The sequence below is a fragment of the Diabrotica undecimpunctata genome, chromosome 5 (assembly GCF_040954645.1).
Source record: "Diabrotica undecimpunctata isolate CICGRU chromosome 5, icDiaUnde3, whole genome shotgun sequence".
Classification (NCBI taxonomy): Eukaryota; Metazoa; Arthropoda; class Insecta; order Coleoptera; family Chrysomelidae; genus Diabrotica; species Diabrotica undecimpunctata.
Window position 1 is genome coordinate 64751604 of NC_092807.1, and position 72089 is coordinate 64823692.

Consider the following 72089-nt stretch of genomic DNA (forward strand, 5'->3'; position numbering starts at 1 on the left):
GAAAGGTCTCCTAATTACCTTTGTACCCATGCCGTTACATAAGTAAATAATTTTGCTTAACTCTATATAAATAAATATTTGAATCACACACCGTTGCAAAGGCGATAAGGAGACCTTTCAGATAATGTGTCCCATGAGGTCCGTTTATATTTAAAAAAATTATCAATAACGTAATGTCTAACACATATATAGTAATTGATGGCCATTAAAAACTTATAATTGACTTATTTTAAGATTTTCCTTAAAAGTCGTCTGTTTCAAATATAGTGAATTTATTCCATAGATTTGCATCACACTTTATATTTTAAACAGCTTAATATTCCCCTTTGCAATATATCTAAAAAGTCTTGCTAATGAGTATTGTTTAGGACACCTTTGCAAAAGCAAAATATTTTTGTACTAATAGTTTTTTAATCACATAGATCCTTGAAAATAAATTAAACATTAAAAATATTTTAGTTACAAATTTTCAATTACAGAAAAAACTGGAATTAGCTTCAACTGACTAAACATTTATATTTAGATACAGAATTCGAGGTCGCATGTTTCATGTACAAATAATGTTTTTGTTTGAACCTTTGATGATTTTCCGCTTTTTGAAGTGTATTAGGAATAGGTTAGGTGAAAAAACGGACGGGTTACAAAATTACCCTAATGTTATTATTTTTGTTGTTAATGGACTTTAACAAAATTACGTATTATATTTTCAAATTTATGAATTAAAAAACCATTTATTGCTAAAATATGTTTACACTACCACTATGGAATTTTAGGTTCAGAACCGCAGTGCTAACGCATGGTCTCACAGACGGAGCTAATATATCCATACCGATAATTAGCTATCTATTACGATATTCGTGCTAGGCCATTTAATAGTTTTATATTTTACGTAACCATTGTTAGTATTAAAATATTGGTGAACGTAGATACATAGTTCGTTTGTTACACAAGATTTCGGTCTCAGAGACGGATGTTAGATTTTGCAGCTGTACTAAAGGTAAGGATAGTAACTTACCGTTGTATTTTTAATGAATAAAATATTATGTTTTTACTTTTTAGAAATAAAAATAACTTACGAGGAGGAGCAAAAATATTTGCAGAGACTTCTAGAGGAAGTTGAAAGTAATGATCCAGATAGTGATAATACAGATAGTGAACAAGATATATCAGAAGCAGAAAATGATGTTTTTCAAAAGCAGAAAATATTTGCCGGCGAATTCCATTTTTTTTATTAAGAATAAAAAACTAAACGGCGAAAGCATCTTGATAATAAGCGAGTGCGTATAAGTACAGAAAATTTAATGAGGCATTTACCAGGTGTAAAGGGGGATTCTTTTGTATAAAACTTAAGAGGTCGCTGGTTAAATGATAATAGATAAATAATTATAAAGATAAAAATGTAATATTTTGTTTGTAAATCAGTTAGCGAAAAATAGCAAATATAACTGTCAATAAATTAGGAAAATAACTGGTCTTACTCATTACTGATGTTTGTACAAAGAATATAGACTTACCCTTTGAAATATTTGAGTCGTTGCCAAGGAAATCTCGTTGGTACCGCGTCGGGGCGCCCGCCGACGCTCGATGGCAAGAACCTATCACACACTAGGTCCGTTTGGTTCGCTGTCTTGAGATGAAGTGTCTTGAGTTGAGACTTAAGACGGTCAGAAAAGAACCTCCTAACCGTTGCGTGTGGTCTGTATACCAAGAGGGTACACCAATAAATCACTCTATTGTGTTGCGATAATTGTTCTGGTAATACGAACCGTACACTTGTTTCTATATTGGCGACACAAAAGAAGTCAAATTCTCCGTACTTAAAACATAATAGATGAGACAACCAGTTTTTACAGGAAGCAATATATTTTACCAAAGTCGTTAGAATACAGGATTGAATTAGGTCACATTATAGTACACGTTAAAAGAAAAATATTAATAATAAAAATATGAAAAGAAATAGTATATACTTTCCCAAACATTCTCCCGCGCCAAAAACGAATGTTTTTAAGAACAGCTGAAAATATAAGTGTAAAGAATAGACATGAAAGATCGATATACTAATAAACAACTAAGTAATAATAACATATGAATTGACAAATGAGCGGCGATCATATTTTGACCACAGAACATTGTTGGATGTCGTCTGACCCTGTGCTCAGATTAACAACGCGTACAATGTCATCAATTAGAAAAGAATAGCGTCGAATCAGTAGAGTTTTTCGACCGACTAAACTAGAAAGACTGTGTCATACACAATACCGTTGGCCCATTTTCCTATAAGAATTCCGTGGGGTGCGAAAAGACAAGAAGAAGAATAGCGTCGAAATCTCAGCGTGGTGTCCCATTTTAAGTCTTCAATGACAACCAGGAAGTAATATTTCGACGAGTTCCACGGTAGGAAAATGCCAGTTTGGTGAAAATTCTAATAATTGTGCCAGTGATAAAACACGACTAACACAATCAGAAAGGTGTTGATTAGAAGGCATTTGATGCCGAGTAAAGTGTGGTATCAGTTGTTGTATGTGTTTAATACGATTGCCAATTTGGGGTAGAAAAATTAGCTCAAGAGAGCGCAATCGTCGATATCGGAATCGAAATATCGGAAGATCGGATGAACAACCCTTTGACAAAAGTGACTAGATCAGCCAGCAATGTGGCTGCCAGGAGTTCCAATCTTGTCGAGACAGAGCGAGCATGAAAATTGGACTAGACTCGTTGACAAAAGTGACTAGATCCGTCAGCAGTATAGCTGCCAAGAGCTCCGATCTCGCGATAGATGTTCCTGTATAGAAATAACACCAGAAATGTAACACATACAAGTACAGAGGTCAGATGTATTTGTTCAGATGTTTCATCATCCCAGGATACATTGAAGTACCACAACGGTTTTAGAACACGTTTGACTTGCAAAAAGACATGGAAAATGAATAAAAACAAGAGGATAGCAACAAAAATACGACTGATTTACAAACGAATGGCCCGCTTTGTGAACGGTTTGTCAAAGGGACAAGAAGAATGAGAAAAGAAATCAGTCGTAGGATTTCATTTTAGGCCCAGTACCGTAAAAATGAAAGGTTCCTCTTTGTCAACGAGCAACATGTCAAAATGCGTAAGCCAAAGCCTGAAAATAATTAAAGATGGTTGCTGACGTTGTCGATTTGTCTAGCGAAAAACCATCGAGCTTTAAGAGCTAAGCGAGTGCTCACTGCAGAAGGTGAGTAGATCAAAGAGAATCACTTGTAGCGTGATTCTGACGTAAGTGCGTCGAGATGGCTGCTGGCCCACTGCCTAGCGGAAAACCATCGAGCATTAAAAACTAAGCGTTACTCTTGTAGAGTTTATAAGCGAAATAAAACGAAGAAGTACCGTTAGCAACGATACGTAGCAAAAACTCTTGGAGAGGTTTAAAAAGTCCGATCTCCAGAGAACCCCTTTTATAGTTCCAAAATTCCTCATTTACTTTAATTTGTCGATACGTTTGCTTTATATCGCAAATAAAACAACAACGAAGATATCGAAAATTAAGCAAAGAACGAGATGCCCTTTTAGGACCAGTATCAAAAGCGTTGATTAGCGACACACCTCGAACCTCATATAGATTGGCGTCGAAGCTAGTACGAATTTTGGATAGAAGAAGCGAAATAAAAATTTGTTTTTTGAAAACTGTGTCAGAGTTATAAGAAATAATCGATTTAAAATCGGATTCAGAAACATTATAGTACACGTTAAAAGAAAAATATTAATAATAAAAATATGAAAAGAAATAGTATATACTTTCCCAAACAGGGATACTAGGGAAAAATTAATCTTTAGTGATATTTGAGCCTGTGTTATAACTGTTATAAGAGACCAGATGTTGGAACTTATTGTAATAAATACACACATAAATATTGACGTTAATGCCGATCCTCTAAATAGAAATTATATAAAGACGGATATACTAGAAATAAAAACACTTCTAGGCCTGTTGTACACAGCAGGAAAATTCAAGAATAACCATCTCATTGCTCGCGACTTGTTTAGAAAAAATACTACTTCCTAAGAAATATTTTGTCTAAAAATATTATACGAGCGATTCAAATTTTTATTGGCAGTTATTCTCTTTGATAATAAACAAACTCGTGCAGGGAGACAAAAACCAGATAAATTTGCTAATATCCGAAATTTTTTTGAAGACTTTAACACCAATTTGCCAAAACACTACATAATGTCACACCATTGTACAGCTGACAAAAAATTAGAAGGCTTTAGAGGACGTTGTGGGTTCAAAGTTTGTATGCCAAAAAAAACCAAATAGGTACGATATAAAAGTATATACCTTGACTAAAGCTAAATTAGCTTATACCTCAAATTTGGAAATTTATGTTAATCAGGACATAACCGCAAGAACCCTAACAGCAAACCACAAAGACTTTGAATTTAGTAGTACTTTTGTGCAGACCTAGCTGGAGTACAAATAGAAATAATACTCTTGATAATTTTATTACCAGTAAGCAGCTAGCTGATACATTATTGGCCAATTGAATGGGTAATTGGAAAAAGGATAACATTCCTGCGAACTATGTTTTTAGAAAATAAAAAAAAAACTGTTTTGCGCCGAAGCCGCTAGTTATACTAAAAACTTTTCTATTGAACATTGGATCACTTTGCAAAGATACATTTAATGCCAAAGTACTAACAGTTCATGGCTATTAGGTAAGTAGTTATTGATATTTGAAAGTACAAAAATCTTATCCTTTTTCAACTCAAAATCAAAAACGTAAGTAAAACAAAATAAAAAAAGGCATTTATAAAGAACTAATTTTTCATATCATATCATAGGTGAAACCATCAATGAATTCAGACGCCTTGATATAGCCTTTCATTGTTCGGGACAAAAGTGACTAGATCAGCCAGCAATGTGGCTGCCAGGAGTTCCAATCTTGTCGAGACAGAGCGAGCATGAAAATTGGACTAGACTCGTTGACAAAAGTGACTAGATCCGTCAGCAGTATAGCTGCCAAGAGCTCCGATCTCGCGATAGATGTTCCTGTATAGAAATAACACCAGAAATGTAACACATACAAGTACAGAGGTCAGATGTATTTGTTCAGATGTTTCATCATCCCAGGATACATTGAAGTACCACAACGGTTTTAGAACACGTTTGACTTGCAAAAAGACATGGAAAATGAATAAAAACAAGAGGATAGCAACAAAAATACGACTGATTTACAAACGAATGGCCCGCTTTGTGAACGGTTTGTCAAAGGGACAAGAAGAATGAGAAAAGAAATCAGTCGTAGGATTCCATTTTAGGCCCAGTACCGTAAAAATGAAAGGTTCCTCTTTGTCAACGAGCAACATGTCAAAATGCGTAAGCCAAAGCCTGAAAATAATTAAAGATGGTTGCTGACGTTGTCGATTTGTCTAGCGAAAAACCATCGAGCTTTAAGAGCTAAGCGAGTGCTCACTGCAGAAGGTGAGTAGATCAAAGAGAATCACTTGTAGCGTGATTCTGACGTAAGTGCGTCGAGATGGCTGCTGGCCCACTGCCTAGCGGAAAACCATCGAGCATTAAAAACTAAGCGTTACTCTTGTAGAGTTTATAAGCGAAATAAAACGAAGAAGTACCGTTAGCAACGATACGTAGCAAAAACTCTTGGAGAGGTTTAAAAAGTCCGATCTCCAGAGAACCCCTTTTATAGTTCCAAAATTCCTCATTTACTTTAATTTGTCGATACGTTTGCTTTATATCGCAAATAAAACAACAACGAAGATATCGAAAATTAAGCAAAGAACGAGATGCCCTTTTAGGACCAGTATCAAAAGCGTTGATTAGCGACACACCTCGAACCTCATATAGATTGGAGTCGAAGCTAGTACGAATTTTGGATAGAAGAAGCGAAATAAAAATTTGTTTTTTGAAAACTGTGTCAGAGTTATAAGAAATAATCGATTTAAAATCGGATTCAGAAACCGACATCATATGTTGAGAAGTAACAAAATCTTCCATGAATGCAACATATGTCTCTTTGAGATTCGGAAGTTTCCTGAAGCGATTCTCTAGCATACAAAATGAAGATATGCATAAGAATAAAGAATAAGTAGCGAATATAAACAAGAGAAAAAGATAAATAAAGAGGATTGGGTTGTAAAAACGGTGGAATAACAGAAAATCGACTTGTTAATTTTCAAAAAATCAACAACTTAGAAATATCCTTCACGAGCTTCGTCATGTTGGGACAAAACTAACAGGTGCCTACTCTTTTCGACTTTCCAAAACCTTTGTAGAAAAGATCTATGTTTGTATACATAGAAGTAACGAAAGATGTGAAATAAAATATAGAATAAATCGTAGAGACTCGCCCTTATACAACATAATTGAAAATGATTTCTAAGACCACAGGATGATTTGGTTCGCCAAGAATTTTGACCAAAATTTAAGAAACGAAAAACCAATTCAACCCCTATGAGTATATCTATAAGATCTGATTACCAAAATGCGTGATTTGGTAGATCACGGAAATAAAATTGGCTGTGGAGCCTGTATCTAGCAGGATACGAATTATAAGAAAGATGCGAAAACATATTTGATCTGTATCAACTATGTGGAAAGAAATAGACGAGGACATTAAATGTGGTTGTGTAGCAAAATAGAAATGTTAGTATTTGAAGAAGTGATTGTCTAAAGGAACAAGATGAATTTGAGCGTTGGTTAACAAACGAAGCAAAACGCGAGACCGTGATTCGCTAACCGTGCAATTCGTCGTTTCTAATGAGGTGGAATCAGGCCACGTACACAAGAATTATGTGGATTAACCAACGAGAAAAGTTCTTGAAGCCGTTTAGTCCCAAAAAATACAAACATTTACATGAATAGTGAGAACCAGAACACAAAGCACGAAATAGACGAGGACATTAAATGTGTTTGTGAAGCAAATTAGAAATGTTGGTATTTGAAGAAGTGATTGTCTAAAGGAACAAGATAAATTTGAGCGTTGGTTAACAAACGAAGCAAAACGCGAGACCGTGATTCGCCAACCGTGCAATTCGTCGTTTCGAATGAGGTGGAATCAGGCCACGTACACAAGAATTATGTGGATTAACCAACGAGAAAAGTTCTTGAAGCCGTTTAGTCACAAAAAATACAAACATTTATATGACTGATAAGAACCGGAACACAAGACACATTTAACACCTTGATTAGTTACCTTACAGTGCTTTGTGGCACTAATGAAACCACAAGTAACGGAGATTTGATCGAAATATTGAAATAAGACAGCGATAATCGAAAGCGAGTAGAAGAAGACAATAAATTCAATCGAAACAAGTTTGTGAGATATGAAAATCTACCCTGGCTACGAATAATAATGAAGGCGTGTGGTTTTGATACTTGAATGCGTTTCATAGGCCTCCTTGAATCTAGAGAATGCCGAGAAAAGTTGGATTTGTTCATTTTGTTGAGCATTGTAAGATACAATCACGAAAGAGAGGACAATGCAAACATAAATTAACAAATCAACACGAAGAGAATATCTAGATTTAAAGAAGTGAACGGTTTTAAACAAAATCAATTGCAAACAAGTAAGCAAATTGATAAAAAGGTAAGTAACAAAAGGTATAGTAACAAAGAAAATCAAAAGAAATGTGTTTAAGTTAACAAACAAGACGTACAGAATGAGTTGGAAAGTATTGTACAAGTAGAACAAAAATAATTCATAAAAATCAACACAAAAATAATGTAAATATGTAAAACAATCAATCGTAAATGTAATATATATGTATAATTAATGTAAATCAAAATATATATAAAAGTATTTTACCTACTGAAATTATGAATTGTAAAAATAGAAATAATTTAAAAATTGCTATATAAATATGATCCAATTTAATTATGTAAATTAAGTTTAGAAATAATGCCGAAGGACCAAATCAAAGTTAAATTAAAAAGAAAAAAAAACAATTAATTAAAATGAATTAATTGAAACACAATGAAATTAATTGAATCAAAGTCAAAAAAAATTATTATTTATCATCCGCTCGAAGTGGCCAAATGTTTTGTATAAAACTTAATAAGGTCGCTGGTTAAATGATATTCGATAAATAATAATAACGAAAAAATGAAATAATTTCGTTTGTAAATCAGTTAGCGAAAAATAGCAAATATAACTGTCAATAAATTAGGAAAATAACTGGTCTTACTCATTATTGATGTCTGTACAAAGAATATAGACTTACCCTTTGAAATATTGGAGTCGTTGCCAAGGAAATCTCGTTGGTACCGCGTCGGGGCGCCCGCCGACGCTCGATGGCAAGAACCTATCACACACTAGGTCCGTTTGGTTCGCTGTCTTGAGATGAAGTGTCTTGAGTTGAGACTTAAGACGGTCAGAAAAGAACCTCCTAACCGTTGCGTGTGGTCTGTATACCAAGAGGGTACACCAATAAATCACTTTATTGTGTTGCGATAATTGTTCTGGTAATACGAACCGTACACTTGTTTCTATATTGGCGACACAAAAGAAGTCAAATTCTCCGTACTTAAAACATAATAGATGAGACAACCAGTTTTTACAGGAAGCAATATATTTTACCAAAGTCGTTAGAATACAGGATTGAATTAGGTCACATTATAGTACACGTTAAAAGAAAAATATTAATAATAAAAATATGAAAAGAAATAGTATATACTTTCCCAAACAGGGATACTAGGGAAAAATTAATCTTTAGTGATATTTGAGGCTGTGTTATAACTGTTATAAGAGACCAGATGTTGGAACTTATTGTAATAAATACACACATAAATATTGACGTTAATGCCGATCCTCTAAATAGAAATTATATAAAGACGGATATACTAGAAATAAAAACACTTCTAGGCCTGTTGTACACAGCAGGAAAATTCAAGAATAACCATCTCATTGCTCGCGACTTGTTTAGAAAAAATACTACTTCCTAAGAAATATTTTGTCTAAAAATATTATACGAGCGATTCAAATTTTTATTGGCAGTTATTCTCTTTGATAATAAACAAACTCGTGCAGAGAGACAAAAACCAGATAAATTTGCTAATATCCGAAATTTTTTTGAAGACTTTAACACCAATTTGCCAAAACACTACATAATGTCACACCATTGTACAGCTGACAAAAAATTAGAAGGCTTTAGAGGACGTTGTGGGTTCAAAGTTTGTATGCCAAAAAAACCAAATAGGTACGATATAAAAGTATATACCTTGACTAAAGCTAAATTAGCTTATACCTCAAATTTGGAAATTTATGTTAATCAGGACATAACCGCAAGAACCCTAACAGCAAACCACAAAGACTTTGAATTTAGTAGTACTTTTGTGCAGACCTAGCTGGAGTACAAATAGAAATAATACTCTTGATAATTTTATTACCAGTAAGCAGCTAGCTGATACATTATTGGCCAATTGAATGGGTAATTGGAAAAAGGATAACATTCCTGCGAACTATGTTTTTAGAAAATAAAAAAAAAACTGTTTTGCGCCGAAGCCGCTAGTTATACTAAAAACTTTTCTATTGAACATTGGATCACTTTGCAAAGATACATTTAATGCCAAAGTACTAACAGTTCATGGCTATTAGGTAAGTAGTTATTGATATTTGAAAGTACAAAAATCTTATCCTTTTTCAACTCAAAATCAAAAACGTAAGTAAAACAAAATAAAAAAGGGCATTTATAAAGAACTAATTTTTCATATCATATCATAGGTGAAACCATCAATGAATTCAGACGCCTTGATATAGCCTTTCATTGTTCGGGTATATATTAAATGTCTGTATTTGCTTATGGTAAATGACTGCTTTTTATCAACATCTTTGGCAGTCTTTTTAAAATATTGTGGCGACCAGCCTTTGAAATCCAGTATATCGGTATTTATTAGCCGTTTTACTTGGAACTTATTATTGTTCTTTTTCTTAGAAGACGCAATAAGTTCATTATATTGATCAGGAGAATAAATCCTATTAAATTTTTTTAAAGAGCCCTTAATAACTGAGAAGTTTCTGTCACAATGCAAAAAACTATGGCCTCGGATTGGAAAATATTGATGGATTTCTTGAAATCTACCATTCATGGTCAGTGCAGTAAACAACCTGGTTAAAGTGTGATTACGATTTTGTCCTGCACATGCATCACTAAAGACATGCAAGATTTTTACTTCTTCGGGGATATGTTCAGTTATGAAGTCCAAAACCGACGTACTGACTTCATTGGGGCCTCACTGAGCATCTCCCTCTGTGTATGTGTAGAACATTGATATATCATTGCCAAGGCTATGGACATTAAAAACATAATACCAAAGTTTGCGTAAATAAAACATTTCTTGAACTGGCATTAAAGAAAGGGAAAGGTTTTGCATATAATCAAAGACTATTGCTCCAACGTCATTTGTCTCCTTACAGGTCTCTTTGATTTCTTGGAATTTTTTATAAAATTTAGATGCTCGTCTTTTATGTATCATAAGCTCTGCAACTGCGCATCTTTTTGCAGTTTCATTAACAGTTGTCGACTTTATTTTTGCATTTAAATCTTCACAGGTCGAGCAAACGTCGACTTGGGGTCTATCAAACCGATATCCATAGTTTTCTCGGAAATGTCGCAGATAATATTCATACTTAACGATAGTTCTTAAATCAGGATTTTTATTAATAAAGAGCTCATACATCTTAGTTACGCTTAAGCTAGCATCTAAGTAGATAGTTAACTTAGAAGAATAATGAGACTCTTTTTTCGGAAATGATTTTATGTGATCATCAATTTTCGCAACAATCGTGACATCAAGTTTATTTGCACGATTTGCATGTCTTCCTCGCATATCAACTGGTAAAGTTTTAGATTCGACAATTTTCGTTAACCGCTGTACGGCTTTGTTGGAGAGAGCATGTAAACTTATATAAGCATTGCGGCAAATTTCAACTCTGCACGTGTCTTTCATAGCAAAATACTTGAAAGAAGAAGAAATCTGTCTAGCTTCTGCTGACGCAGGACGATGTCTGGCAACATCGTGTCTTTCTATTAATCCGATTAGGTATGTATCTTTTTCATTTTTTGGTCTTCCACTATAAACGATTTCGATGATTGAACGTTTTTCTTCAAATGTGAAATCCGCCATACATTTCTTACGATAAGTGCAATCTGGTCCGGTTACTTTAGCATTAACTAGTGTACCTTTATGTGTAACAAACTCTCTTTCTGATTGTCTTGCCAATTTTTCCCTTCCTTTTATGTGAAATTTTTTATCGAGCTTTCGCTTTTTTCCTACACCTGCGGGTTCATCCTCCGAATAGTCCGAATCCGACATTTCTATAAACAAAGAATAAATTTTAATATTTTTATTCAACAATAACATGCTAACTTACCCACTAGAAACTGAACTATTAAATTCTAGATAACTTCAATTTTCACGACAGGTCAATGTTAAATAATATTCACTTTTAAAACAACTTTTAAAACACTTTTCAACGACAGTTGAAAAATAAATAAAAAACAATACTATTGACTCGACGAAAGTGCAAAACAAACTGAAAATCAGCTGTTTCAGACTCCGACGGTTATTAACGACACGTTTTTTACATTGAGTGGATAAACGATAACATTCCAGTAATATTATCCTTTTTCCGCTCAACAACAATGTTTTTACATAAAGGAGGCCGGCGATTTTATAGTTTTTACGCTCAGCAGATAGAAGATACAAATATTCATAAAATGGCTATCTCACTTTAATTCGCTATATTTTTGGAATGTTATCCTTTTTCCAGTCACCCATTCAATTATCAGTTAACTATAATTAGAACTCTTTGAAGAAATAGGCCAGAACTGCCTTTGGAATTTACGGCGTATGTAAATAGACCTACTTCTACAAGTATGTTTGCATTTCAAGATAAATGCACTACTGTTTCGTATATTCCAAAACCGAAAAAAGTTATGCTCCTGATGTCAACAATGCATTATAAAGATGATACGTTGGATACACAGACTGGTAAGCCTAACATAATAATTGATTACAACGCAACCAAAGGAGGAGTGGACACCATTGGTAAGATGTGTGAAAGCTACAATTGTGCAAGATCGACTAATCACTGGCCCCTGGTAATATTTTATGTAATATTGAATATTTCCGGCACAATTTTATTTACAGTATACAAGTGTAATTATTCTATTCGGACAGCCCAACGTATACCACCTTATGCCGGATCCAGACCAAGCAGACAAAACGAAAACAAAATTCTGAAACAAAAACACGATAAACCGGCGACAAAATTTGTCGTCAAAAGACAAAACAAAATTGGGACAAACTGTCCACACCAGAACAACAAAATATAAAAACAAAATTCAGTTGGTGACGTTGTTGTTGTGATTAGTGTTGGTTAACCATGTGGCGTTTTAATCAAGAAAAAAATGAAACTGAAGATTTATTGCGAGCCGCAAGTTGTTTTTTTTGCTCTCATCATCATCCCAGGTTGCTAAAAGACAACACAAACGTTTTTGGATTAGACCAAGCCTGAAAATGCGAGAAAGTTGTTCGATAGACAATTTGTTAGTTCAGCTGCGCGCAGATGATATTGGACTAAGTGGTGAAATTTGATCAAGCTTCAAAAATTTTCACCAGCTTCAAAAGAATGTCCACCGAAGATTTTGAGAATCTGATATACCTTGTTGGTCCTGCAGTTGCAAAAAGACATACTAACTTTAGAAATGGTATAAGTATAACAGAAAGGTTAGCAATCACTTTAAGATTTTTAGCAACAGGTGATTCCTACCACAGCCTAATGTATCTTTCAAAAGTATCAAAGCAATCAATATCTGTAATAATACCTGAAGTATGTAAAGCTTTAATTATAAGTCTTAGTGGTTATATACAGGTTTGTTTAACTTTTTTCATTACTACTTTTCTGTTAATATCCCTTTAAATAAACTCCATATTTATTGGTTAAATGTTTAATACAAAAGAAATTGACGATAGGTACATACTACATACAAAATAATGACGAGTCTACTTGTTTATACATTGAAAAAGTTCATCATCAGTTTCGTTCGTTTTCTTGATCTGAATACTGAGAAAGCTATGTGTCAATACTAGGTGGATGTGAAAATAAAGGTTGTGTGTTGGTGTTTGGTGGATTTAAGTATAAATGTTCAATGCTAGGTGGATTTGAGTATGAACGTGTGCCAGGCTTATTGTGTGATTTTTCTAGTCGATCCTTCTGTAATGATGTGACTATGTTGTACACTTCTTCATTCCTACGCTCCATATTTTGTGATATATCCTTTTGTTTATAAGCTTTGTTTATTGTAGTCAATTCAGAAGTTATTTTATTGTCCTTTACTTTCCCTTTTTCCTTTACCGTTATAGAAAACGTATAAAGTTCATCAGTAGTCACCTCAGTATGTTCTTCCATATTCTGCATTGTTTGAATATCGGTTGTCTGTTGTCTCTCGCTAGGGATAGTATCAGTGTCATCTGGTTCACTTTCATATACCGAAGACTGAAGAGTCAAATTCCTGGAAAAAAAACATCAAAGTAAATTTTCTATGCAAATTCAATCGAAACTTTGCAATTTTTTTTTATTTTCAGATACTCACAAATGAAGCCGAATGGAAAAAGATTAGTGATGATTATGAAAAGATTTGGAATTTTCCTTACTGCCTTGGTGCCATGGATGGCAAGCAGGTAGTAATCGAAGCACCCATGCATAGTGGTAGTGAATTTTATAATAAATTATAAAGGTACATTTAGCATTGTATTGTTTTCAATTGTAAATGCAAACTATAACTTCCTTTATGCAAGTAAGGGCTGTCAGGGACGTATTTCAGACGGAGGTGTATTTAAAAGTACATCTTTTCATAAATTGATGGAGGATTCTGCGTTAAGTCGCCCACAAAATTGTAGGCTACCTGATAGGCAATTACCTGTACCCTATATCCTTGTAGCGGATGATGCCTTCTCCTTGACAACTGCTATAATGAAGCCATATAGTGGACATTAAGAAAAACACTCAAAAAATCGAGTGTTTAATTACCGGTTATGCAGAGCACGTAGGGTGGTTGAAAATGTTTTTGAGATACTTGCAGCTGTTTTTCGCGTACTTCGTAAACCGATGGTATTACAACCAGAGAAGGCCAAAAAAATAGTATTAACATGCGTTTTGCTTTATAATTACTTAAGAAAAAAATTCAAAAACCAGAAGTAATTACAATCCTCCAGGAACATTTGATAAGGAAGATTTGGAAACAGGAACAATAGAACCAGAAAAGATAGAAGGTTCTTGGAGAAGAGATCCCCAACCGAGTGCTTCGTTTTTACCTCTTACGAATATTCCACGAAAAGCATCTATGGAGGCATGGGCCATCAGAGATGAGTATGCTGAGTATTTTATGACAAATCAAGGTCAAGTACCATGGCAATTACAATACTGTTAACTTGTACAATACTTATACTATAATATATACTATTTAACTATGTATGTACAGCGTATCAAAAAATGCACTGTTTTATACTAATTTGTCCACAAATGCTTCCTTTTCAGTATAGGTGTTAATTCACCTTAAAATTGGTTCAGGAATACACTGTTAAAATATTGACATGATATGTGGGAGCACCCTGTATAATTGAATGATTAAAAAATACCTAGTTTTTAAATTTGATATACTTTTAAAAAAAAAATTATAAATATTAATTAACTTACGTGTGTTTCTCCTGAACATCCAACTTGCAAGCTCTTTCGAGGCTAATTCTTGTCTCGCAAAAAACTTAGCAATTCATAACCAAACCATTTTGAACTGAAAAGTTTCCCTGCCCCAAATTTTTTAAGTTTCTTGTAGTTTCGTCTTTCTCTAGCATACTGGTTGTTAACATTCTTTATTTCCTTCTCAACATCATTTAGTGGCATATTTAGCGATAAAGAAATTTCCTTTATTGCATCGGCTTTCTTGTAGCGATTTTTATAATCTTTCTTTTTAGGGTCCCATAATATCGGATGCTCCCTGTAAAGTTCTATTAACTTGCATGTATTTTGTGTATTCCACTTCTTGTCACCCGACATGTTTAGAAAAATACACTAGTATTTATTTAATCACTACACAACAGAAAAATACACTTAATTTTGATAAAAATTGTACATTCTATTTCTCCTACTGCTTATATCGTTTTGGCACGCACACGCGTCCACACTGCGCCGACAACTTGTCGTCAAATACACAGAAAAAACACAGACTTTTTGATCTTTACCGACCTGAGACGGCAAACAAAACAAAATTGTTCAGAAATGTCTCAACAAATGTTTTCGATTTGTCGCCACTTTGTCGCGAAACATGAATGTTTTTGTTTTGTCTGCTTGGTCTGGAACCGGCATTAGAAGTACATTTTTAGAGACAACGGGTATTCAATTACTTGAAACACATCTAAAACGTAAAGCAATTGCACCAAACATACCAAGGATGATAAGTATGCTACTCAGAGAAATGTTTGATATTACGTTAAATGTGCAAAATACTGAAAAATCTCATGGTCGTTGTTTTTGTTGTTTACAGTTGTTACTCGTGTAATAAATTTATGTGCTTAGAACACATAAATGGTATATGTGTGGAATGTTCAGAAAAATATTGACTTTTTTAAGTTTAAAGTTACCTCGTACTATTAGAATTGTTTAAGTGTGGCTATTATAAGTGGATAAATTTATCTTCGGTTTAAAAACAAATTTTTTGTTTATAGTAAGATTTCAGGGTTTTTTTCGCACTTTTTAGAATAGTTGCTTGTTTTTGTTATGGAATTATTTTTGTCAAAATAAATATTTATAAAAATATAATGTTTAAATAAAACAGTATTTATTTTAAATAAAAAGGTAGTTAGTAAGACTCTTGAAGTAGATAAATTTTAAAAATTTGTAGAATTTACAGTTCTAGGGCATGTACAAATATACGGCCCAAGAGACAAACGTTAGCACTTACGTCAAATTAATTCACGTTAGCACTGTAAGGTTAAGGAGGTATCAGACAGCTCGTGAAATGGCGCTCCTCGCTAGTTCACGTCGGCAAAGAGGAACAGAAAATATATTCAGTGGAAAAGAAAGAGACCACGGATGAAACCTCATGTTAGTATGAAATTGATAAATATGTACTTTTTGATATAAGTTCTGCAATAAAACGTGTCCCGTTGAGATCAGGGTTTAGATTAGTTTTATCCACCAGTATTTCCGGTAAAAAAAAGTGCTCTACAAATTTATTAAAACAAAGAAATAAGCAACATTACGATAAAATTACATAAATATTTACTTACAGAGGTAGAACTATTCACAAAAAAAGACATGACAAACATTTGTTTGACACTTTTACAATTAGATTGACAATTTTCAAAATAAGTTAATATACACATAAAACAACAAAAAGTGTATATTTTATATTATAGTGGACTAGATGAGTTTCTTTAAATAACTATATATAAAAAACAAGATAGCAGGTATATCGTAAATTAATGTGGACTTAAATGAATTGTAGAATATTGCTGTAGATGCTGCTTAGCTAATTCGTATCTGCTTTGTAATTTATTACATTTTTTGTTTTAGTAATATAACACATTTTCAGAAACAGCCTGTTTTTATAATTAGTTGATGTTTGTAGCATTTTAAAATTGGTATAGTCAAATTTGTGACCTGTATTGATGGAGTGTTCAAAATTGTATGTCAATAAGTATCATGAGTATTAAAGAAGTACTACAGAAAACTAAGCAAAGATAAAACTTTAAAACGACATTTAGGTCAGAAGTATGCTACAGTATAGGTAAAATTTCAGAGAAAACGCATAATGAAAGACTTAAAAAACTGCAGATTAAAATGTAAGTAATGGTTATTGGAAGAACTGAGAAGAGACATTTGTAAAGAATATTGGGGACTAGGAATTCATGAAAAGAGACAATATGTTATAGCAAATTGCATCACGTCAGTCAAAGTTAAAACATAGAAAAAAAGGCAGGAAGTTCAAAGGAAAGAAACATAACTTACATCTTTTTTTTAATACATGCACAGTGGCTTAAGACTTGTAAACAACGTTTTCAATTAACTTTGAATAAAACTGATAAAATACAAACTGAGCTGAAAAACAAGTCGAATATTATAAATGAAATGTTCATGCAAGACCAAAGAGGAAAACACAAACCTTCTAATAAAACATCTGACGAAAAGTTACAAGAAGTTATTGCTCATCTTAAATTATTTCCGAAATACGAAAGCCATTACACAAGACGGTTCAATAATAAACAGTATCCAAACCCAGACCTTAATTTAACAAAAATGTACTAATTTCTTGAGATATGTCAAGACCCAGTAGGAAGAACTACTTATAAAAGAAATTTTCATAAACTTAATCTAAAGTTTAAGGTCCCTATAACTGATGTCTGTCATACCTGTGAGGAATTGAACATGAAAATTGCTGGTATTAAAATAAAACACGAAAGAAATTAGCCAGCTGAAGATCTCTTAGACAACACATCACATTGATGCAGACTTAGCTTATAAATATAAGCAGTTAAATAATGAGAAGGCCAAGCAAGACGCCTTATTTGCCTGTTACACTTGCGATCTTCAGTAGTGCCTGATAACGCTTTTTTTGGAAACTCATGTTTCTTTTTATAAGAGAAAGTACTGGACTACAATTTAACTGTACGTAATTGTGTCTCAGGAGCAGCTTCTTGTTATATCTGGCATGAATCAATTACTCACCATGGTGCAAATGTAATTGCTTCTTGTATTTTTAAAGAAATAATGAACCTGTCACCTAAAGTCACTTAAATAACCGTTTATTCAGACACATGCGCAGGATAGAATAAAAATTTCCTCGTTGCTGCTATGTTTATGTCAGTAATGCAAATGAAAGCTTAATAAATGAAATCAATCATAAATTTATGATCTCGAGACATTCTCACACGGAATGCGATGTCAACCATTCTCTTATCGAAAACCAGAAAAGAAAATCGAAAATAAAAATTACTCATCCTCATGACTGGGCAACTCTCACTGGATGCACAAACAAAAAACGTCCATTTAATGACATTAAATTTACTTCAGATGACTTTTAGGATTGTGCTTCTGTATTGAGAATAACATTTGAAAAATAAAGGGGAAAAAATGTTAATGAAGAGTTGTTCAAACTCGAGAGATGTTGTTGGTCGATAAAAGTTCTCTGGAAGAGTCAGAAAACCTAAAGGAAATTAATTTTACTAGAAGAGGTCAAAAAAGTACAATAGAACTTAAGAAAAAATATGATGCATTGATACCTATAGCTCTTGAAAAAAAGAAACATCTTCTAGATCTCTTAACGCTCATACCAGAAGTATACATAAAGTTTTATTAAGAACTACCAACTAAAAGTGTAAACGATATAGACCCAGATTTAGAGGAGTTTATTTTTGATGATCAGTAACTTGTTATATTATACTACAAAAACTATTAATATAGCTACTAAAATGTAAATTTGTGTGTTTAATAAATATTAAAATATCTGGTCAAAAAGACTTAAGTATTTTATTCTCCTGCTCCAAAAAACTTAAGTCAGATAAAACTTTATTAGTTTACTATATTTCGTATTAAACTATATAATGTATTGAAAATGAGCTGTTTTCGACCCATATCTGCTGAAAAAATATTTAATTAGGATGAAAACAGATCTACCATGTTTCATCAAATCTTTAAGAATTATTTCTGCAATATTCCATTCACTGACTTAAGTCCTTTTGCTCTAACACTAGATGTATATATATATATATATATATATATATATATATATATACATATATATATATATATTTATATATATATATATATATATATATATATATATATATATATATTTATAAAAATTAAAATATCTAATCCCTTACTAATGGATCATCTAATAAATCCAACCATTAGACTAGTTTTCAGATAGTCACGAATACTTTAAACTAACAAAAACCTAAAAACGTTTGGAGTTTCTGGGCACATTTAAAAAAAAGAAACAAGGCAACGAAAGTGATTAATAGTAACCCAAGCCAAGAACTTTTCTTTACTTTAATACCCTTATAACACCAAATTGGAACGATAGATTTTATCAATGCTGATGCTATTATATTTGTTGACCAGAGAAGATGTGTCAAAGATAGAAAAAAAAATTATTGGCAGCAGAAGAAGATCTAACAGTGTACTATACCAATAACTTTCTAAAGCCTTTAAAAACCCAAGTATGGACTTAACTCATAAACAACGAGTATGATAGGAAATAGTTAAACATAACATGGGAAGAACAGCTATAAGATTACTGCAAGGAATAAAAATATCTCGTGGTAATACTGGATTGAGTTCTTATATTTTGAAAGTTCCTGCCAAGATACAAAAGCCAAAAATTTCTGAAGAAACAACATAAATCGAAAGTTAACTGAAACAAGTAAATAATGTATTATTTTTATTATTATAAGCAGAAATATTATATTCTATTATTACGATGTAAAGTGACAAGCAAGGAAATATTTTTTTATGCGCCGCCAATGATTGATTTCAAAATTTTTGAAAACTCACAATTGACACGTGATTTCGGCTATGTTTGGCCAGTTACGACGCGTGATTTTGGATGACTAATTTAATTTTTGTTTGCTAGACTATAAATGTATGTCATAAAATCTTAGAGGCTAATTAATTTTCATCTGCTTTTAGCTGCGCTTTATAACAGAAGCTGTTTTAAATTAAGAAACGAGCTTAATATAAACATGCTTTGTGGAGTTGTTCCAGCTTGGTTACCTTGGAAACTAACTAAAATCGAAGAGTGGATGTTCTACGCATATCAAACAATATCTGTAACTCTGTTCGTTACACCAGGTAGTATAAATAAAACGAAATCTATTTGAACCTAATTTTACTATAAAAATGTTGTTCTGAAGCTATTTTCTTGTTGCATCTTAAAGTAATTACTATTTTAATGGGAACAAGCCAACAAGCCACAATTGAAGTTTAAAATAAGTTTATTATAAAGATGTTATTTACAATTAGATGGAAATATTATAGTTGGTATAGTCGCCTCGTATTTCGGTGAGACTGTAAAAATATATTTATCTGTAATAAAAGCAGGCAATAAAAATTAAAATAAAAGTACTTTATCAGGAGTAGTTATTAACAGCAAAATTATCAATAGCTGAGACGTATAATAATACAAAGTTTTAATATTCTTATCGATATTTACATTCAGATGTGCCTGGTATTATGTTTGAAAATTTGGGCAGTCGGCCAGTTAAAGTTATCATCGAATTGTTGATCAGTCCACGTGAACTAAGAGCCAATGAAAACATCGGATATCGCTATTATGACAAATCACAATGCGTTATCTTGTATCGGCAAACTTATGCATTCTTTGAGTAAGATAACAATATTTTCTTGAGCGATCGAAACCATAAAGTAGTTTATCCGAAAAAATCTCGTTTCGACCGTCCGGTGGTTTGCACTTGGACAGGTAGGTATAATGTTTTATTTTATTTTAAACTTTATTTTTAAACGAAATATTGTTTATTTGGATAAGACCTGGTATGATACTCATGATACCGTGAAAAAAAGTTGGACGAATAATAACAAAAAGTGTTCTAATTCAGTACCGCCCAATAAAGGACAAAATTCTAATTTTACACTGCGGTGTAGAAAATGGATGCATCGACGATGTATTATTAATATCTGCAAAAAAACTTAAAGGCCTAAATCTAGATTATCATGAGGATATGGAGGGTTCAATTTGTGAATCATGGTTTGAAAAATCTCTTCTTGGCTCCAAAATGGGTGCCGAAACGTTGAGTTTTCAATTCTCAACGCGGTTCTTCCCGAGATTTTCATATGTACATATATTTCTTGGGTTTAGGTTCAATAAAATATATTTATATTACATGTGGAACTAGATTGGAAACCCTTGCCTTTGTCAAGATTCTAAAATGTACATGTATAAGACAAACAGTTATTGTAAAATATATATATATATATATATATATATATATATATATATATATATGACTTACCAAAACGTAAAACGGGACACAGACATTAATTTGTCATTTTATTTGTCAGTTCATTAATGTCTGTGTCCAGTTTTACGTTTTGGTGTCATATATATACATATTTCAGTCATATTATGACATATTTATACATATTCTTTTGCTTTATATCGCAAATGAAACAACAACGAAAATATCTAGAATTAAGTAAAGAACGAGATGCCCTTTTAGAAACAGTAACAAAAGCGTCGATTAGCGACACACCTCGAACGTCATATGGATTGGCGTCGAAGCTAGTACGAATTTTGGAGAAAAGAAGCGAAATAAAAATTTGTGTTTTGAAAAATGTGTGAGAGTTATAAGAAATAATCGATTTAAAATCGGATTCAGGAACCGGCATCATATGTTGAGAAGTAATAAAATCTTCCATAAATGCCACATATGTCTCTTTGAGATTCGGGATTTACCTGAAGCGATTCTCTAGCGATTCACCTGAAGCGAAGAATAACGAATAAGTAGAGAAGATAAACAAGAGAAAAATATAAATAAAGAGTATTGGGTTTCAAAAACGGTTGTAAACAGAAAATCGGCCTGTTAGCTTTCGGAAAATCACAACTTCACGAGCTTCGTCGTGTTGGGAAAAAACTAACAGGTGCCCACTGTTTTCGACTTCCTAAAACCTTTGTAGAAAAGATCGATGTTTGTATACATAGAAGTAACGAAAGATGTGAAATAAAATATAGAATAAGTCGTAGAGACTCGCCCTTATAGAACATAATTGAAAATGGTTTCTAAGGTCACAGGGTCATTTGGTTTGCCAAGATTTTTGACCAGAATTTACGAAACGAAGATCCAACACCTATGAGTATGTCTATAAGATCTGATTACTAAAATAAGTGATATGGTAGATCACTGAAATACAATTGGCTGTGGAGCCTCTATCTAGCAGGATACGAATTCTAAGAAAGATGCGAGAACATATTTGATATGTATTAACTAGGTGGAAAGAAATAGATGAGAAAATTAATTGTGTTTATGTAGCAAATTAGAAATGGTGGTATTTGAAGAAGTGTTGGTTAAAAAACGAAGAAAAACGCGAGGCCGTGATTTGCAAACTGTGCAATTCGTCGTTGCGAATGAGGTGAAATCAGGCCGCGTACACAAGAATTATGTGACTAAACCAACGAGAAAAGTTCTTGAAGCCATTTAGTCACAAAAAAATACGAACATTTATATGAATAGTGAGAATCAGAACACAGGACACGAAATAGACGAGGACATTAAATGTGATTGTGTAGCAAATTAGAAATGTTGGTATTTGAAGAAGTGATTGTCTAAAGGAACAAGATAAATTTAACGGTTGGTTAACAAACGAAGAACGAACATTCATCAAAATAGGACGGCTGCGTTGGATAGGACATGTAGAAAGAATGGAAGAAGGCGAAATACCAAACAAAATATTCAAACAGATGCCAGTAGGAAAAAGAACAAGAGGAAGACCGAAACTGAGATACTTAGAACAAATAGAAAATGATATAACAACCTTAAAAATAAAAAACTGGAGAAAAAAAGCACGAAACAGATCGGAATGGAGAAGAATCCTAGAACAGGCCAAGACCCAAAAAGGGTTGTCGAGCCAGTGATGATGATGATGATAACAAACGAAGCAAAACGCGAGGCCGTGATTCGTAAACCGTACAATTCGTCGCTCCGAATGTGGTGAAATCAGGCCGCGTACACAAGAATTATGTGGATTAACCAACGAGAAAAGTTCTTGAAGCCGTTTAGTCACAAAAAATACGAACATTTATATGAATGGTGAGAATTAGAACACAAGACATATTTAACATCTTGATTAGTTACCTTAGGGTGCTTGATGGCACTGACGAAACCACAGGTAAGGGAGATTTTATCGAAATATTGAAATAAGACAGCGATAATCGAGAGTGAGTATAAGAGGACAATAAATTCAATCGAAACAAGGTTGTAAAATGTATGAAAATCTACCCTGGCTACGAATAATAATGAAGGTGTGGTTTTGATACAATATAGACTTACCTTTTGGTATATAATCACTGTGAAAACTAGACTAAACAAGCAGTTATTATGCTGTCAAACCACCTATGGCTTCCATATAGTCCAAGAGATAGAGCCGAAATTTTGGACTGATCAGTAATATGACATTTCTCTATTGGAATATATTCATTGTAACTGGGTTAAGACTTTGTCTTACAGGCGGACGCCCCTCGTGGTACAGGGGGTGACTATACAGGGATGAAGTTGTAATTTTTTTCGGAAAAATTAACGATCGATAATATGGTTGAAAATTTGCCCAGAGTAAGATCTTGGTATAACTAGACGAAATCCCAAAGGGCGGACGCGAGAGTGGATACATAAGGGGTGGCGGACAGGGGTGAAGTTGCAATTTTTTGGGGAAAAATTATCGATAAGTAATATGTCCGCCATTTTCATGGCTTACTATTTAGCCCCTAAAAACTCTAAATCCAAAAGGGCGGACAGCTGGGTTGGTACAGAGAGCCATAAAACGGGGTCAAATGTACCACTTGACTGCGCATTTTAGGTTTCGGTAACAATTTTCAAACTGATTTTATTATGATATTTTTATACCGATTGATTTGAAAATTTGTATGCTCACTTCTGTTACTATTCTGAAAAGCGTCATATATATATATATATATATATATATATATATATATATATATATATATATATATATATATATATTACTCAATCCTTTATTAAAAAGGTTTCATATATAAATCCATACACATCATCAGTTCATCTAAAAGTAAATCGATATGCTTACAACCATAGACAAAATTACACAGAATAACTTACAAAGAATTTTCAGCTATCAATATGATGAAAATGAAGTATAAAAAAAGTTCAACTTAGGAACCATAGATGTAAACCTTCAATGCTTTTTAGAAGAAAAAACAGAAGTTAGTTTTTATAAAACTCACAAAGAACGGAAATACGTAAAAATATGTAATCAATTGGAATATTTACAAAGCTGTGTAGTAAAACGTAAGCGACATTTTTAATACCTCTCTGATGATCCCAAGCATATGCTGAAACATGTTTATAAAGGATTGTGTTCTGAATTGTCTAAATCAGAAACAATTGCAGAAACATGTTTATCAGAGTGCCCAAAGCAACTGCTACAAGATTATAGGAGAAAGATCTTCTTCTAGACAGAGGAGAAAGGATTGTGAAAATTCAGAAAAATAGAACCGCACTTAAAGGAACCTATTATCAGGACAATATAAAAAATGGATGCGGCTAATATTTTTCTAACTATTGAAAGCCTTCGAAAGGACATTCTCTCATATTCAGCAATAACACTTTAATGATTTCTTAAAACCCATAATTTTAAGTGAAAACTATAGACAAGCGCCAAACACTAATGGAGTATCAAAAAATAAAACGAAATGTTATTTATTTAGATGAGACCTAGTGTGATACTCATGACAAGACAGAGCATTATAATTTTACACTGAGGTGGAGAAAATAGATGGATCGACGATATATTATTAATATCTGCAAAAAAATATTAAAGACGTGTCTCTAGATTATCATAAGGATATGAAAAGTTTAATTTTTGAATCATGGTTTAAAAAATTTCTTCTTCCGAGATTACCTAAATATAGTGTGATTGTCATGTCATGTCATGTCATGTCATTCAAGATTAATGAGAAAATTCCAAATATTACTTGAAACTTTTATTAAAGAAAGATTTGTACTTTGAGGCATCTTATAGTAAAAAGCAATTGTTAGAAGTTGTTTATAGTAGACAGTAACAGAAGAAATATGTTGTTGATAACTGTACTCGCAGTAATGGGCATACCGTGCTTAGACTTCCTCCATACTATTGTACATTGAACCCAATAGAGTTAATATGGACTCAACTTGAAGGAAATATAAGAAGAAGAAACGTGGCACCCTAGATATATCACAGAAGTTATCAACACAGATATTTTTTATTTAAACTTTATAGAAAGTGAAACTTTTTGGTAAATAAAATTAAATAAAAATAAAAACATTTATTTAATTAAAAATGTGGAAATATTTTTGCTAATTATTTATTCGACATAAAAAATATAGCAAGAATATTTCTCACAATCATTTGAGGACTCATTATTTTTAGTGTCATCTTCAAGTTCTAAGTCCAGATTAACATCACATCCATCTACATCATCTTGATTTTTTTTCTGTTAGACGGAAACAGAAATTTATAAAAATCCTTTTCAGCTTTGAGAATGTAATATTTGCACCCTCATATTATAGTGAATATGTTTTTTGAACCTCCACCATTTTTTAATGACTAACTTTATACACATAACCTAGAGTAGACACCACATAATATGGCGACGAAGATAAATAAGGAATAAACTACCGTTACAAGCAAGACGCTTGGGTAAACACTTTAATTAGTTTTTGCAAGGGGCAAAATGGAAGGTTCAAGATCTCCTTCGACTCAGGTGAGTGTTCTAAGGGGTACAAAACAATAAAAAGTCTACAAGAATACCGGATAGGTACTGATTAGAACATATATCAGGAGAGGATAGAGCAAGATTATATTGGAAATTATGTAGAGAAGGATACAATAGTTTCTGTATTATTAATTATAATTGACGATAAGGCGTACTAAATATTAAAAGGATTGTGTAACATAGTTCTACCTAAAAATAAAACGTTCGATGAGCTATGTATTCTCTTAAAAACACAATTATGTAAAAAAGTTTCTGTGTTTAAGCAACGAATAGAATTTTATGCTGTGAAACAAGCTGAAACTGAGTCTGGAGAAGACTTAAATTAAGAGAATAAAGTCACTAGCCTCTCCCCTAAAACGACAGACAGACATAAAAGACTATTTATTTATGTATTTCTAGATGTTGGATGAATCTCGAACAGGTTTTAGCTCTGTTTTAACCGAGGCCTTTTTTAAAAGGGTACTTAAACGCTGTAACTTATTAGGTGCTTACTCTAAGCTTTATGTCGGTTTTCTATTTTAAAGTAGGCACCTCTTCATTACAAAAGTGATACCACTGTAAAGTTAAGGACTACTGTGGTTGTTTGTTTGTATTTAATTTTTTCCAGCCTGAAAAAATTTTCCTCCACTACAGGGTATCGATGTTTTCAGAGTAGTATGCATAGTTTCTTCTAGGCTGTTTATTAAGTATATATAAACCTACGCACTACGCAGTTCCTTATAAAACTACATTCTTTATACCCTAAAATCATCAAATAATTGTTGTTTGTAGAATCTTTATTTCTATACTTTTTGATTTTGCAAAATTTTGTTATTAGTTATATACTATTTTTACCATATAAACAATAATATTTTAATAATATATTCTTTTTGTTCTGTTCCAGCTGCTGCTGTTACTTTTTTGATATGGGAAGTAGCAACGGTGATCTCAATGCATACTGATGTTTTGAAACAAAGTTTTGGAGGAATACTTTTTATTACAGATATAAAGCAAAAAAGGCAACGTCTTACCTTATGGTTATCGTATCACTTATATATTATGAGGTATGAAAAAATGTTGTTCTAAATATAGAATTAAAAGACTGAGCCACATTTTGTTCTAAATTTATAACTCGACTTCTTTTTCACTTTACCCATACTAGCGGCAGTTGTGATATATACAAATAATATTTTAGAATATGCAACAATACCACATCCTAAATTCATCGATTCTTTTCCTACGTGCTGTACGAATATTTGACGTTTTAGAGAAATAGTTAAATATTGTAAAAATCAGTGTAGATTATTGATCTTAGTGTTTTTTGTTATGTGTGTATTTTCCATATTTAAGTGAAGTTGTACATAGCGGTTTTACGTATATTACATATCGTCTACTTAGTCAAACTGTCAACTATTTTATATCTACCAATGTTTTGAATTTCTATTCTGTAGTAGTTGGTTCTATCGACAATCATTGTTTTGTTTTGTTTTTATTAATTCGTAGTCCATGTTCCTCGCTCAATCTGTGTGGTTTATCAAGTATCATTGCAAGCTCTTCCTCATTTTCGGCTATAAACAATGGGCCATCAGCAAAGCGAAGATAGGAGATCTTGATTATACTTACTGAAATGCCTCCTTTTCATTTATCTAGAAATTTTATTCCTATTTTGAGTCAAATAATTACTTTAGCAACTCACAATATGGATTCAGAAGTGGTCGTTGCACTACCAACGCGGTATTTAATTTTGTAAGCGAGGTAATTGAGGGGCTTAAGCGAGGCAACCGCATAGCAATTTCTCTTTTCGACTTGTCAAAGGCTTTTGACGTTTCACATAATATTTTGCTACCCAAAAAAAAATCAATTACTATGGAATCATAGGTATCCCTCTTAAGCTTATAACTTCTTATCTATGTGGCAGACACCAGGCGGTAGAGTCTAAAGGTCATCTCTCCGATTTTCTGTCCTTAAAACATAGAGTACAATTCGCAGATGATACGACATAATCAGGGAAAAGTAATGATGATTTAAAAATGTCTCATGAGGAGATTTTTAATAAATCTAGCACATGGTTTGCTGCAAACAAACTAAAACATAACTCTGACAAAACACAAAATTTGGTTATATCTAAAAGTCATTTACACAATAATCCAGATAACAAAGAGACTGTTAAACTATTGGGAAACACCAAAGATAATCGACTGAACTGGTCGGCTCATATCTCACAAGAAAAAGCTATCAAGTTCATTATTTGTTATTCGCCAACTAGTAAGGGTTGTCAACTTTGGAACAATAAAAATGACATACTTTTCTTTATTTCACTCTCACCTTAACTATAATGTAATCATATGGGGTAATTCAACAAATGCACTTTAAATAAATTTTTAGAATGCAAAAGAAATGTATCAGGATTTTAGCAGCGATTAGTTATCTAGAACACTGGCGACCTTGCTTTATCAAATTCAAAATTATGCCGCTACCTTCTCTGTATATATTTCAAGTTCTAACTGAAATTCACAGAAAACGTGCCCATTTAATAAAGCAGTTTGATGTCCACGTCCACAATACGCTTAACTGTCACTACCTACGAACAAATCGCTGTAAATAACATCACTCAGAAAAAATTCAGTTAATTATAACTATTACAGTATTTTATCAAAAAGTATTAAACAGCTAAGGTGTAAGAATTTTTAAAAAGTTATAAGAAAATATCTTCTACATTGTTTTTACTGCTCAGAAGGATATGTGACTTATTGCAGAACATCCACTGAACTGCTTACCGTATCTTTGCCATAATTCTTTTTCTGTTCATGTGTTCTTGGTTATTATATATTTAAGTTACGTTCTATTTTACTTATTTACATACTATGTATTTTTTGGCTTGCTACAAACAATATTTATATTTGATATATAGTTAAATAAATAAACTCTAACTCTAGAATAAGTCTCATTATTTGTTTACGATATAGATTAAATAATCTTGGGGATAATATGGAGCCTTTTCTGATGCCTCTAATTCTGCACCGCGAAGTGGATACATTTTCCAATCTCATCATTGCTTCTTTGTTTTCACATAAACTTGGTAGTAGTTTATCTATATGAATGGGAATGTTTATAATAATAAGAGTTGATCACAGTAAATACCAATCTACGTTATCGAAGGCTTTCTTGTAGTTTAAAACACAGAGATATATGGGGACGTTGTAATATCTGGATTTTCGATCAGTTGTCCTAGATTCACAATAATTGCACTCATATTTCTCTTCGTTTTACCAATCCAGCTTATTTAAGAGCTATTTATCTTGCGGTAAATTGATCTAATCTATTGGGTAATATCTTTAGACAAAATTTCTCCATTTTTGCGAGATTTTTGTGGCTCCATTATCATTGATAATTTTTTCAGATACTTACCCACTATTTTGGAATAATTTTTGTTTTCAGTTCTCCTGTCGGTTTGACTATTAAAATATTCTGCTGCTAAGTTGGTTTTAAAATCTTGTATTATAATAATAACAAACCTTTTCTTCTACTTAAGAGAAATTTATCCTATTTAATTGGTCCCCACTGATTCTTTCTTGAGCAATTGTCATTCTTGTGTGGATCCTGTAACGGTTGTTGCTAGTTCTGATTATGACATTTAAATGCTTATTATTTACAATAAGTGTATAACATTGACCTTAGAATCACGATGTAATCTGATTCTACATAAGGTGATGGAGTAAATAATAACTAAGGAGAATAAACGCATATTCACCTAATAACATTAAACGGCCTTTATAACTATGTGGCTGATAATAACATATTTGTTAAAGTGTCAAAGAATATAACTTTCTTATTTACTATTTGTAATAAAAGTACATAATATTATCTCTTGAATTTTAGCTTATCGCGGCAACTAAACTTCCTAACAAAAAAATGTATGGGTTTATATTCTTTGACAGGTGCATTTTTGTTTGGATGTCTAATTAATCAAATTCACAATCAGGTAAGTATTGCATATTTTAATAAAAAATACATTTCTCTGTCTATACCTTAGAAGTATACTTGTAGACATCGAAGTCCAGATTTTGACTATAATTGAAGATAAATTAAGAAGGTCGAAAAAATACATGCAAGAATAATTACTCGAACATACAGCAAAAAGACCGATTGAAATTAACAATTCCTACGGCTTTTTAAAAACAAACAAAGAAGTAACTATGGCCATTAAATGAATTTAAATGGGAAATCACTGTGACTTGATAAAGGGCGTGGTAAAATTTTAAAGTTATTAGGAATTAAAGTTATTATTAAGAAGTTATTACTAAGAAGCTATTTAACAATATAATATATGAGACTTGTCACTTACTAAAAGACTTGATACCATCAATATTCATTCCACTTTCCGAAAAACCAACGCTAGAAAATATGAAAAACACAGATTAATTAGTTTGATGACCCATGTACTCCATGTACTTAAGGTTGATCTGCACCCCCCAAAAGACAAACCCCAAATTCAAAAAATTTGAAAAAATTTGACAAGTATTTTGACAACTTTTAAACAAACTTCATGTTTTCGTTTTTGAAAAAACTCAAAAAAACTACTTTTTTCCAAGTATAAAGCGGGAAAACCAAACATAGGATTTTGTTAATTTTTTTACAGCATCAAGATATGATAATAAGAAATACTTTATTCTGTCGCAAATAGACAAGTTCTAATGCCATCCACTATCTACACACACACACACATAAGAAATACTTATGAATTTTTTGAAAATTTTTGAATTTACAGTTTTGTTCCAATAGGAAAAAATAATATGTTTCGGCTTATAATAAAGTTACCGGTAAGAAACCGAAAAATTTTTTAATAACAACATATATAAAACTGTAAAAGTGGAAAATATTTGCAATAAAACGTTAAATATTTTTTCCTAAACATATGAAAAATCTCGTTAAACAAGAATTATGTCTTGAACTGCCGCCTTCAAATTGTAATGTAGGGAGATGGCTCCATCTGAAGCAATGGTAGTATTTATCATCGATAGATAGCATTACGTTCGGCTTCGAAACGCTTCAACGAAACGTCACACTAACAGGGTTGCCATATCAATTACTTTGTACAACACTTTGGCAGATAACAACAAAATTTAATAGGAATGTTATCGGTTTGAACTTTGAACCGGTCATGCTGAAACTTACAGAGTTACAGAATAGTAGATACTGCAACTTTTATTTTGAAAGTAGGATATCATAAAATTTACACTCTATAAGTAATATATCTATAAAAAACCTACTTAGTTTTAAAAACCTATTTAGGCGTTTTTAGTTAATTATTTTAGTATTTATAAAAATAGTGTTTCTTGCATAACCAGTGGCGTACACAGAATTTGTCTGAGGGGGGGGGGGGTTTAAATTTTTTTATGCTACCTCCATTTTGAGTCCCTAAAATTTGGGTTTTAGTTTAATATAAAGTACTAAAGATAGCAGTGCCAAAGATTCAGGTATCTCTTATCCTGCCTACCAAGTAAAATCACCCTCTCTTACTTGTGCGCATTTGACTGTCGCACGTACCGTACTCTGAAAGTGGGGTGAAGACATTTTTGGAACACTCCCTTCTCTTATCTAAATCTTATCTATTGTTCTGAAACTATTTTCTTGTGGCTTTTAAAGTAATTACTATTTTAATGTGAATAAGCCAACTTGTAAATACAATACATTTTGGAGACGGCTATCGCCGTATTCCCGTTCTTCTCCGCCAATCCTGCCGGTTTAAGGCATGCTCCTCCTCCAAACCTTTCGATTCCATCGCTCTTCTAATTCCTTCATTCCATGAGCGTCAAGTTCTACCACTTTTTCTTCTTCCAGGGGGTTTCCATTTGTGAAGTTTTTGGGGCTACGGGAAGTTAATGATTTTGGTGTTACGGTCAACCAAACATTAAGTTGGTCTACTCAAACAGCAAAAATAGTTAGTAAAGCGAACTCTGCTTTATACTTTATATCAAAAGCTTTTCATAGAATGTCTCCGGACAAAAACACCATCCTCGAAGTGCATTAGAAAGAACGACATTACTGCGGTATTTCGGAGGACGAGGACTTATGGATATAAGTGAGCAACTCGAAAAACAAATTACTAATTTAAGAACTTATTTTCAGGTGCAGGCTGAGACATCTACTTTACATTGCGCGATTTGTGCAGTAGATCATACAACACCGATCAAACTGGGGGAACCAGAAATGCGCATAAACCATCTTATTAAGGACGAAAAAATGCGCACCTGGATGGGTAAACCTCTGCACGGGCGACATCCCAATGAGGTCAGTCAAGACCATGTCGACAATATAACGTCGAACTATTGGCTGACATCAGGAAAGATGTTCCCTGAAACAGAAGGTTCACTACTAGCCATTCAGGATCAGGTTATACCAACCAAAAATTACCTGAAATATATCGTCAAAGACCCTCAGGTCCAGAATGACAAATGCCAATATGGATGTTAAGCTCGGGAAACTATCCAACATCTTACCGGGGCTGTCAGACATTTGCTGCAACTTAATATAAGGAACGGCACGACTCAGTAAGAAAGATCATTCTAAAGAGACAAACAACATTAATTGATGTGGCGATACCCAACAACAATAATCTTCGTGTTAAACAGAACGAAAAAATCGCCAAGTACAGGGATCTGGAAATTAAAATACGAAGACAGTGGAGAATGGAAAGTACCCAGACAATACCTATTATTCTCTCTACTACTGGAGTCATTCCAAAGAACCTCCTAGAAAACATAAAAAAGCTAGGTCTGAATGAACATCTCTACATGACTATGCAGAAAGCTGTACTACTCTCAACGTCCACATGTGTACGAAAATTTTTGGGAGATACTCCAACATACCAAGTCACCTAGGGCTCGATAACACGGAAAGAGTCTCACCAGAGCTCAATCCTTTTGATACCGTAGGTATCTGGGATGAGTGAATTTTCCCCTTAGATGGAGTGTGAGCCGTATGACTAAATCTGGGATAATAATACTCAAAAGCAAACTTAATTCCAAGCACATAGTAAAAGCAATAAACACATACGCAATACCACTTTTCACATACTCATTTGGCTTTATAAAATGGTCGAATACGGAAACTGAAGAACTAATTAGACCAAATAGAACTAAATAGGCATCAACTACCCCAAATCGTATATCCAACGCATGACACTACCACGCACACAAGGCGAGAGAAGAACATCGTGTTTTGGAAATATCACCCACTACTTAAAGATAAAAAACAGCAAAAAACAAAAACAAAAATATATAGAGCAGCAATTAGACCGGTGAGAGCATACGGAGCGAAAGTAATATGTCTTACGAAAATAGATATAAAGAAAATAAAAATATAAATAAAAAGTAAAATATAAAGAAAAAGTAAGAATTATTAAAAGCAAAATGATTAGAATAAACAGCCCAATAAAGCCCGAACAAGGAGAATATAGAAGACTAATGAAGCATGAAATAAGAAATAGAAATATAACCGAAGGGGAAGACATATTGAAATTTATTAATCCACAAAGACTGAGATGGTTTGGACTCATACAAAGAAGAGAAAAAGACGCACTAATAAGGAAGATAACAAACCTGAAACCAGTAATAAACAGACCAAAAGAAAGACATGTTCGCATGTTTTAAATAACATTTTTGACGATTGACCACTTTTCATATAAATCCCACTAAAATATTTAATAATACCAGATAATTTAATTTTTAACTATCAACAAAAATCTAATATATGATTGCATGTATAAATTTAATGGTAATACGAGATTCACAGATAGCGCTGCTAAGTACCTCTTTGTCGATAAAAATATTTAGATAATAAATATGTATCATTTTTCAATGATATGTGTGGATGAAAGGTGTAACTTTATGTTCCTGCAAATGCGTAACTTTAATATATTCCGATTGACACAGCGGAGCAGTAAAATATTATACATAAAGATGTTGTTAAAGATATCTTTGCTTACTTGGTCTACTAAGTATTTGATAAAATTACTGTCTACACAACTTGGCAACTCAGCCAATGGATATAATGATAGAAAACTGTAATTTATATTAGGGTTTGAAAATATTACAGAGTCATCATGTAGAAATCTACAATTAAGTTAAAAAATTTACCAGAGCTCATGCAGCAGTAGAGCCATCTCTAGGATCAGAAACAAATTAATTGTGGGTGAAGATCAACCTTAAAGTAATCACTCTCTCGCGCATATGCACCAAATTAGAAGCACACCTCAGTAAAGGTCAATTTGGTTTCAGAGCAGGACTCGGAACGAGCGAAGTACATACACTTTTTATTGTAATTATGTTTGGTGTCTATTTTTTATGGATTAAAAAATTAACTCCTCCGACAGATAACTCTTCATTTCCTCTAAAATGGAACATATTTCCAGACTTAAGTATTATTTGCTCTTCTACTCGATGCCTAACTTCACTTATACCGATTAAATCCACTTTATCTGCTTAAGTTCTTCCCCTAGTTCTATCGTTGATGTTTTTGTACGTTATAGGCACATATACGCATTTGTCGTTTGTTATGGTGACCCGATCTATTCCGGTGATTCTTAGCATCATCTTAGCTACTCCAACTCTGTGCTGACCGCCACCTTGGTCAATGAAATTAAAACGGCCGGAAACTGAGGGCCATACATTTGATGTATTAATTATAAGGCGACATTTTTATTTCAAACGCTGCGCTGTTTAAGTGCGTTGGCAAGTTTTAGAGTACCTGTCTTTTCACTGTCATTTCTGTAAGATAGATGTAAAATTTATTTCGCAACACACCAATATTTAAATAATTGTCAAAAAATCACACTAATGTTTTATGTATCTCTTTTGATTATACAATTTGTGATCTCAATAATAAATTAATTATGTAAAGAAAAATTTAATAATCAATAAAAAAAATAATACATGTTCAATGATTTCTAAGGTTTCTTCATAACACTAAAATATTATATAAGGTTAGCTCAAACATCTTAACCTTCAGAAAGTTCAATAATGTCTTCATTTAGCAATTCACCTTTAAAATTGTCTTTATTTTGATCTCTCGCTAGGTTATACTCGTAGAATGTTGCTGTAGATCAGAACGGATGAATCTTTTCAACTTTACATCCACTTCAATTTGATGAAATAGCACCTAAACCTTTTCTTCAATACATAAAAAGTTACATATCTGGTTTTATTATGGAATATATTATAGAAATTTTCTTCATGGATTGTTTAGTGGACTCCTTAAAAATGGCTTCACTGTATAATCAGAATCTCCTAGTAACAACCCACTTTTATTATATCCATTTATACTTCTTATTAAGAATACGAAATTATTTATACCTACCTGGTAGCTACCGAGAAAAACATATCCAAAAAGTATCATGAAATTGTCAAAATTTAAAATTAATTTTTCATATATTACATAGAAGATTTATTGAAAGTTTTGAAAATTTCGTACTACACTCAGGATATTTTGTATACGTACTCGAAGTCTTTTTTGTATATAATTTATTGTATTTTATACTTATTAAAATAATCTGACAATCTAGGCAATATGTGCATATTTTTCATTTTGGAGTTCTATACTACCATTATTTATTGAATAGCACCAACATCTTCTAAAAAACGTTAATTAATCCATTTTTTAATTATCAACATGAAATGCCTAAACTAATTAAAGAAAAAAAGGATACACCAACTTTTATAATCTTTTATTAACAACTATTTACAATATATTCTCAGAATATAGATCACTGTCGGTTTACTTAATCTCTTAAAAAAGTCTTTATCGATACAAAAATTAAAATGTTTGACGTTGCTTCAATAAGTCATGATGTTTGACGTTCTCGCAATAAGTTTCGTTTTGAATATTTTTTAATATATTATTTACATAAAAATATAGAAAATATTTTTCAAAATTTAAACCTAAAGTTAATAAAGACCATAAATTAAACGTTATTTACAAAATAAATTGTAGAGATGCTAATTCAACATATATTGGACAAACACACCAATACCTACTTAAAAGAATTGTTGCACACAAACATAGTGTATAAACCAATGCGTTAAACACAACAGCCCTAGTTAAACATTCTCTAGAAAATAGCCGTTCTTTTGATTTTGAAAATGTACCTACAGATTTTGGAAAAACAACAAAATTACAACAAAAGATACATATTAGAGATGATTCACATAAAAACAGATCCAAATTTCATCAATAATAAGACTGACATCAAAGATCTTTCCAATATGTATCATAATTTAATACATTGAGTTGTTTTTTAAATGCCCTATGCCAGATACAGATATTTAAGATACGACCCTGAACCACTCCTATTTTAAGATACCTGCCAGATGTCATCTGTCAAAGTCAGATCAATGTACCAATTTTTAATCCATGTTAAACTTTTTAAAAAAATGTAAACCTGAAATTTAATTGTAAAATGTAATGTTTATAAAATAAAATAGTACTTATTGAAAATGGCAATTTTTTTTTTTTATTTAGAAAATCGCATCGACCAAATGGCCATTAGCGAAAAATTAGTGGATTACATTAGGTACAATTACTTCATTACAATTTAGTTTATTAAATATTGTGGTACTTATTAATGTCTTTCAAGAAATTCAAAGTATTGTTAAAGTTACAGTCTGCACCTAGAGCTTCTATAAGTGTTCCTGGTATCTTGTTATTGCTTCGTTGTTGATTGTAGAGGGGACATTCACATAGTAGGTGCATTATTGTTAGTGTCGTATTACACGTTTCACATCGCGGCGGTTCGCACTTTTTAATTAAGTAATCATGCGTTAACCTAGTATGTCCGAGTCTGAGGCGCGTTACGATTATTTCTTGGCTTCTTGACTTAGGTAACACATTCCATGCCTCTATGCTGGGTTTCACTTGTTTTAATTTTGAATTCGACACATTCCATTTATTTTTCCACGCACTTAAGATTGATTTTCAGTTGTTCGGTAGAATTCAAATCGATCGGACGTGTGTAAATTATCGGCGTTAATAGTATCGATAACAAAACTTTTTTCCTATTTGTTTTTGCGATAAACAATTAATTTTGGTGAAACTATAGGTGTTTTTTCATAAAGATGAGTGAATTAAATGGGGGCAGCAAGCCCCCTGACCCTCCCCCTTATGATAAAGATGAAAATCAGGTTGGTATGATGGAATTTACAAATATGGAAACAATTTCACAAAAACAAGAGAACCAGAATGTAAGTACAAATTTAATGTCTAATTCTTTGGGAAAAAACGATAATGTTTCTAACGTTAATGAGAAGGTAAATAATAGACAGGTTTATTTATATACAAATAAAGATACCGGACCATATCATGTTTACGTAGAAAATTGCTCGGAATCTTTCACCGGTAAGTTAAATGCTTTAAGAGTTGGTGATATTATTCTTTCTGCGTTTCCTGAATTGGACTCAAAAATTACAAATATTGATTCTATAGGTCGTAATAGAATTAGGATTAAATTAACAGACTACAAAAATGCAAATTATTTAATAAATCAAAAAAATTCATCAGTATTTGTTACAAATAACTTAGAATTGTATATACCTAAATTCATTCTATTCCGACAAGGGATAATTAAAGATATTGATACAGAATTTTCTGAAGAATATGTAAAATCAAAAATTAAACAATATGATAGTCATTGTAACTTTGAAATTGTAAACGTTCGGCGAATTAAACGCAAACAGGAAGTAATTGAAAATGATTCAAAAAAAATAATTTACGTTCCCACAAAATCGTGTATTGCTTCCTTTAAATCTCAGATATTGCCGCGTTATATTTCAATAAATAAAGTTATTAAAGAGGTTGAACACTATACACAAAAAGTTTTAATATGTTTTAATTGCCTCAGATATGGGCATTTGGGTAGTCAGTGTAAAGGTCGCCCAAGATGTGGTAAATGCCAAGAGTCACATAATACAAAAGATTGCCAAATAAATGACTATATCCCAAAATGTTTCAGTTGCCAAGGAAATCACTATACAACAAATTTATCAGTGTGTCCAGAGTTTAAGAGACAAAAATTAATTAAGGAAGCTATGAGTTTTTCCAACATAAACTTTTTTGATGCTAATAAACAGGTTCCCAAAACTTCCTATGCAGATATTTTAAATAAAAGCAATACGAGCCATCCATCTGACTTACTTGTTCAACCCACTTCTTCTACCTATTTACAATCTAGTTCTTCCTCTACTTCTGTTCAGAATATTCCAAAAGTCAACTCCTATAGAAAACAATTTGCTTCCCATTTGCTTTATAACAGTAGCTCAAACGAATTAAAAGATAAATCTAATAAAAGGCCAAGACCAAATACTCCTGATCCATCTGAACAGATCAGAAAAGAGATTATTTCTCAGGTTAATGTTCCCAGTACTTCGGGAGGAATATTAAGTAGCCCTCAATACAAAAAAACAATTATCACAGATCGACAGTCAGAGGTCCTAGATCCTAGTATAATTAATGTAATTTTAGAATTGGTTATGAAAATTGTTAATTCTCTACAACAAACAAATAATTTAAATGTTTCTAAATCAGAAATCATCCAACTAATTAGTAAACATGTAAATCCAGATGTGTTATCAAATTCGCAGACCTAAACTCAAAATTAAATGTTTTGCAATGGAACTGTCGTTCGGCAGTCTCAAATAAAGTAAATTTAGAATTTTTACTCCATCAAAATCAAATTCATATTGCCTTATTATCGGAGACATAGTTTAAGCCTGGCTTGTATTATAACTTTAAAAACTTTAATTGCTTTAGAACAGATCGTATAGATGGATATGGTGGGTCAGCTATTTTATTGAAAACAAATATTAAATGTCAAGAAATTAGATTTAACATAAATATTCCTATTACTTACACATGTATTTCCTTTAAACTACCATCAACAAATAAAACCATTCATCTTGTATCCCTATATAATGAACCGAAAAACAAAACAACAACACAGCAATGGCTATCCTTTTTCAAAATTATACCAAAACCCTTTATTTTGGGAGGTGACTTTAACGCGCACAATGTCGCATGGGGCTGTGAAGTTGATGACACATCTGGAAAATCATTGTTGGATGCTATCGAGCAGTGTAACCTTGTATTTTTAAATGACGGTTCACCCACTCTTGTTCCTTTAACCACACATTCACGAGCATCTGCAATAGATCTCACAATATGTACTCAAGATATTATAGCGCTACTGAATTGGAATGTTTTACAAGATCCCCATGGATCAAACCACCTACCCATTATCTTTTCAATTTATCACCCAAAGGGAAAAGAAACCAAGAGACTACACAAAATCTGGAATTTCAACAAAGCAGATTGGAATTTGTATTCATCACTCTTTACATCTCTAAACCAACCCAGGACGTATGGTGATCTAATTGAAAATTTCTACTTCTCAGCCAATACAGCAATACCACAATACACGAATATTACCAACAAACATCACATTTCAAAACCTTGGTGGGACAAAGCGTGCCAGGAAACAGCCCGACGAAGAAAATTAAATATAAGCAAAATCCCACAATAAGTAACCTAATAGAATACAAAAAGATGGACGCATTAGCGAAGAAAACCTTTAAGGAGAAGAAAAAGAAAAACTGGAGGGAGTATTGTGAAAGTTTGAATCAAAATACTCCCATTAAGGAGGTATGGAGGAAAGTAAATTGCTTCAAAAATCGCAAACAATCCAATAAATTACCTATTGACCCGGACGAACCATGGATAACAGAGTTTTACCAAAAAATTTCTCCAGATTGGGTTCCGAATGATATTACCAACTCCATAGCCACTGTTTCTAGAGATAACCTTTGCTTAGATCGTCCGTTCTATCTATGGGAACTAAGAAGGGTCCTCAAACAAAATAACAATACTGCTCCTGGTAAAGACAATATATCTTATTCTATGATTTCTAACTTGACAAATGAACATAAAATCCATCTACTTCATATTCTAAATAATATTTGGCAGAAACAAGCACCAATTCCAGAAAGCTGGAAGGAGTATATTATAATACCTATAAGAAAACCTGGCAAACGTGATGACGATCACAATTCATATCGCCCAATATCTCTAGCTTCTTGTCTTCTTAAAACCCTGGAAAGACTAATTAAAAATAGATTAGAGCATTGGTTAGAATTTAATGACATTCTCCCACACTCCCAATTTGGTTTTCGCAAGTTTAAATCCACGCAAGATGCCATAACTTCTCTCGTAACAACGGTTCAAGTCAATTTCACGGAAAACTCATCTACTGCAGCTGCATTTCTGGACGTATCATCTGCTTTTGATAATATAAATTTGGATATCCTTGAACAAAAGTTATTGTCAGTCGGGATACCTATAGGTATAACATCCTTTTTGAAAACTTTGTACTCAGAGAGATTGATTTACTTAAAAATCAATGAGAAATTTTTTTCTCCTCGACTGTCCAATATAAGCCTGCCGCAAGGAAGCATTTTAAGTCCACTTTTATATATTTTATATAATGTAGATTTAGAAGTCATTGTTCCTATTAACACAAAAATACTACAATTTGCAGATGATGTGGTACTCTATTCATCAGACAAATCAATCGATGTTTCTAAAAATAATTTAACAACAGCTATTTCAACAATACATGCATATTATGAATCAAATGGATTAACATTATCAGAATCCAAAACAGAAATCTGCTTCTTTTCCGGAAAACATAGAATTCCAGAAGGGTATATAAGTTGTGGTCAATTCAAATTTCCAATTAAAAACTGTATCAAATACCTGGGAACTTATTTAGACAGAAAACTTTTGTGGAAAGACCACATTCAACATATCATTAAAAAAACCGAAAAAGCTATGAATATCCTAAGAGCTTTCTGTAAAACAAACTGGGGTGCAGATCCCAACATTAGTTTAATGTTTTATCGATCTATGATACGTCCAGTTTTCGATTATAGCTGTCACTTGTATGGAAACGCATCGAACACCCATTTAACAAAAATTGAGGTACAGAAAAATAAGTGCCTACGCTTGTGTCTTGGGTATCTGAAATCTACACCAATTAATGTAATGGAAATTGAAGCTGTTGAACCGCCATTGAATTTACGGAGGCAGTATCTTACCGACAAATATATAGCTCGTAACATTAGCAGAGACCAAGTATTTCTTAAAGATATACACAATCTGGCTGTTTTAGATTTGACTAAAAGGTATTGGTTTAAGAAAAAATCTCCACTCGTGGCGGTAAGCTATAGAAATCTGTCTAAATTCAAAGAGGTACTTTATAAGGGTCATCTTCCACCAGTTTATACTGAAAAGCCTCATGTACTGTTTTCAATAAAAATCAAGACAGAATTTCTCAATGATGTCCAAGGCCCCATGTTTAACGCAGAAATTCAGAAGAAATGGCCTAATTATTATTATATATTTACTGATGGTTCAAAAAAAAGAAATAACACTGCTTGCGCAGTATACCAACAGAATTCTGGACTACAGCATAAATATAAGTTACCTGATGAAGCCACCATCTACACATCCGAAATGCTGGGTTTAAAGTTTGCTCTTTCTCACGCTTTGACAAAGGAAATGAAGAACTGTGTAATATTTACAGACAGTAAAAGTGCAGTAGAAAGATTATGTGTAACAAATAAATCCAAGCAATTGACTCATCTTGATACAGAGATTTTAAAATTGTACTACGAGGTTTCAAAGCTCGGAGGAGAAGTTGTTATCGCATGGATCAAAGGCCATTCTGGGATAATGGGTAATATAATATTTTACCGGTGTCAGATATAGATGTATATAATAAACATCAGCTCAAATTAAAATGGCAAGCCAATTATACGGAATCAGAAAGTCAGTCATCCTTTAAATATTGGCAACCCACACTTCTTAAAAAAATGTGGTTTCATTCAGAGTCCAACAGAAGTTTTATTAAAACTATTAATAGGCTAAGGTCAAATCATGCTCTAACACCTTCAAGAATGTGCAAAATGAATTTAGTAGACACTCCAAACTGTACTTGTGGTAAATATGGAGATTTAACACATATTCTATTAGAATGTGTAAACCAACAAGGAAACATTACGTGTTTATATGAAAACTTACGAAAATTAAATGTCTGTTTCCCATTTCATATAAATGAATTAATTTTCTCTGGAAACGTAGAAATCTATAATTGTATTTATCAGTTAATAAGGAATTGTAAATATAAACTTTAAACAATATAATTTACTAACCATAGAATTAAGATGAAACTTGTAAGCAATTTGCGAACATACCAATCATGTAATAAACCTTTTAATACGAAAAAAAAATAAAAAAAAAAATATATGTGTACATATATATATATATATATATATATATATATATATATATATATATATATATATATATATATATATATATATATATATATATATATATATATATATATATATATATATATATATATATATATATATATATATATATATATATATATATATATATATAGGTATGTATAAAAAACAAAAAAAAAAAATGTAAAACAAAATTATTACAAAAGATGACCAAAGCAAAATAAAAAATATATATACATATTACATACAATATCAAAAAGTAATATAACGAAATAAAAAAAAAATAAAAAAAAAAAAATAAAAAAAAAATAAATAAAAATAAAAATAAAAAAAAAGAAAAATAAAAAGAAAAATTAAAACTTACATTTAGTACTAACTCGAACTCTGATTGTTGTTTTGTGAATACAAATTACAAAATAGTCTGGTCAATTGGCTATGCCAAGGCCATAAAAAAAAAAAAAAAAAAAAAAAAGATTGATTTTTTTATATAAGCTTTTATATCCGTTGATACTGATATGTTTACGATCTCGGAAACGTCACTCACTATCGCGTCTTTCGCACTATGGTCAGCAGTTTCGTTGCCTTTTATTCCTATATGGGATGGGATCCAGATGAAATTTATCTCATTATGATTGATGTAAGCCTGAAGAAGGACTGTTTTAATTTTTTTTAAAAGCGGGTTTTTTGGATACAGTTGTCGGATGCTTTGTATGGCACTAAGTGAGTCTGTTAAGATAATATATTTGGAGTTTGTTGTCAGATTGATTAGTTCTATGGCGCGATAGAGAGCATACAGTTCAGCTGTATAGATAGTACTAACATTAGATAGTTTGAATTTAAGGACCTTCTCTGGAGTTACTACAGACGCTCCCACACATTTGGATGATTTTGAACCATCAGTGTATATCTGGGTATGATTTTTATAACGACTAATGATTTTTCTAAAATGGGAAATAATTAGGTCAGGATTAGTGGAGTTTTTATCAAATGACGTAAGTTCAAAGTTATATGATGGTATGTTTTGAATCCAAGGTGGATTATGATCATATGTGTATGGAAGACATTCAGGTATGACAATATCAAACAGATGCAAATGGTCTTTTATTCTTTTATAGAAAAGTTTATTAGAACGGTGATTTGCATTAAGGTTTGGGTAATTATCAGTAAAAGTATTTCTATAGACAGGATTTTTTGCATTATCCTTAATTTTTGTTGCATATGTTAGACTAAGGTAAGCTCTTCTATCATTTAACGACAATTCATTTGCTTCGCAAAGTAAACTTTCAATCGGTGTTGTACAAAAGGCTCCCAGGCATATTCTGAGTGCTGTGTTATGAATAGTATCGAGCTTTTTAAGTACTGATTTCGATGCTGAGTCGTAAGCTATAGCCGCGTAGTCTAGCTGTGATCGTATAATAGTTCTGTATATAATTAGTAATGTACTCCTGTCTGAACCCCAATTCTTGTGTGCTAGAATTTTTAGTAAATTTAATCTTCTGTAACATTTACATGCTAGATTATTGATATGTTCTTTCCAATTCAGTTTTCTGTCAAAAGTAACTCCTAGCAGTTTTAGCGAATCTTTTTGTTGTAGTGATTGGTTGTATAGATATAATGAGATTGCTGTACTGACTTTGTTTTTAGAAAATACTATATATTTAGTTTTAGTTGTTGAAAAGATAAATCCAGTTTCCTTTGACCATTTGTCAATATCTAACAAGAAACTCTGTGCAAGTTGTGAGAGGTTGTTTAAGTTTTTGCTTTGACCAAATATTACGAGATCGTCAGCAGATAAGCGGCCTTTAAGTGGAAGTTTTAAATTTCGTAGAACATCATTTTTGGCAATTATAAATAGCGTAGGACTTATAACAGATCCCTGAGGAATTCCATTTTCCAATACCACTTTTGACGACAAATTACCATTTACTCTAACTTGGATATATCTTTTATATAAGAAGTTTTTTATAAATGCAAGGCAATGTCCTTTGATTTCTAAATCGTACAGTAATCTGATGATACGGTGGCGCCAAGCTGTATCAAAGGCTCTTTCAATGTCGAAGAATATTCCAATACATTTTTGATTAAGGGAGAAGGCTGCATATACACTGCTTTCTAGGTCTATAATATTGTCTAGAGTTGATCTATTTTGTCGGAAACCACTTTGTTCTGGAATAATAATATTTCGATCTTCAAGTGTCCAGAGGAGACGACGGTTGACCATTTTTTCTAACAGTTTGCATGCAGTACATGTTAGCGCAATTGGTCTATAAGACTCAGGATCTGTTTTGGGGCATTTTGGTTTTAATATAGGTATTATAATAGAATCTCTCCATGCTGTTGGAAATTTCTGTTCTGTCCAAATAATATTAAATATGTTAAGAAGATGATTGTGTGCATTCTCAGGTAAATGCTTAAGAAAAACCATTGGGATGTTATCTGGACCCTCACTAGTCTCTTTAAATGAGTTTAATGCATCTTTGTATTCATTTATATGAAATTTGGTGTTTAAAGCATCTGTGTCATCTACAAACGGTATAATTACATTGCATTCTTGGTTCTGTTTAAAGTTGATAAAATTATTATTATAATTGCTTGTATAAGATCTATTTTTATACGTATTAGCAAATTCTTCTGCTATTTCTAGGTCATCTGTGATTATTTTATTATCTTTCTTTAGTTGAGTGATTTTGTTATAAGCCGGTATTCCAGATATTTTTTTGACATTCTTCTACATTTCAGACATAGAGGTCCTACTGTTTATACTGGAGACAAATTGAGCCCACGAATTTCTTTTTGAAGTTTTTACTACTAACTGAGTTTTAGCTTTAAGTTTTTGAAATTCTATTTTATTGTTAAGTGTTTTATGTCTTTTGTATTTGTTAAAGGCTTTTTTGGAAGCTTCGATCGATGTCTTACATTGTTCATTCCACCAAGGGACTGTGTCCAATATCAAATCTTCAGAATTCATATCCGAAATTGGACAGTATAATTTTATCACCCAGTAGACCGAATGAATCTATTTGTTATTAAATACACACACGTAGTTAATTAGGTTACATACACATTTGGTCAATTATAAATAATAGTTTGGACATCAGTCAAAAGTACTGACAAAGTTAAACAATTTACATAAATTAAATACACATATCACGCTAGGTACGCGAAAAATATTGACCCAAATAGAATTTATATAAAACTAATATCTCTTGACTAGAGAAGCATTCAATCAATATTCACTCAACGAACATATAGTCTTCAACGATCAACTTCATCATTCTCTACTCAAAGTAATCCCGGGTCTACACCCATAGTGTACGTCTCAACAATAAACTCTGCTACTATTATTTGGTGTTTCCATTACAACAGAACGAACATCTTCACTGAGCCAACGAAGGGAATTTGTTCATGGTCCTATCGAGAAACAGAATACTTCAAGGAAGTTTGAGAGAGCCTATACAGTCCACGCCAGCAACACCCTCAGTAGCAGAGAGAGACCACTAGACCCGGGAGAACGAGAGCCATACCAAAGCCGAGAGCCATACTAGAGCCGAGAGCGGTACCAGAGCCGAGAGCAGTACCAAAGCCGAGAGCCATACTAGAGCCGAGAGCGGTACCAAAGCCGAGAGCCATACTAGAGCCGAGAGCGGTACCAAAGCCGAGAGCCATACTAGAGCCGAGAGCGGTACCAAAGCCGAGAGCCATACTAGAGCCGAGAGCGGTACCAGAGCCGAGAGCAGTACCAAAGCCGAGAGCCATACTAGAGCCGAGAGCGGTACCAAAGCCGAGAGCCATACTAGAGCCGAGAGCGGTACCAGAGCCGAGAGCAGTACCAAAGCCGAGAGCCAGACTAGAGCCGAGAGCAGTACCAAAGCCGAGAGCCATACTAGAGCCGAGAGCAGTACCAAAGCCGAGAGCCATACTAGAGCCGAGAGCAGTACCAAAGCCGAGAGCCATATTAGAGCCGAGAGCAGTACCAAAGCCGAGAGCCATACTAGAGCCGCAGAGCAGCCAAAGGACAGGACCGATTGCAGAACCCACCAGAAGCGAGGGATCCTCAACGTCTAAGAACACAAAAAACCGTAAGTTTTTGAATAATTACAAAATCTTCCAACTTTTACAATCTTACAATTTAACAAGTTTTTTTTTATTACAATTTAACAATTTAGAACAACAATCTCCACTCTATCAATCGTATAATAATGTACTTTAGAATGCATACCATTTAAATAATACAGAGAATTGATAAAACAAAAATAAACGTCATTCACAACTATAATTAACTAAACAGTAATTTTGTATGACAATTTGAAAAAAGAAACGTTCATACATATAGCTTGCTTTTAATTACAATTAAATATTTTATTTCGAAAAATTAAAATAATTACGTAGCAAATAATTTCATTTATTTTGATAACAATATATATATATATATGTGTTATTATACATTATAAGAGTGTGTGGATTACATCTTGACCTACCTCAATGCAAAGAATAGCACAGCAGGCAAGGTCAAACTCATATTTCGCTAAATTGCACATTCCGATAGAAAAGAAAGTGTTATAATACAGGTATACTTATTTAATACATAACGTACATTTAGTATTGTCTAATATATTTACCGCTGAATGTAAAAATTTTTAAAATAATCATGGAGAGTCTATACGTTAAGCAAGCGGAAATAGGAACAGAAATAGTGAAACTCGTTTCAAATACAAAAAAGGATTCCCAATCTCGGAAAAATCAACAATACATCCGGGATAGACAGGAAAAATTAGAAGAATATTGGGCAAAATTTTTAAATAACCACGAAAAGCTGCTAGAAGGGGGTATAACGAAAGAAAAATATTTTGAAACAAAATACTATGATCAGGTATTTAAGACATACATTGAGGGGAAAACCCTGTTGGAAGAATATGGAAGGGTGCTGAAAAGAGGAAAAGCACCGAAAGTAAAGGAGATACAGATAAGAAAACAAAGAATCGAGGAATTATTACGGCCAGAAAATGAACAAGACTTGCAGGAGGATGAAGAATTGCAGTCAGAGTTAAGAGAATACATGGAAAAGGTGAATACACTAATGATTGAAGCAGCAGTAAATGAGGAACTGGACGCTACAGATATTGGAGAAGTAGAGAGAATAAATCATCTAAAGAGGAAAGTCAGGGAAGTTTTAAAGAAAATAAGGCCAGGAATGCAACGGCCAGAAAGCACACAGAGGAGGGACGGTGTGACATTGCCGCAGGTAAAAATCCCTGTGTATGAAGGCAGATATGAAACGTGGAGAACTTTCCACGATCTGTTTACTAAAGTAATACATGAAAACGACCAGTTATCAAACGCAGAAAAAATGCAGTACCTAAAAAGTCAAGTAAGAGGGGAAGCCAACAGAATGATACAACACTTAAACATATCCGAGGCCAACTACGAAGTGGCCTGGAACATGCTAAAAGATAGGTATGAGAACCCAAGGATGATATTGTTTTAATTAATAGACAGGATGCTACTAGCGCAGGAAGTAAAGGAATCTTCTGCTAGAGCATTGAAATCACTACATGACACCTTCCACGAAAGTCTGGAAGCCATAGGAGGGTTAGGAACAGACACGGAAGCGTGGAGCCCATTGATAGCCCGAATTATCATAACGAAATGGGACAATGAAACTAGGAGGCTGTACGAAAACCACATTGGAGACAGTAGAGAGATACCGACGTACAAATCGACACAAACATTCCTACAGCGAAGATTTCAGACACTGGAACTGCTGGAGTCAGAAAAAAGACAAGAGAAGCAAGGAGGATCTCTTAGGAAACCAAGAACACATTGCGTGATATGCAACGGAGATCATGGAGTACCGAACTGCAGAGAATTTCAGGAACTCAATGTAAGAGACCGGAACAGGATGATAAAAGAAAAAGGATTGTGTACAAACTGCCTAACACATAAAAAAGAAAAACAATGTTATTCACAATATAGGTGCAGACACTGTGGCGGAGACCACCACCATATGTTGCATTATGAAAAAGGAAACACAAGCAACAAAAGAAACTCCAATGAAACGAAACGAGAACAAACACAAGAAAGAAATGGAAGAGATTCAAACAATAGAAGAAACGGGTACCAAGCTGATAGGTACAGAGGAGGAAATAATAATCCATACAACGCCAGAGAACAAAATAACGGAAGGCGAGAAAATACACAAGATACCAATGGGCCTAGGAATAGCAACGACCAGCAAAGAGGGCAGAATTCAGTAAACTGTGCAAGCCATAAGGAAGGTGAAGCATTACTAGCGACAGCTGTGGTACGCATAAGAGATGCGAAAGGAGATTCACACATAATGAGAGCACTAATCGACCAAGGGTCACAATGCGCATTTATAACGGAACAAGCTGCGACGACGCTAGGAACAACAAGGAAGCCCATACAGGCGACCATATCCGGGATAGGCTCGTCAGGAGAAAAAACAGCCAACTGGAGTATGAAACTTTTAATCGAAACTCATTACGAAAGTGACTTCGAGATGGAAATAGAAGCACTAGTACTACCGAAGATAACAAGGAATTTACCGGAAAAGGATATAATTCTACCGGACTATAACGAGAAAAATGCAATACTGGTAGATCCAAGATATTACAAGGTAGGGAAGATAGACTTACTACTAGGAGTAAAAGAATACAGTTACATATTGACAGAAGGGATGCACAGAATAAGTAATGGACTCCTGAGTCAAAACACCAAACTAGGATGGATAGTTTCGGGAATAGCACGAGAAAGGGAGAATATAAAAGCAGAAGTATGCTGTATGATATCAAGACAAGAAATAAACGTACAAATAAAGAACTTCTGGGAATTAGAAGAAGTAAATCAGGATACAAGTTTCTCAGTGGAAGAACAAGAATGTGAAGAACTGTATCGACAGACTGTAAAAAGGAATGAAGAAGGGAGATACGAAGTAAAAATTCCGTTTAGGGAAGACGTCGCAAAGTTAGGAGAATCTAAACAGCAAGCATTCGCCAGATTGATGCAACTAGAAAGGAAGTTTGCAAAAGACAAACAGTTAGAAGCGAATTACAGACAATTCATGGAAGATTATGAAAACCAAGGTCATATGGTAATAGCAGAAAACCAGGGAGATGGGTACTACTTACCTCATCATCCAGTGAGAAAAGAGGACAGTACTACAACGAAAATAAGAGCCGTGTTTGACGCATCAAGCAAAAGCTCATCGGCAGTAAGCCTGAATGATATTATGCACACAGGGCCGAAATTACAACAAGACTTGACAAATATACTATTACGATGGAGATCCAATAAGGTAGCATACTCAGCGGATCTGGAAAAAATGTTTAGACAAATCAGAATGGCAGAAGAAGACCAAAAATATCAAAAAATTCTGTGGAGAAAGGACACAAAGGACCACATACAAGAGTATAACTTAACGACGGTGACATACGGCACGGCCGCAGCACCCTTTTTAGCGTTAAGAACAATACAACAATTACAAGAAGACGAAGGAGCGAGGTTCCCGTTGGCATCGAAAATTGTAAAAGAAAACATGTATGTAGACGATATACTAGGAGGAGCTGAGACAGTGCAGGAAGCAGAAACAGCCCAAAAGGAATTAATACAACTGTTCAGAAAAGGAGGTTTCACTCTTAGAAAATGGTTGAGCAACGAAGAAAAAATAATGGAGAACGTACCGGAGGATATGAGGAACGTAGACTCGAAGGCATTCAAACAAGAAGAAGTACGGAAAACGTTAGGAATACACTGGTCACCTAAAGAGGATATAATCACATTCAAAATAGGGATAACGACGGCAAAGAAAATAACGAAAAGACACGTACTGTCAGAAGTAGCAAAACTATACGACCCACTGGGATGGATAGCACCTGTAGTAATTCAGGCGAAAATGTTCATACAGGAATTATGGGAGCAAAAGACCAGTTGGGATAAAGAATTAACTAGCAACCAACAAAGCAGGTGGAATACATACCAGGCGCAATTAGTAAATCTGGAGAAAATAACATTGCCCAGGTGGAACAACTTAAGCAAGATAAACAGAGTAGAACTGCATGGATTTGCAGATGCGTCTATGAAAGGATATGGAGCGGTAATCTACTCAAGGGTATTAGGCCCAGAAATTAAAACGAATCTAATGATAGCAAAATCGAAAGTCGCACCATTGAAAGGGAAAACGACGTTACCGAGGCTCGAGCTGTGTGCCGCGGTACTACTAGCAAATTTAATGAAGAAAACCCTACAAGCATTGAACAGGGAAAACATTGAGGTATATGCATGGTCGGACTCAACGATAACCCTGGCTTGGATAAGGGGATCATCAAAAAGGTGGAAAATGTTCGTCGCCAACAGAGTAGAGGAAATAAGACGCGTTATAGGACCGAAAAATTGGCATAAGGTAGATACAAAGGAAAATCCAGCGGACATCCTCTCACGTGGAAGTACCGCATCAGAATTATTAGAAGCAGAGCTATGGTGGAAGGGACCAACTTGGCTGACTAGTAACAAAACTTTAACTCAGGAATCAGAAGAAATACCAGAGACAAATGAGGAGGAAGTCAAAACGAAAATAACGGTGCACACGACAACGATAAAGGAGGACATATGCGAGAGATTCTCAAATTTAGAAAGAATGAGAAGAGTACTTTCATATTGTAGGAGATTTGCAGACAAATGCAGAAAAAAGAAGGACAATGGACAAAGTCAGCTTACAGTCCAAGAATTAGAGGAAACGCTATTAAAGGTGATAAAGCACACACAGCACGCCTACTTAAAACAAGAAATAAATAAGCTGGAGAAGAAACAGCAATTAGACAAGAAAAATAAATTAGCGTCATTGGTACCATTCCTGGATAGACAAGGAATTCTAAGAGTCACCGGAAGACTGAGACACACGAATCTAAAGTACGGAGAAAAACATCCGATAATTTTGCCAAAGGAGAGTGCATTAACAAAGTTACTTATAACAGATAGTCACGCAAGAAATCTACATAGCGGATTACAACAAACACTACAGTACATAAAAAGGAAATACTGGATAATCAACGGCAGAAGAACCGTGAAAGATCATCTAGCAAAATGTTTAAGGTGCAGGAGGTATAAAAGCCAAGCAGCACAACAATTAATGGGAGATCTACCGAAAGACAGAGTGAACCCGAGTCATCCCTTGACTAACACAGGGATAGATTATGCCGGGCCAATAAAAATAAGTACCACGAGAGGCAGAGGACAGAGGAGCTATAAGGGCTACATCTCAGTATTTGTGTGTCTGTCAACGAAGGCAGTACACCTTGAGGTAGTAAGCGATATGTCTACGGATGCTTTCATCGCAGCGTTCAAGAGATTTACGGCACGCAGAGGACAGTGCAACAACGTATACAGCGATAACGGAACCACATTCGTAGGAACAGCAAATTTGTTGAAAAAAGAAAATCAAAAAATAGATGACGAGATAAAACAAGGATTACGGGCACTAGGTACCCAGTGGCATGTCATACCTGCATATGCACCACATTTCGGAGGATTATGGGAGAGCGCAGTGCGAATAATGAAATATCACTTGAAAAGAATCATCGGGGAAACAGTTCTAACATATGAAGAATTGAGTACGGTGCTGGCACAAATAGAAGCATGTATGAACTCGAGACCATTATGTGGGTCATCAGAAGACCCTGAAGGGAAAATAGCCCTGACACCAGCTCACTTCCTTATAGGGAGAGAAATTATATCACCAAATCGGGAAGAAGAGCTTACGACTTATTTGAAGATGCCGACGAGGTGGAGATTAGTGGAGAAAATAAAAAGAGACTTCTGGAAAATTTGGAAACAGGAATACCTGCACCAATTACAACAGAGAAATAGATGGCATAAGGCGCACCCTAACATAAAAGAAGAAGAAATAGTTATAATTAAAGAAGAGGATAGGCAGATGGCCATTAGCGAGGGTAACAGAAACACACCCTGGAGCGGAGGGATTAACCAGAGTAGTAACAGTGAGAAAGGCAAACGGGAAACTGACTAAAAGACCCATACATAAGCTAATACGACTGGAAGAAGAGAAACAGGAAAAGCCGAAAAAGGCAGCAGCACTAAGATGGAAGAAAATACTAGTAGCTATAATGTTTTTAACGATGTTAAAACCCATAAAGGCAGAACCGTATAAAATATATAATCCGGTACCAGGATTTTTCACAGAAGACCTTGGAGAGGTCGTCATAGACCGGGGAACATTTCGAATAAAGGTGTTACTCGAAAAAGGAAGAATTCGAACAGAGCACCAACTAATAGGAAATATGATACAAGGCGTACGAGAACTGTGTCATGAGATAAAAATCGTGAATTGTAAGGATATAATAGAGAAATTGGAGGAAGGACAAAGAAAGGCGGAGTCAGTAAGCGAGGGGCTGACAGTAGAAATAAAAGGACGGGAAAGAAGAGGAATATTAGGAACAATATTATCCTCAGTATTTGGAGTCAATGACGAAGCCTACAGTAACATTGAAGCATTAGATAATAACCAAAAGGAGCTAATAAAGGGATCACAGCACCAGGCGAAGATAATGTTAGAAACAATAACATCAATCAATCACACAGAGAACAGGATAAACGAGCAAATGAACAAGTTTAACAAAGCACTAATCACAGGTCTACAAGAAATATCTAAAGGACTTAACGAAGTAGAAGACAAAGCACAAAAACTAGAAACCGAATATAGCACGTTACGAATACAAACGATAGCATTACAAGTTATGGACTTCATAAACGAATATACTCAATTTTACGAGGGAATATTAAACCTTCACTATAACCACGGACACTTCATTGATATAGTGAAACCGGGTGAAATAACCAAATTAATAGGGAAAGCAGGGCAGATACTGCCTCAAGGGGTCGAAATACGACGACAACCCATTATAGAAACAGAAGTCAGTCATGACGACAGATATATAACAGTCATCGGCTACTTCATAGTGACAGGGAAAAATAAGTACAGCATGCTCAAAGTCACGGCCATACCACTTAACGTTGAGGGGTCGGTGTTGCGCACATTTGTCGCCCCAAGGAATCTACTGGTCGTAGATTATAACACACTGCACTACTTCGAATTGACCACGGAAGATAGAGAAAGGTGCTTACTGTTGACAAAGGCGCAGATAGCGTGCTCACCAACGGCTATAAGAAACATGGATACCCAACCAAACTGCATACTAGAAGAAATTTATGAGCGATCTAAGAATAGCACATGTCCAGTGGTAGCCAGGACAATACAGACAGCTCAATGGAGTAAGATGGGTACTCCCAACCTCTGGCTAGTTATCACGCCAGTCACGATACACATATCCATTATTTGCGATGGAAATCGGAGCGAAAGAGTACTAGAACGAGTCACATTCCTGAAGCTTTCGCCCAAATGTATCGCCCAAACGAAAAATATTACATTGCTCCCCACTAGCAGTGGGGTGGACAGAGCAGTCACGAGTTACCTGAAGTCGCCAATCACTCCCGTGGCCCAACTGGTGGCGAGGACACCCCGCAAGTTTAACACGCCTCTAAACACCTACCTTGACATACCAGGAGGAGAGCTACGTCATGTGTTACTTGAGGAGGAGAGTCTGGAACAAGAAATGACGCATACGCAGTGGCGATCGATTCACGAATCTAATTGGCATTATTTTGTGGCCACCGGGATCATTACTATAATGGTAATAATTGGGATACTCACGTTATGGAAGTACCGTCCTGTTGCACGACTATGTCGTTCAGGGAATCCACAAACTCAGACTAACGAACAGGAAGTACCTGTATTAGTTAGTAATCGGCACAACAATGTACGGTCGACTTCCCAAGTTGACATCCCACTTTCCACATTTTCATCCAATTGCCCTAATTTTAATCTAGAGATAGAGTCGGACATTGATAGCTAGGGTACGGTTGGAAGATTATTGATTATTCTTAAACTATTTATAATTTATCATGTTTGAATTTTACTATGTTATGTAATACTTATATGTAAACTTTGAGTATTGACACTTGGGCCAGATTGCCCGATTCCGCAGTATGTCCAATATCAAATCTTCAGAATTCATATCCGAAATTGGACAGTATAATTTTATCACCCAGTAGACCGAATGAATCTATTTGTTATTAAATACACACACGTAGTTAATTAGGTTACATACACATTTGGTCAATTATAAATAATAGTTTGGACATCAGTCAAAAGTACTGACAAAGTTAAACAATTTACATAAATTAAATACACATATCACGCTAGGTACGCGAAAAATATTGACCCAAATAGAATTTATATAAAACTAATATCTCTTGACTAGAGAAGCATTCAATCAATATTCACTCAACGAACATATAGTCTTCAACGATCAACTGCATCAGTCTCTACTCAAAGTAATCCCGGGTCTACACCCATAGTGTACGTCTCAACAATAAACTCTGCTACTATTATTTGGTGTTTCCATTACAACAGAACGAACATCTTCACTGAGCCAACGAAGGGAATTTGTTCAGACTGGTTTATGTTTTGTAATAGGTGCAGTTTTCTTAATGGTTTCCTCGGCTGCTTTTAATATGATGCTGAAGAAGGTTTCGATGTCTGTGTCAATACTGTTGGATATTTTACAGTTTGTGACATGTTTTTCTATGATATCTTCAAATAATGTCCAATTTGCCTCCTTCGTTTTCCACCTAGGGGCGTGCTTTCCATTTTTGGGCTTGAACAAGTTATTGGTGATTATTATTGGGTAATTGTCACTGTTATAAGTGTAGTCTAATCTGTTCCATGTCATTAATGCAGAGAAGTTATTATCCGCTATCGTTAAGTCCAAGGGCGTTGATTCGCCTGTTTGTATTCGCAAATATTTATTTTTGTGGTCCCTTCTAGAGAAATAGCTACAGCTTCTAAATGTGTTTGTAGGGGTAACCTACTTGCGGTTAATTTGTTATTTACAAGAATTGTCACTCCACCGCTTGCTATTCTTTGGTTTACTCTATTTTTTGAAAAACTTTGATAATTATGTAACCAACATTCTTGGTTGCTCTTAAGATTCATTTCTTGAAGACAAATAATATCTGGTAGATACTCTGATTGTAGAATCTTTAACATCGGTAAGTTATTATAGTATCCGTTTATATTCCACTGAATAATTGAATTAAACGACGCCATTTTTACTTTCTAGTTATAAAAAAGTTTTAATTTTATTAAGACTCTGGGTCTGTGTCAAGTAAAATGTCATTTTCGTTGTCGGTAGAAGAAAGTTCGTCAAATAGGTGTTTTGTGATTTTTTTTCTAAGTTTGGTACATTTGATTTTAAGAGATCTATCTGTTATGTGAGCATATAAGTTACTAATCATTCCTAGTAATCCAGTAAAATCATGTGTATAATTAGTTATAGTGGTGATAATATTTGGAGAACCTGGTGCGTTTTCTAACAGATCTATAAATTGGTCGTGATTAAGGATATATGGTGGTGAATGTTCATTTATTATTGTTTTTAGGTCAGTATCAGAACTTTTCTTGGGTTTTTTGTTGGGTTTTTGTGTAGGTTTCCTAAAATTTATTTCTGTTTGTTTATCTTTTTCTGACAGAGCTGGTGTATATGTTGGTGAAGGTGATAGAATTTCATCTACGTCGTGCTTACGGCTTGTCTGTTGAGTAATATCTAGTGATATAGCGCTGTTATTTTCTGAAGGTGTAATGGTATTGGTAACTGAGGATGCTTTTGGTTCGATATGTTCAGGATTTGTACTGTTTCTTAAGGAAGTAGATTGCTGATTTGGAAGTTTTTGTATAGTGTCCATTTGTGAAGGAGTATTTAACGATCCACAAGGAAACAAAGTTCCTGTCTTTGGCTGTATACCATATATTAAAAATTTTTGAATAAAATCCTTTATAAAAGGTATATAAAAAACCCAGTTGGGCTATGTTGCATTGACAAAACGTTTTCGGAATAAATATTCCATCATCAGTGTCCTAAAATAGTATTTAACCACTTAATTAAAAAGAACATGAAAAGATTTAAGTTTTGACTAAGGTTAATATAAAAGTGTGGTTAATACTTACAAATTAATACATGGATGTAGCCACTAAATATGTGGGTAAAAACCCTTTAAAAATTATTAAATAAGATTTGATCTACATTATGTCTAATTTACATTTAAGATGTTAAAGTTACCGTTGGATAGGTAACAGGGCGACATATGACTCTACATTAGTTGCGAGTCCTGAGACGGTATGTCTACGAGGACTTTGTCAAAGCAACTGATTGAAATGACAATTTTGGCAGGTTAAGACGGAAGTTATGACAGAGCAGTCAGTGTAACTGTATATGTCTATTTAAGAGAGAAGCCAACGTTGTTTAAAAATTGTGAAAGTTGAAATAAAATGAAATTATAACAGTATCAACCATCAATGTTATTGTTTTAAATTATGTATGTGAAATGAAATTGTGGTGAGAAAATTATGTGATTATAGTTAGGCAACCAACTATACAGTGTCGAGTGGTGTGATGAAAAGATTCTTATATAAGGCCCTTTATGTTTTAATAACATTTGGTACCTGGAAAAAGGAAACTAGACACTGGTGGAAAGTTGGATTCTTGAAAAAAAAAAAAAAATTATTGGAATTGATATATTTAATATGTGAGGATGTTGTTCAATGAATGAAATAAAACTATTATGATATAAAGTTCATGTAAAAATTAACTTACAACTCAATTATATTAGGCCCTGTATGTCAAAAAACAACATTTGGTACCTGGAAAATGTAAAACTTCTTGAGTTGTAAGTTCATGAATATGAATATCTGATTGGATGTTGACAAACTGAGTGAAGTAGTTATATTTTGTGTGTTGACTAGTATGAAATGGACAAAATTTTGATGGTTGAAAGTGGTTTTGTAATATATTGGTCGTAAAGTACTTAACTTATAACTTGAGAAAAAGCCCTATCTGTTATAAAGCAACACTAGGTACATAGGAAGATAAAAGATTAAGTTATAAGTTGGTGAGTTGAATGAACTATTGGTCTATATTGACTATAATAGTAAAATGAAATTGTTGTATGTGGCTCTGTTAAATTTGAGTAAAGAGAATGAAAATTAAGGTGTTATGAGAAAATTGTGATAAACGGATAGACTACGAAAGGCTGAGGTCCCCAGAGAACCGAAGCCAAACCCTGAGGGAATTGTGTAGAGAAGTAAAATAAGAATTTAATAATATGGAATGGGTGGTGGATGATGGATGATCTGATCTGAATTTGGGAGTGTCGAAATAAATATTATTATATATTATAATAAAAATATAAATATATAAATAAACGTTTTGTCAATGCAACATAGCCCAACTGGGTTTTTTATATACCTTTTATAAAGGATTTTATTCAAAAATATTTAACGATGTTGAAATAGTTTGAGGTGTGGGTGTCTGTTGAGAGTTTGTGGGATTTTTACAATTGAAGACCCTGATGCAAGAAGGGGATAAGTAACAATATGTAAATTTTACAGGAGAAGCAAATAAAGTTTTATTTTTTAATTTAAAATTTATGTTGTTCATGAAGTAGGGCCGAACTAATACAACAGATAAATATGATTTTGCCGCCATTCTACATCCAAACAACAATGCTATTAAGAAAACAAAAATTTGGTGCAATAATAGGATAAGTTTAAGCCTTTTTTGTACTGTAGTTTACAGCAGGTGCAAAAAGGGGATAAGTTACATTAAAACCCATTTTCAGAAGAAATACTTTATTATTAAATGTGAACTACTTATTAATAAAAATGAATATAAAATAAAGCAACGCAAATTTTAACAGAAAGTCTATTTCTTATACAAACAGGTATCCATTAAAAACGTTTTAATAAAATAAAATTAATTAATCAGACTCATCATCGACAGAGCTATGTGTATCCGTGATATCTGAATCAACGTCTATCTCTTCTAATGTATCTTTGTCTGATGTAAGAGATTGATAAAAATATATTTCGTTCTTTCCGACATATTCATTAGCTAACAAAATAACATTTTGATATTTTGCATGCTTAATACGCAAAGCATTTTCGTAACATTTTGACATTAAAGTTAAATTTGGTTTTGAGTTATTTTTAATCTTGGTAAAATGTGTAAAGAAAGGGGCACTAGCAGTCTGACTAACTTCAACGCCATTTAAGTTTTTTGTGTATTTAAATACACGATATGTAGAAATAGTAAACTTTCCTTTACAGACAGATTTCGGCACCGGAAGAAAATAATCTTTTAAACTTTCGACATAGTTATAGATTATGTCCTGAGTTACAGGAACAACAAAAAAGTTTTTTGATGATGATTTAACTATATTTATATACTCCTGTAGTAAGAAAATCCTCTCAATGCATTTCTTCTTTTTTTTCAATTATTCCGAAGTAGCGATCGCAGGGAAGGAAGCTATGTCCCGGCTCAGGAAAACGATGAATTATGGTATCAAATTTTCCCTCCTGACATAATGCAACTAAAAACCTAACCAAAGTATTATTTTTATTTTGCGCGCAACAGTTATCGCTAAATAAATATAATGTTTTGACATTTGGATTTAAAATATTTTTAAAATAGTAATGTAAAAAGCTTAACACATCATTTGATCCTTTTTTAGCAATACTTTCATCATACATAAAGAAATGTCCAGTCTTGTTTTTCGCAGAATGTATACAGAAGTTATATACCCATAACTGCCTCAAATAAAAGGCATCTCCTGAAGGTACTTTCGGAAGGGGCATGTTTTGTTGGAAATCGAAGCACAAAACTTCAATGTCATCATTTTCTTGTGCTTCTTTTGACTTCTCTTTTAGCTCTTTGTTGAACACTTCAGATTTTCGAAGATGCACATTCTTTTGTAATTCGAATGATTTCTTTTCTTCTTCTGAATCAGCACTCTGCATTTTATTGTTGTCCTTCCGTGCAGCACCAAAACTAATATTAAAGTTCTCACGAAAGTATCGCCCGTAAAAATCATACGATATTTTTGGTTTGTATGGAAGATGGTCTTGTTTTAATTGATGTATATCAGGTTCATACTTTTTCAAATATAAATCATACATAATTGAAATATTTAAATCACTTGACAAATAATATTTATCGTTTTCGATATCGTTTCGAGTGTAATGGGAAATGCGTTTTGGAAAGCTGTTGATGTGATCGCGTACTTGCCCTCTTAAATCTTCGGGAATTAAATTAGGCCTACTTGAATGACGACCTCTTTTATCCTGAACAGGTGTAATGTTTGTAGACAAGTGGGTTGCGATGCGCTCCAGACGTCTTTTTCCTATACCATGAAGAAGGCACAATGCCATCTTGCAAACATTTAACTCAAAAGCACCTTTTCGTAACTGAAAAAAAATTTTTACCTTAAAAACTTCAAAAATACTCAACACAAAAATGTCAGAGCATTTTTAAAAGTTTGCAGATACACAAATTTTTTATCTACTCTATGTCATATTATGTATAAGTTTTTAGTTTGTGAAAACTGTCATTATAGATAGCAGTGCGTGAAGTGTTTAAAGTGTGCGTGAAGTAACAATGTATTTTAAATGGGACTTACTTGTTCGCACTGTTTTTGACATACTTTTATATAATCAAATATCCTTAACTTTCGCGTTGTCATGGTGATGACATAATGAGCAATAAATTACGACAAAAGTTTTGACAGTTTTGTGGTTTAAAAGAAGTTAGAATTTTTAAATGTCAAAGTTCTAAAAATTGTAGAATAGAAATGAATTCCAGTGACGAAGAGTTACAGTTTGTTTATTTGTTTATCGTAGAGTAGATAAAATATTGTATGAAACAGTTCGTGAAGTATGCTTTTTGCGAACACACGCGATATTTAGAGCACGAGCGACAGCGGAGCGAGTGCTATACATCGCGTAAAATAACTATTTTGTACTTATGTTTATCTACTCTATGTCACATTATGTATAAGTTTTTAGTTTGTGAAAACTGTCATTATAGATAGCAGTGCGTGAAGTGTTTAAAGTGTGCGTGAAGTAACAATGTATTTTAAATGGGACTAGGCTATCACCGCTAGGCTATCGCCGCCGACAATACACAAAATAAAAAATATTACCTTATACTTATAGGTATAGTTCCTTATTAATTTTGGATCTCCTTCAATTTTGCGCCGTCGAGTAATCTGCGAAACCTGTATCAAACTTGACAAATAAGAGTCTTGTTTTTCTTGACTTGAAAGAGTATTAAAAACCGATATTATTTCCTGCTTTTCGGTTTCTGAAAGTTTTTCTATGCATTTCTTACTACATTTGCAATCATGGCCTTGTTTCCTTTTTGGTACCACTTTTCCCGTTGCCGTAGATTTATAAGCTTCACCTCTAGCTCTTTTTATTGTCTGTACATTTCTTTTCCAGCTCTTGGGATCTCTTGTTTTCTTTCGTCCATGTTTATTATTTGCAGCCTCTTTATCAGCGGACTCCTTTTCCTCATATAAACTATTTTCAGATGCACCAGAAGCATTCGAAGGCAGAAACTCGCTGCCTGAACTTTGAAATGGTTCATCCTCACTATTTGAACTCATAATAATATCCTATGATCTAGTAATAATAAAAAAATCCTCGATATTTTACTAAACCGTTCCTCTCTCACTCTCGCACTATGTTAACTCTCCAACAGTTTGTCGGTGACTACGTGACTTAAATCGCGTGACTTAAAGTACCGCAGATAGCGGTACTTTCACCCAATCGCGGCAAGCCACCGGTGCAATAGTGGGACGGAATAACACACATATAAAAATTAATTCAAAATTTGGTGCAAGAACGGGATAAGTTACACACATTTTTTATACCGTTCTTGCACCAGACCATACCAGGGAATAAGTAGTTTGCTCTTATAATTTCAGTATCTATTACCTGTACATATCCTATACTTGCGCCAGGCAAGGACAGTTACTTTTTCAACCTAAATAAGCACCTATCTCGCTTTTGCAGAATTTGGTACTTATCCCCTTCTTGCACCAGGGTCTTCAATTATTAGCATTATGTCCTTGCTGTTTGCAGTTAAAGCATAACTGATTATCTTGCGATAAGAAAATTCGATAGGATTTGTTATCGTAATTAATCAAAAAAGATTCTGGTAAAGGATTTATAACAGGGTTGATAAAAACTTGTCTTCTAAAACTGTAAATATGATTGAATTCCGGTAAGGTAGAGCTAATACAAAGAAAGGTCATTGATGACATTGGCTTGAGACCTAGGTTTTCTAATTCGTGAATAAGAATATCATGGGGCATACATTCGATAGAACTAACCTATCCGCTGGAAAAATATATTTTCTAGCTTGAACTGGTTCACCATTTATTAGTATTATACCATCATATACCTGCATAAAGTTATCCACAATTTCTTTGCTCGCTAGATACATGCATACTCGATTATTGGACAGCCTTGAAGAAAATAAGATGTTTTTGGGCTGTATAAGTACTCCTAGTGGTATGAGGTAGTCCTGTAGGCGTAATCCATCCTTTGAAGAGAAAACAATCGCTTGTTCAGGACTAGGATATGTATGTTGGCTTAGAACTTTTGAGTAGGATTTAACTGTGTTGGTATGTTGTGGTACAGAGTTAATTACGTTGGAACTTCCATCTGATGTTACGGACATGATGAATCCTCTATATGCGATTTTAACAGGACTTTATTTTATATATAGATTAAATCAAATAAAGTCCGACTCTGTTTATTTTAAAACTAGTTGATCGGCTTTTAATTACCAAATTAGCTGAATAACGATAAGCGTACAACTAGTTTTTTGGTTAATTTGTAACTACACTTATTGATGAGAATATGTTATTGATGCTTAAAAGTGATATTTCTAATCAAACTATGATTAACTGGAAAGAAGTACTTACGGCACTTAACAAATCACTGTAAACTTCTTATATCACTTTTAATTATTTAAATTTATACTTTTTCTATTAAAAACTATAAAAGTTGTGGAGCTTAAAATTAAGTCGACTTTCATGCCTGACATTCAGGGCCGGATCGAATGGCAAATTTGCCGAAACATTTAAGAGAAAGTTAAATAGTTTTATTTACATCCGACCGACAAACCCATGAAATAAAAAAGTTAAAAAAGTTTCTATATATATATATATATATATATATATATATATATATATATATATATATATATATATATATATATATATATATATATATAATAAAAAACATAATAATAACTAATAATTAATTATATTACTAATCTTTTTAATATTACAGGAAAATACTCTTGGAGGAATTGCAGTCTTTTTAGGATTTTTTGTGGCAATATTTATTCTGTGCCATGGAGGAGAGAAAATAGCACAACAGGTAAATATAGACAGACATTACTCCTTATCTAATTTATCTTTGTAAGAATACAATTAATTTTTGATTTAAACTTGATCTATAGGTAATCTGTAAAAAAATATTTTATAGATTTATTAATGCACATTCTAAATTTGTCGACAAGATTCATCTAGGTATTTTCATAATTTCTTAGAAAATGTACACCTTTTTTATTTCAACAATAATCATACCGTATCAACTATCTAATAAGTTATTACCTGGGAAGGACAAACGTATCGCTGACCGATCGTTTGACTTAAAATTAATAAATCATTTTGAGATAATAATTATTGATGAAAGTAGATAATAAACAGTAAATAGATAACATAACTATAATGCTGCTATAATGCTTATAATGCTGACTTAAGTAACATTGAGGAATATTTTTTAATATTCACCTTTGATCCGATTCACCTATGCTCAATACATAATATATACATATATACATATATATACATATATACATATATATACATATATACATGTATATATATATATATATATATATATATATATATATATATATATATATTAAATGGCCAAATATGTGGCTTAGGAGGACAAATTCGTTAAACTTTCCATGCTCAAATCGGTATCAATAAAGTGTTATGATCATTTCGGCCTATCCCAGCTTCATCAGACACTTGGGCTGATACAAATTCAAACTCGGAAAGTCCAACGAATGTCTCCCAAAACTTCACTACAACAGTAGTTAGCTTACAAAGGCGCCACCTGCTTTGGCGGCCGTGAACGAAAACGATATGATAATGATAATCGTTTTCTGTATCCTTTGCGCTATGCGAAATGTGTAAAAATTTATTGATACCGATTCGAGCACGGGAAGTTTAACGAATTTGTCCTCCTAGGCCATATATTTGGTCATTTAATTTAATAAAGCGATAGCGGCTTTCGCTAAAAGATTTTATCTTTTACACACACATATATATATATATATATATATATATATATATATATATATATATATATATATATATATATATATATATACATAATTATTTGTCATTTATATCTCACTTGATTGAGGTTAACGGCAGTGTGATTTTTTAATCTCTTCCTCGAGATGGCATTTATCACTCAAATTTATAATTTAATAAATTAAAAATCAGATGTTGGCATCTGAGTAAGATTTATGCTTATTTATTACACATTGAAAAGCAAACATTATAAATAAAAACACATAACTATTAAATAATTAATATAACACAAAATGTAATTTTTAAAATTGTTCAACTAAAACACACCTTTACAGTAAATCTCAATCAAACAAACAACTACGACTTCAATGACATGAAACTAATTATCTTCTGGCATAAAACAATCGGTAACATTCAATGTTAGGTATTTCTGGTACTTAACTTTAAGACAGACGCTCAACTAAATGTTTTTGTGTTTGTTTTGTTTTTAATTTGAATTGTGTTTATGCTTATATTTTAAATGTTAAAGTAAATTATACAACCTTTTAAGCTAAATGTTAAATTTCGAATATAGCTGCAATACACATTGTATCCAGAAACCATTTTACTTGATGTTATTAAAAAATCACACTGCCGTTAACCTCAATCAAGTAACAAACAATAAATAACAAACAATTATCAAATTTTATTTTACCATGTTTTAAAAGATTGTAGCTCTCATTTGATAATGCCAATGAAAATTGGCGAAATATAATGAACTGTTAAGCAGAGGACACTTGGCTTTCAATCAGCTGCATACCCAATTAACCTCAGTCCCCCTTTTCATCCACCAGATCAGCTGTTATTTTAGAGGATATATATGATATATATATATATATATATATATATATATATATATATATATATATATATAGATCTAGCGGTTAATGTGGGCCCCGTACTAAAACGGTATTATACTAACTCCACGAGAATATACACCGTGTATATTATTATCTGGGTAGCGCTTTATGTAGACTCCGACCAACACGTAGGATTAAATGGACTCCGTAATAGGTTAAAACACTTTTGGGATCCGTATACATTTCTTTGCGTACACAACTAAACTCCTCCGATGTTGCCAATAATTTGATTAGTCGTAGATTTTTAAATTTTACAGCAGGTACGTTTTGGAACTTCAAATTTATTTAAATATCAATCAATTTAGTCATCGAGAAATTTCACAAATACTTGGTTAATGTAGTTAAATATTTTATAGTAGTAATTTATATTACTTGCTTTAATTATGTTTAAACTTAAGTTAGTGTCTGTTATAAGTTTGGAAAAGGCAAGTGTCCATTTTTATTTATTAGTATTTTTTTAATGCATTGACACTGAAAAATTTATTATATAAATGTACGTTCCGATGTTTCGATTGCTACGTTTTATGATGTACAATATTTGTTTCATAAAGTAGTAAAATTTAAATTATAATAATTTATAAATCAATCCTAAAATTATAATTTTTTACTGTCTAATTTCAATATATCGATTTTTAAATGTAGGGAATTCAATATCTTACTATATACATGGATACACTTGTAAACAGATACTTTACAGATACTTAAATAATAAGGAGGCATAACACCTAATTTCGCTTTTAACTATAAATGTATCGTATATCGTAACGTAGCAATCAGTAGTGAGTCATTAGTCAGATAAAATATTTCGGTGACTTTATGGTAATTTGATTCTAGCCAAGCCAACATATCTATTACAATTATTACATATAATATGTTCGGTCTTATTGTTTTAAAAAATACTTTGTCGCTTTTTAAATATGGTTCACTTATATTCTTCTTGCTTATTTATTTTTATTCGTAATAATTATAACGTTCGTAATAACGTACCCGTTGTTGCAAAAAGCACCAACGGGTACGAAAGATATCAGGTATCAGGGGTGGTATTTGTCAATCTAAATGCCGCCTACGACACATTAAATTAGAGGACATTTCTCCAAAAATTGTATGACAAACTGTAAACATCGTTTTATCCGCGAATATCTACAGAACAGAAGATTTTCCGTATCATTCAATGGTAATATGGAAAACGCAGACAAACGGTCTCGCTTGGGGTAGCGTAATGGCACCTACACTCTATTATATTTACACAAATGATCAACAGATACCAGTAGATACTAGGATTTTCATGTAGACGATACATTGTACAACCAAAAACTTTTGTTGCTGCAGTGGAAAAAAAATCTAATAGATGCCTTAAATATAATAAAAATAAACTACGATTTAATTTTAAGCCAAACCCCGAAAATTTTAGGAGCGCTCCTTCAATTTTCCCAACACAGGCGCTTTCACAAAACTGAACATCCAATAGTGTGATGAAATCCTTGAACTCTGAATTTCCTCTAAATACCTTGTAGATAGTTTATATCGCACGTTGTCAATCACAGAATCTTGTTTAAAACTAAAAGGCAAACTAAGGACCAGTAATAGTATGCTCCGAAAGCTTGTCAGCTAAAAATGGGGCGCACATCCTTTCACCCTTAAAACGTAAATGCTTGCACTCTTCTTCTTGCTTAACTGTATTTTTCCTTATATTCCGGTATACTCTGTACGAGTACTAGAAACCAATTCGTTAAGGTTTTGCTTAGTAGAGGAGATATGTTGTGGAATGCAATTTTTAGATTCCCATGTCTCTAATAACATCTTTATCAACTTCTGTTTTTCCTTGCAATTCTTAGAAGGCACAGATTTAAGCAAAATACTGAATTTGGTTTCAAAAATTAGTTTATGTTTTTTAACCAAGTTTGACATCTTGGCGTCTATGCATGTGTCCGATCTACCTTAAGCGATTTATTTTCCTAAATAATATATTTATAAGAGCTTTCTTTATTTAGTATGTGTTCTTATTCTATACGGATTTGTAGTAATATGATAATGAGGTTAAAAATGTTTTCTTATTATTTTTCTTTCAAATATTCGGAGTTGTTCCTTATTTGTTTTAGTCATTGTCCATGATTCGCATTCATGTATTAAAATAGGTCTGAAGTGAATTATGCTTTGTATTTCTTTAGTGACATTATTATTAACCGTGATTATTAATCTAAGATATTTAAAGTGTTCCATACTTTCGAAATTATAGTTGTTGACTTTAATATTTTATCTAGATGTAGGTATTGAATTGCTTTCTTCTGTTGATTCGCTTGTAATTGGTTTTTATTTTGTTGATTTTAAGTGAAACATTTTTCGTGCTCTCTTCACTTTGTTGAAGATGTCGTTTGCGGACGGGAGAGAGTTTCTTATGAGATCAATATCATTAGCAGATACTAGGACTGCTTTGTACCTTGAGCCATTAATAGATTGCATTTTAAATAGACGTTATTTCTATTTTAGTAAGCTGTTCATTAATTTTTTTTTTGTTTAGCGTATCATTCTTCTTCTTCCTATGCCGTCCCCATTAACGGAGGTTGGCGACCACATTTCTAAAAGTATCACTGTCTTTTGCAACGTGGAATGATTCATCTACAGTCATGTTTGTCCAGTCACGAATATTTCGACTCTACCCTGCATGATGGCCTGCAGAAGGCTTTATATTCCCTAGTATGTGTCCCAGGTATGCAGTCCTGCGTACTTTTATTGTTCTCAACAATTTTTTGTCTCGACCCATCCTTCTCAGCACTTCCTCATTGGTGACCCTGGCAGTCCATGGAATTCTCAACATTCTCCGGTATATCCAAAATTCAAAGGCTTGAAGCTTCCTAACTATTTGCGCTTTTACCGTCCATATTTTTACTCCGTACAATAGTTGAGACCAGAAGTAACATTCAACAAACCTCAGTCTCAGCAGAGTATTCAGATTTTTGTCACAGAACAATTGCTTGAATTTTAAGAACGCCGCCCTTGCCATTTCTATTCGTACCCTGATTTCTTAGTCTGAACCTAATTCTTTGTTGATGTAAGCTCCCAGATATTTATATTTTTACTCCCGTATCATTATTAAAAGGATTCTGCTGATGGTATGTACATGATGTTTCCATAACCAACGTTCGAAAATTTGTCTTACTGTAAAGTCATGACGATTTTACTAGGAAATGTAGTGCTGTTTAATAATAATAAAGTTCAAGCAACAATTCCTATATGCACTAACTTGCTAATGATATCTCTGCTCCCCGATACCAGGGGATAAAAATCAGGATATTTAAAACAGTGATTAAACCAGTGCTATTGACTGAAAATGTGACGAGAACGCTGACAAAACAATGTATGTAAAACTTAGGTATTAATTAGATCAGGATTACTAGAAAAGCCATCAGAACTATTTTCCAACTTACAAAGGTCCGAATACTAACCAATACCGAACCGGAACTAATGCCAAAGTCTAACAGATATATGTATATATATATAAAGATAGCAACGTCATACAAGAGACTAAATCTCAACGCCAAAGTTACGCTGGCTAAATCCAAAGGCTTTCTAATAACTGCATTGCCAAGTTAAACTGGGAGAATGCCCCGAGAGAAAAAATGCCCTTAGGACGTCCACGAATCAACAGGGGAGGTAACATATGGTCAGATTTAGGAATAATGGGACTACCTACCGACCCATCATATTTATCAACACATGCCTGTACAACCAACTGCTATACAACCTACAATCAATACTTATCTGTTGGGAACTATGAAGAACTCAAATCCATTACATGTAGTCAAACGAACTAGGCTTAAAAAAAGTTATCTTAGGAAAATCACTTCAGAAATATTGACATATATTTTTAAAACGTTATTTACGTGGCTAAGTTTTCAGTAGGAATGAGGAGACAAAAAGCAGAAAAGCCAATAGAACCTTGTTGCGTTCTGACTATACCAGGACGATGACCTTTACAATATAAACAATACTTGAGACAACTGTTTGTCTCAATTTGGTCATTTAGAATTATGTGTGTATTTTTAATTTGCTAATTTCCATAGATTCTAATTTCCATAGAATCTAAAGATATCTTAAGGCCTTTATTTTAAATATACTTTTTTAGTAATGACAATACGTAAATAGAACCTGGAATATACATGTAACCTTTAATCTCTGGGATAAATCCATCTCCTGAACAATGGCGCCGATATATTTAGTTAAAATTCTGTGCACTGATCTTAACCGTTTATGTCCTTATCATTATATATGAGTTGTGACCGATATTACAAACTCATTTACTTTTCACAAAGAGACTGCATATTAACTATAGTTATTACTATACAAATCTGATTCGAAATATCGTCGAAAAGTAATAGTATGTAAAATTATTTTTAATGAAAAGTTAATTAGCCATTTCTTATGGGGTTCAAAAGAGAAGCCTTTACGAAAATTTGAGTACAAATAAGACCACCGTAATCAGTTGTACCCTGGGTAATGAATAATTAATTAATCGGCTAATCAGAATCACCCGTTCAATATGATTTTTGTCAAATCGGTCCTTTTTAGGATGAATTATTCTAATTATGTCTACAAATATTAAGGGCATATCTAGAGATAAAGACACTTTACTTTACTTAACCTTATCAGACATATGCGCTTAGCACAAATGGGACGTATTTCTAGTGCAGAAAATACATAGAGGGCAAAAAATAGTGTATTTGGTATTAAGCTGATCGCTGAAAATCACATAATAAATGTGAAAGTGTTATCTCTGCAGGCAAAGAAGCAAAGAAAAACTTAAAATGAGAGAGGACAAAACCAGTCAGCTGAAGGAACCTTTTAACGATGTTGAGCTTGGATCCACTATCTACGTATATAATAAAGAATAGTACGGCACTGACTGAAGATTTGAGCACAAAGCTTATTATAAAATTTGGACCAAAAATACAACAGTTACTGATATCCAAAGTCTGCAGACAAACAAATCAAAGACAAAGTTGTTGCCTTGCTTAAACCTGGCAAAAACTCCAACGACCACAAAAGCTATCGGTCAATATATTTATTTTGTCAGCTTTACAAAATACTTCTCAAGAGGTAAAAGAGAAGGAAAACTCAAATTAAAAGACAAAAGTTGCTATAGACAGGGAAGATCATGTACGTCACAAATACTAAATCTTGCCCAACACAGCAAAGATGGGTACGAAAGATATCAGGTATGAGGAGTGGTATTTGTCAATCTAAGCAGCAATTTGCAGCTTACGACACCTTAAATAAGAGGGCATTTTTTCAAAATCTATGTGATATCTCCTTAGGTAATAAACTTACTTGTTTTACTAGCGTATGCCTACACAACAAAAGATTTTTGTTATTTCTCAATAATAAGAATAGCAGATGGAGATCGCAGAAGAACAATCTCCTTTGGGGTAGCGTAATGGCACCTACACTGTATAACATGTACACAAACCATCAACCCATACCAGTAAATACTAGGACTTTTATATGTATATGACACATCTATTATTGCACAACCAAAAACTTTTGTTGCTGAAGTGGAGAAAAATCTAAATCATGCCTTAAACACAATAAAAATAGACTATAAATCATTTTTAAGCCAAACCCCGGAAAAACTCAGGTGTGCTACTTTAATGTCCCCAATACAGACGTTTTCACAAATCTGAACATCCAATAGTGTCATGAAATCCTTATACTCTGGACTTGCTATAAATACCTTGAAGATAGTTTGTATTACACTTAGTCATTCACAGAACTTTGTTTAAAACTAAAAGGCACACTGAGGACCAGAAGTAATATTCTCCGTAAACTTGTCAGCTAAAAATGAGAAGCACATCCTTCCACCCTTAAAACGTAAACTCTTGCATTCTATGCTTCTGCTGCCGAATATACCTTGCCAGTATGAATGACACCAACACATACTTAACACGTAGATTTAGCTATAAATTAGTCATCCAAATTCAGTGGATATTAAGACTCACATCCATACATAAGCTCTACAATATCGTAGCTACCAAGACACCTAATATCCGAAGATAAGTAGCTAAAGAACGAAAGAAACAAAATCTAGATTCGCAACATATACTCCACGAATACAAGCCCATTTTATGACTAAAATCGAGAAAAAACTGGCCAGATCAATACATGTGCAAGATATACCAAAAAAAATAAGCTAATCCTCGCCATCTGAACCCTCGGGAGGACTCTTGCCTCCAAACACAGGTTAACTTGTGTGAATGTGGGGTGGTAAAAGATTCTTAACACCTTCTTAGTTGACTTTGCCATTTAAATTGCTCTTTTCTAAAGGGACAAGGTTTAATTATTTAAACTAAACATGTAAAGTACAGTCAGTAAGCTATTGCTTATAAAGATTATTGCAAATTTGACACTAACTCCACTTATATTGATTACATATTACCCCTAAATTACCTTACCATTCAGAAGTATGTAATATTGGTAAAGTGATATATTCTGGCTAGATAAATTAAGCATTCTTTCATTTTTTGCGGACTACTATCCATTTTTACACAAAAATATCTATTTTAGCACTTAAATACATATTTATTTTAAGATAACCCCTCCAGAATTATCTGTAGTATACAAACAAAACCAGAAATAAAATAATAAAGAAGCTACAAGATATCGTAAAACAATAGATGGATGAAATAAAACAAATTCATATTAATCGGATTCTTAAATAAAACGTATAAAGACATACTAACGTTAACAAAATGCATTAGGAAATTTCCGCATATGAAAAAAACATCCAACTTGGTAATGAAATCCTTTTGTATCTCTAAAGCTATTTTTAGAAAAGCACGTACCTACCAAAAACAGGTATTTGGTAGTATACATATCTATTACATACTGTAATGCGTATGAATGATAACAAAAATAAGGACTAAGGAGTCCGTATGAACCGTTTAGAATATACGCTGGAAATATACGGCTTAATCGCATAGTTGCTGAAAATATTCTTCTTGCTTATTTATTTTTATTCGTAATACTTATTAACGTACGTAATAACGTACCCGTTTTTGCAAAAAGCAACAACGGGTACGAAAGATATCGGGTATCAGGGGTGGTATTTGTCTCAAAAGAGGAATTGTGCGCAATGGTGGTACTATTACAAAAATGCAGAGATTATAATGAAAACGTATTCATATCTAATATAGATTTTCAAAAGTATTTGACATAGTTCAACCTAGTAAGCCCAAACATGCATTAAAACACATACACCTAGATACCAAGATATTAATTTAATAAAAAATCTACTAAAATCAAACAGCGGTCATGCGGGTGAAAGATAGTGAGACAAATCAAGCAGAAATTCAAAAAGGAGTCAGCCAGAGATGTGTGTTGTCACTACAATAATTATTTAATGTGTACTCCCAACTAATATTTTAGGAGACACTATGGGAAAGAAGTAAGGAATGGACTAAGCATCATTAATAACATAAAATTTGCAGACTAAACCCCAATTATGACAGAAAATATAGACGATTTACAAATTCTTATAGAAATCATTAACAGATAAAGCAAAAAGATAGGACTAAACTAAACAGATAAAAGTCAATGTTTACAAATAATAAATTGAGTATACAAATCTTTAAAAAAATTAAAGGCTTTCGAAATGTGGCTATATTGGACTGTAAAAGTCTCAAACGAAGAAGCGTTTAGACGAATTGTCTATCTGGACATCTGGGCCACATAGTTCGAAACGATAAATACTCTCTTCTACGCGTCATCATACAAGGAAGAGTAGAGGGAAGAAAAGTCTTGGGAAGAAAGACAAAATCTGGCAGATAAATATCAGAGATTGGACTAACTTCAGTGTTGAAGAAATGTTATATCTAAAAAATGTAAAAGAATATCTAAAGTCAAATTTAACACACTTCCATGCCTTGTAGTGAAATTTTGTTTCTTATTACGATACCGGATCCTGCAAAATTTTAAATACATTAAATTAAATCTCTCGTAAATTATAAAGCCC